The sequence below is a fragment of the Pinus tabuliformis genome, chromosome 5_2 (genome assembly GCF_031772625.1).
Source record: "Pinus tabuliformis cultivar Carrire ecotype Pingquan chromosome 5_2, CPIR1, whole genome shotgun sequence".
NCBI lineage: Eukaryota > Viridiplantae > Streptophyta > Pinopsida > Pinales > Pinaceae > Pinus > Pinus tabuliformis.
In genome coordinates this window covers 801,684,787-801,756,875 of record NC_142306.1, presented here as the reverse complement: position 1 = coordinate 801,756,875, position 72,089 = coordinate 801,684,787, and the positions used below count along the sequence as shown (strand labels likewise).

Sequence of the window (72,089 nt, the reverse complement as noted above, 5' to 3'; positions counted from 1 at the left end):
TACAAGTATGCAATATTCTTGACTTCTTATCTTGAGCATATTATAGTTAGAAATTTGTTGTCAGTGCATGAGAGATGAGGTTTTATAAGCTAAGGATGGGTCAGTAGTCTCAACCACCTTCAACTAGTTAATTTTAGCTCACTCATTCATTCATGCAATGTGGAAAAATCAAATTATGAAGGGTGATGATTTCAAGGAATGGGGACAACAGTTAAAAGAAGAAATTTTTGCAAAATCCAAGTCACCACAGTACTCCAAGCCCTCCATCCACTTCTTATTCACTATATATCCATCATTCATTCATCTCATTTCATAATTTCAAGAAGAAACCCTACATTCTGTCTCACCCTGAAAAATTCTTGAAAGAAAACAAACAGAGCATCCTCTCCATTTTCACAAACCTACACTACTCCCTCTGAGCCCTATCATCATCCTCCAAACCCTCTACATCATTTCTCATCACTCCCATACAGTTAAAAGACTCTGAAAGAGAAGGAATGGCTGCTACAAGAAGACAGAATGTTGCTACAAGAAGGAAGAAATGAACAAATGGTGCTAAAACAAAAAAAAGGCAGTTCCTAAGAGAGACCTAATCAAAACAGAAAACTCCAAGGCCATTAGGCAATCATCTAGGCCACAAAAGAAAAGAAGAAGACAAGCTAATGGTCTCAAGAAACAATGATTTTTCTATGCACAAATATATTTTTGGGCTTGTCCTTGCAGAACTTACAACCAAGATTCTTAAGAGAAAGGACTGAGGAATGCACAAGAGAGAGGCCACGAGGGCCATGAATGAGGCACAATGAGGTCAAGTGAAAAGATCAGAGGATGAGAAACACTTTCAATAGGGGGTATGATGGGCCTCTAAACTAGACGTAAATTAAGGCTAATGCCTCTAAATTAAACATAAATTAAGCTCCATCTAACCATCCTTCAACATATTAAACCTCTCTTTCTGCAATAGATAATGTATTTTTAACTTTAATATGTTCATTAGGAAGATTTATGAATAATTTCATATTTGTGCCTAATATTATTTATTTTTGTGGAATATTATGAGAATATTGGGCAGATTATGAAGATTTGGAGGAGGAGATAATTTAGGGACTTGCTCCCTACTACAGGAGGATCAATATTAAATAATAAATCAACAAGATATTATGGAATTATGGCACAAATTGTGGAACTCCAATGATTGAGAAAATATAGGAATGTGTTCCCTGCCATTTAATGCATATTCCTAGTATTGGGAACCAGATCCACTAATCAAGGGATTTTGGTGGGAAATCTTCCTCATTTCATGGGGAATGATTCCTAATCATTTTTTATAAGTACCAAGTCGAATTTTCCTCTAGGGGTGGATTTTTATTAGTCTTATTGTGGAGAGAACTTGTATTTTTGCAGCTCCACTGTCATTTCTTGCAGGGATGTAATTATATTGATGAAAATAATGAAGATTGGTGTCATATTCAACTTCTAAATCTTGTTCTCCTCCATAGGAATTTGTTTTTCCTTGGGCTTGCCCATCCCAAGGGCCTCAGAGCCCTTTTGTATCATTTTCTTTCTTCATGTCATTTCTTATTCACATGCATCTCTTGCTCTTGTTTCGTTCTATTTCTACAATTAATATTAATGATTTCTTGTTGTATTATTGGGTCAAATGGTTAATGTAAGTTCTTTTTTAGGGTCACAAGCATCATTTCATCCTTGGAAAAGATTTGAAAGGTCATAGTAATAATTGAGCTACTTGGATTAGTTTTCTTATTCCCAAATCTAGATTTCTGGAACTCCTTTGCGACAATTAGCAACAAATTTCTGATATTTTTTAGAGCGTGCTAACGAGAATCAATTAAGTTTATTACACTTTCACTAGATCAATTTTTTTTTTTAGTTAATAACAAAATTCACCCCATTGCATTTGCACTTGATTAGGTTAGGAATTTAATAGATTTACTAGCTCACTAGTTCTCAAATTTCTAGATTTTAGACTAGTAATTTTTCGTTATTTAATAAATATCTTCCATGTATAGATGAATTTGTGGATAGACGCAAAAAATAATGTGTGTTGTTGTAGGAGCTTCTATATTGCAGGGATACCTCATCTCGTTTGCCTCATCCAGGCCTCATCCACCCATGTCGCCAAAATCCACTAAAATCTCAATCCAAATTCTTGTTTTATAAGAAAAAACTGCCATTTCCATTGAGCAAATCCACCCATCTTGAAGCCCTTGTTTGAGTTTTGGGTAGTGTCCACCACCTCCATGCCTCATTCTTCCATTATCCACCTTTCCAAAGCTACATTCCACCTTCTATACCACTTCCTAAGCTTTCGGCCTGTTCTAGTAATAAAACAGGGGATCCTGTAGGAACTAGTACATCCTGTAGACATCCAATAGGAAATCCTGTAGTAGCCTGTTTTGAGCTTGAATTGAGAAAAATCATCATTTAAGCTAGTATTAGGCCTCTACTTGACCTCCAAGCCATCAAAACCATTGTACCCCTCTTCCTCCACACATGTCTCCCTTGCTAAAGAACAAGGAAAGATTAGCATTTGCATTTAAAATATGAAAAGATAAATAAAAATAGTTCTTTTTATTTCTTAATTAGCACATGCATGCAACAATTAATACTCCCTAGATCAGATTCCATGCTCAGTTAGTTTAAATCATCACATGTGATAAATAGGGTTGAGTTAGGTTTCTTTTACATTTAGTTCATGATCTTTAAGCATTAGAATATGTTTCTTTCCTTGTACTTTATTTCTTACAATAGGTTAGGGTTTCCATTTCAAGCAATTCATTTTCTGCAATTAGTTTAGGATTTGATTCCAGTATATGCTCTTGATTACATCATTACAAAAAAGCAAGGAAACATTGTATGCTGCACATATAGTGCGGATACCTCTTAAGTTTGTACGAACCCCAGGTTGATAATTAAAGTCGGTAGCCTTGGGAGTTGCAACATTCTGGTTGTAATACCGAGGCTCATTACTTGGCAAGTAAAAGATCACTTGGAACAACCATGTTAGTTGTAATTCTGTGATTAGGTTAGAAGAAATTCCTTTTTCTATCAACAATTGGAATTAGATAATAACAAAGGGGATATTTAGAACCCTGACTGGAATTATGTTAACTTCTTGTGCATATATATACGAACTTTAATAGTATATTAGGACATAATGCTGCATAAATAGAATATGAAAGAACAAGTACAATTACAACCATATAAACCCAAATAAATAAGGAATTTTTATTGAAAAAGTAACACCTACAAAAGAGAATATAGTGACATGGGTCATTATGTCCTCCTCTGTTACAAGTCATTTTGTCTCATCTACTCAAATGACCTCGAAACTAGATCAATAAACATCCTTGACACCTTTCAATCATCCCCTTGAAAATCCTTAAGCATTATCTCTCCCAAAGGTCCAAGAATTATGGGTTTATTAGCTGTTTGGTAATTTAATTAACTTTAAATTACTTGCATAAATTATCGACCATAGCTAGTAAGATGATGAAGTGTAAGTGCATTGTATGTGCTAGAAGTCCTTGATTATTCACAACTTTAAATTAAATTGAGTTATCGAAATATAGATTCTAAATTAAGTTATTGGAATGCACACGGGTAGAGAAATTTCTCCTAGAAAATAAAATGATCACACTCTTTTATCAACTGCTTCAAAAGAAACTTTCACAACTCTGCATAAAAGTAAATCAATCCCACACTTATGAAAATTAATTCTAATTATGAAATCCATACAGCTTATGAAAATCTCAGAATTATAAATCAACCTCACACTTGTAAAATGAAATTTAACTCAGAAAATCAAACACACTGCCTCTTTGTTGTATGTCTAAATTATGCCTTGAAAGAAACTCAATTCTCTAAAGGAATCAAATCATATATCATACTAATAGACTCTTGCATGAAAATCCAAAATGAATTGAAAATATATTCTCACTTGCTCAAAATCATAAATCATTCTTGTTTGAAATAAAACCTGTAATCAAATCCTCCGTTATTTAAGAATTACAATTTTAATCTAAATCTAAACTCTACGCTGTTATCATTACTCATTAAACTCAATTCATGTGCTCCTGAATCAATAAAGAAAATTAGTTACTAATACATTCACACTGCTGCTATTTAACTCAGAAATCAAAAAAGGAAAATGATAAGGAAATTCTACACAATGCATCCGGAAAATAAACTTAGAAAATTTTATGAAGAGATTCACTTAAAAGATAAAAGAACCTTACTACTTGAGGGGACCGTCCACAAGCAGATGGTCACAAGATCCAATTGAAAAATCAACCCACACATCGAAATAAGAAGGATTCTTTATAACTGAATTGAAAACAAAGTTTTAATTCTTACTATCGCATAATAAAATCACTGCCTTTTTGCTTGCTTACGAAGTCTTTTTATATATCTCGTGGCATTAAATGTTCAGAGCTTCATGCCTAGCTTCTCTTAGCAAAATACTAAAATTAACTATGAAATATATCGTAATGAAATTCTGTAACAATTTTCCATTTAAGAAAGAAAATCGTTAAGCGTATATATCATTCCTCACTCGACTGTATAGTTGAAAGAGTTGACTTTTCCCTTTGACCACATAACTGGAAGCTTTCTTGACCGATCTGGTTCATGAAGGTAGGAAGGAATTGTGCAATTAATTGATTGTTATCTTCACATATATTTCTCGCTCTAGTTAACACCTTAGAACCTATGAAACAATGGACTTAGCTGTAGAATTAGACATTAGCTATAGAATCATCCTAATAGGGTAGCTAAAACAACTATTAGACTAATAATAAATAACATTATTAACTTATGAAATACAAGACTTTCATATACCTGACATGCCATGGATTCTTTGATTTGTTTCCAATTGAGTGATTATGATGATAAAAATGGAGTAAAATAGGTAGAAAAAAGGTGTCAATAAGAAGAAATTATGAGGCTCAACATTCCCCCACACAGAGGTAATTGCATGTCCTCATGCAAAATTTCAAAATTGATAGTCTATCTCTATCACTGTACTCCTTCAGAATCTTGAGCTAAAACATCTAGTTTTGTTTTCCTTACCTTCTTCTTAGCAATTGCCATCCTGGGCTTCTTCATCAAAATTTCGTATTTCAAACTTATGACCTTTCTCTTGAGAGACTTATTCTTCTCCTTTAAATTTTTGTTTTTTTCATACCATAAGCCTAGATGCAACCAAATGTTATCATTTTTGGTTCTTTGAATTTCATTTTGCACCTTTAATGTCTCATGTTCCTGTTTTATATTTCTGTTCAGTCTCTCTAATTCAAAAATCTCTTGCTTTAAAGTATTCACAATTAGAGGTTCTTGTGGACTATTAGACTGAATTTATTTTCCTTGAATTGAAGAAGAAGATACTTTTCCTATAGCCTTTTTCTCTAGAGACTCAATGTAGTAAATATTTTCTATTGTAATGGATCAATCTCTGGTGTTCTTCTCACTAGATTATTAATTGGTGATGACATTGGTGATAAAGCTAGTGATGGAACCTCTGGTTCCTCTTACTCTTCTAGATTAACAAACTCCGTGTATTTTTGAGATGACTCGTTTACCATTTTTTAAATTCTTGCGCTTCTCCTTATGGTAGATGAGAGAGGAGTTTATTTTTTAGTTTTCTTCTGTTTTGTAGTGGCCTTCTTTGTTTCCTTTGTTTCCTCCTTGGGTGTATTTTCGCGTTTTTCACTAACTTTCTTTCTTATAATAGTTTTCTTCTTTAGATTTTCTAAAACATTTCCAAGAGGAAGTTCATCTTCTGAATGTTTCTTTGGTTGAGATGGGTTATTAGTAGGGTTTTCAAACAATTTTCTTTTGCTCCTCCTTATCTTATTTCTACTTGGTTCTCCTTGCTCAACTTCTTTAAAATGATTTCTAATTAAGAAATTCTCCTAGTTATCTCCTAGATTCTCAAGATGGGTTTCAATAAGCATATTTACAAGGCCATGATGATATAGAGTGTTTTCAATGGACTGAATTTTCCTATGTGTATTTCCAGAAATATTCCTCAAGCTATTAAGTAGAAAATAGGGTAAATTGATTTCATTTCCTTCAAGAAAGTTCATCATTAAACTAACATGGTAGAAAACATGCTACCAAATATATCCTCACAAGTAATGAAATTCTGAATTACTAACAGTCAATTCCTCCATTTACCCTTTAGAGCTGTGCTCAAAATATCTTTTTTAGAAATAGTAGTATCGATACCAGGATTCTTTAGAAACATCTTCCATTCATTCCCTTCAATACCCCTGTTTTTGAACCACATTTTACCAATTCTGGGTAGTCCAGTCACTTTGGCCATGAAGGACTCTGTCACGACAATTTTGATGTCCCCAATTTCTGCCTCATTTCCATCAAAGGCCCAATCAAAATATTTGGTTAATTCTTTGTCACAACCATCATGTTTTTCTATAAAACCTAGCCATTGTGCTTGTTGTATCATTTGCTTGACCTGTGGGTAGCCCTCCATAAATTTCTTCTCGTTCGGCTCTACTCTAACAATGACTCCCATGTTGGCAAAGTCTCACTTCACAATTGCTTCTTTGAGAGGGTTTTGGAATGGTATTAGGTTCATAAATATGAGTATGGGCATGAGAGTGAAATGGAAAATGGAGATGAGTGAGACAACTAAGGGAAATAAGTGAAATAGCTCTTGAGAAACAGAGTATAATGAACACAAGTGAGTGAAATTATCAATGAAGAAGGGTTTCAAAAATGATGTGTTTGCATGTTGATGATGAGTAGAAAATGGGATTTTCAGACTAACTTCATTGATATGTCATGATATTTATAATTCATTCTGAAGTTAGATCATTAACCATTATTTTGAATGGTGGAACAACGTCTATATTATTTCATAATGTAATGTTTTTACCTTTATTATTAAATCCAATATTTGCATACCTTCAACTTGTGATTCTAATACTTGATTGTTCTTGTGAATTTGTATTCAGGTGCTTCCATTATGGACTTGATCATTTCCTTCTGCTACAATCTTCAATCATTTCAGTCGGTGATTCCTGTCAATATTAGCTACAAAATTTCATCAAAGTTGCAGATTCTCAACAATTTTGTAGCTACCGTTCTAAAAAGAAAAATAGGGATGTAAAGAAAATGATAATTAGAATAGGATTGAAAAAGAAAATTTAGGGTGCCAAAATTACTTTGTTTTAGCCCAAGAATTTCTGTATAAACATGCCAACAGAGTCAGTTTTCATGTTTATACAATTTTATTTTATATATATATATATATATATATATATAGATATATATATATATATCTATATATATATATATATATATATATATATATATATATATATATATATATATATATATATATATATATATATATATATATATATATATATATATATATATAGATAGATAGATTAAGAAAATTAAAAATATTTACAAATCAAGTTGGAGAGGAAGGAAAATCCTTCTTAATTATCTTCAAATCAATAAACATAGTTACTGGTCAAATGAGAAAATGACCTAGTACCCGTCTTTTTGAGGTAGCAAAAAATCACTCGATTTTGAAAAATGGTGATTCAGAATACACCTTGGTAAGAATAGGTTCCCCATGGACAAGTAAAAGTGGTTTTATCTTGATCTTCTGAAGCTACTCTGACTTGGTTATATCCACTAAAACCATATAGAAATGATAAATATTTCTTTCCTACCAATGAGTCTAAAACTTGATCTATGAAAGGAAGTGGAAAGTGATCTTTTAATGTAGCTTTATTCAATTCCCTATAGTCAATGCATATTCTCCATTTTTCATTCTTTTTAGGAACAATTACCAATGATGAAATCCACTGGATATTTGCTATTGGATAAATGAAATTCACATTTAACAATTTTTGTAATTCCTTTTTAACAATTTCTCTCAAATTTGGATTCATTCTTCTCTAAGGTTGTCGGATTGGTTTAGCATTTTCTTCAATATAAATATGATGTATACAAGTATTAGGATCAATTCCGTTCATGTCAATATATTCCCATGCATAAGCATAGGAATGTTCTTGTAACATATTTATTAGATCTTTCTTTTGAAACTCTTCCAGATTATTATTGATATTCAAAGTTTTTTAGGAAAGATTTCTATTGAAGAGTTGCCAATTTTTTCCATAAAATGTTAAGATAGTTGATGAGATGATAAATATTCAATATTGAATTGTTCTTAAAAACTTTGATTAGATTCACAGTATGAGGAAGACTCATTATTTTCCATTAAATTCAAAATATGATCTTCTTCATCTATTTGTGAAGTAAAAAAGGCTGGTCTATATCAATATCATCATTTATCCATTCTTCACTTTCTACTTCTATTGTTGTTTTTGCAAAAGGATATAATGTGAATTTCTTTGTTGAACTTATATCATAAATAAACATATCACTAGATCTACAACTTATAAATGCATCAGTTGTAGCTAACCATGGTCTTCCTAGAATCAACAGATGTCCTCTTAGATTACTCTTGGGTGTTAGAACCATAAAAATCAATAGGATACTCCCAAGAATCTAAGGATACAAATATGTCTTCTAATACACCATCCGGTTTAATAACAAAGCTATTTGCTAATTGCAACAATGTAGGTGTATATTGAAGCTTAGGAAGTTTCAATTGCTTCATAGTTTGTTTACTCATGATGTTAATAGCTTCTCCTAAATCAATCATTGTATTTGGAATTTCAATACCATTGATAGGTGTTTTCACAATGGGACTTCATGGATCAAGGTATTTCTAAATTGTTGTTTTTTCCATCATGATATCTATAATTTTTTCAACTAATTGAATTCTTTTTATTTCTTTTCTCTTTCTCCTTGGTCTTTTAATACTCAACTCCCTAATTGTCTTTGCAAAAATCGATATTTCCTTAATGGATTGTAGTAGAGTAATTTTTATACAAACATTCTTTAGCTCATCTAAGATATCATAATCAGGCAATAAAATTTCTTTTTCTACCCCTTCATCAATTTTTAATTTTTCAGGAAAAGGTGGTTTGAAACAGATACCGAAGGTTGTTCCATAATAGGAGTTGGAATGTCATCAGAATGTGTAGGGGTGACTTGTTTTTGAAGTTTTTATTTTTCATTGAGAGGCTCCTCTTTTTCAGAGGCATTCTCTTTTTCAAATTCCTGAATAAAAATTATCAGGGACTTCTTTTCCAATACTCTACCAGATCTAAGTTGCACATTGTTTAGATCTAGTGGAGTTATCATGTAAGTTTGGAAATTCTATTCTTCCATATTGTAAACAGGTTGTGAATTTTTATTATTATTTGGATTTGGAAGTGGTTGAGTAGGAAATTGATTTAGTCTTTGTGGAAATGGTAATGAAAGGTGTGGATTTGGATTTTGAGGTTGAGTTGGTTGAACATGTTGACGAAAATATTGTGGTGGAAAAACACGATAAGGTTGTTGACATTGAGGATATTTGCCATAAGGATTTTTCCATCCTTGTGCCCAAGGTTGAGGCAAGTATTGCCAAGGAATGGGTGTAATCGAATTGTTTTGTGATGGTTGTGAAAATGCTTGAGTGTTAAATCCCTGAGGCATATTTGGTATAGAATTTTGCCACGGTCTCCTAGCAATAAAACATAGGGGATATATTTGATTTGGTATCATTTCCTCTTGATAAACTTCTTTAAGGCTTGGTATTGAAGGACATTCTTTTGTATCATGATTATCTGCACATATAACACAGGTTTGTAAACTTTTTAAATCAAGATGGAATTCCCTCAGAGCAAGTTTCTTTCTACATTTGGAACAGAAAATTGACAATGCAACATTTTCAACATTTTTCTTGTTTTGCAATTTAAGGGTATTATTTGTTCACTAAGACTTCCCAAAATGTATATTTTAAAGTTTTGAAACAAATTACCTAATTCAGCTCTACTTACAGTCCCAATTGCAGATTTATTAATCCTAGACATGAGAGGATCTCTTAGATTTTTCCTAGTTCTTGCCTTACCTCTTGAAATGTGTATGCACAACTCATAAATGTCTTTAAATGATAACAGAGAAATATCTCCCTTATCCATTAAATTAAGGAGATCAATCCATTCATCTCTGATGGATTTTAATAAGATAACTTTCAAAGTTTCTTCATCTAGTTCATGCATTTTAGCCCTTTTAACACTATAATCAAGTCTTTCAATGAAATCTTCAATTTTTTCATCTTCTTTCTACATCATTTTAAAGACTTCATCCTTAATATTGTGGGGCATACAATAATCCTTATATTTCTCTAAGAACATAGTTTTCATTTCTTCCCATGCTCTTATAGAGTGTGCTCCTAAGCCCATGAACCATTGTGATGTTGCATCCTTAAGAGTTGCTGGAAACAATTTCAACTCTTGAGGGTCAAGCAGATAATCATAAGACCTACACAAGAGTTCAAACTCAAGATCATCACTTCTTAATCCATGAAAGTTTGGAAGGATGGAGGGTGAGATGTTTTTCATTTCAGTTGGTGTATCTTCATCGAGGATAGGAAATCCAAAGGATTCTGGATCTCTCCTACCTCCTCCTCTCCCTCTTCGTCCACCTCTATTTCCTTCTCTTCATCCTCTAATCCTAGGTTGTTCACCATTAACATTATGTGCATCTCCTTCCCCTTCTCCAACCATTTTAGATTATTGAGAACTAATATAAGGTTCCAAAATTAGGTTTTCTGATTCTTTTTATAACTCTTCTAGTTCTAGTTCTTTTATCAATGGTAAGTTAAAATAAGTTTCTTCCTCTTCTTCACTAGGGATCTCTAGCTCTTATCCTAAAAGTCTTTCTCCAGTTGAAGATAGGAAAACTAATCCTTGTGTTGGGGATGTAGGATCTTATTCTTCTATTACTACTTCGGTTGATGAGGTTGGTGAATCTCTAGGTTGAATTTCAGATCTAAGTACCTTAGGAAGTTTATGTTTGCCTATAAATGATAGAATATGAGTTTGAGTGGGTGGTGTGGCACTACGAGGTCGTGGTGGGGTGAGTGATGTTGTTGGAATTAAACTTTTACCTCTACCTGTAAATCTACCTGTAGAATCTCTTTCCCTATGCATATCATTTTTGTTATTTTATTTTAAAAATAAACGACTCCTATTTACACTTCCTGGCAACGACGCCAAAATGTTTGGTAATTTAACTAAATTTAAATTACTTGCATAAATGATCAACCAGAGCTAGTAAGCTAATGAAGTGTAAGTGCATTGTATGTGCTAGAAGTCCTTGATTATTCACACCTCTAAATTAAACTGAGTTATCGAAATATAGATTCTAAATTAAGTTATGCGATTGCACATGAGTAGAGCAATTTCTCCTAGAAAATAAAATGATCACACTCGTTTATCAATTGCTTCAAAAGAAACTTTCACAATTCTTCATAAAAGTAAATCAATCCCACACTTATGAAAATTAATTCTAATTATGAAATCCACACAAGTTATGAAAATCCCATAATTATAAGTCAACCTCACACTTGTAAAATGAAATTTAACTCAGAAAATCACACACACTCCCTCTCTGTTGTATGTATGAATTATGCCTTGAAGGAAACTCAATTCTCTAAAGGAATCAAATCATATATCATACTAACACACTCTTGCAAGAAAATCCAAAATGAATTGAAAATATATGCTCACTTGCTCAAAATCATAAATCATTCTTTCTTGAAATAAAACCTATAATCAAATCCTTTGTTTTTTAAGAATTACAATTTTAATTTAAATCTAAACTCTCACCGCTATTATCATTACCGATCAAAGTCAATTCATGTGCTCCTAAATCAATAAATAAAATTAGTTAATAAGACAATCACACTGCTGATATTTAACTTAGAAATCAACAAAGGAAAATGATAAGGAAATTCTACAGGACGCGTCCAGAAAATAAACTTACAAAATGTTATAATGAAATTCACTTAAAAACATAAAAGAACTGTACTACTGGAGGGGGGCCTCCACAAGAATATGGTCACGAGATCCAATTGAACAATCAACCACGCATCAAAATAAGAAGGATTCTTTATAACTAAAATTAAAACAAAGTTTTAATTCTCACTGTCGCATAATAAAGTCACTTTATTTTTTCTTTCTTATGAAGTCTTTTTATAAATATCGTAGCATTAAATGTTAATATCTTCATGCCTAGCTTCAACAAAATACTAAAATTAACTATGAAAGATATCATAATGAAATTTGCTAATGATTTTCTATTTAACAAAGCAAATCGTTAAGCATATATATTGTTCCTCGCTCGCCTATATAGCTGATAGAGTTGACTTTTTCCTTTGACCACATAAATGGAATATTTCTTGATTGATATGGTTCATGAAGGTAGGAAGGAATCGTGGAGTGCATTGATTGCTATCTTCCCATATATTTCTTGCTCCAGTTGGCACCTTAGAACTTATGAAACAATGTACTTAGCTGCGGAATTAGAGATTAGCTGCAAAATCATCCCAATTCAGTAGCTAAAATAAATATTAGACTAATAATAAAGAACATTATTAACTTATGAAATACAAGAATTTCATATGCCTACCATGCCATGGAATCTGTGATTTGTTTCCCATTGAGTTATTATGATGACAAAAAACGAGTAAAATAGGTGGAAAAAGGGTGTAAAAAAGAAGTAATTATGAGGCTCATCGTTAGCTGAAAAACTCATTTTTGGACCCATCGCACCATGTATTCTATGAAACCTACATTGTTTCATGTTGCATAACTGAGCAACTACGCTTCCCAACACATGTTTCCTTTGTTGCAGGTCTGATGGTTCTAGAAGTTTGGGCAAAATAAAAAATAATTACGAAACTTCTCTTTCCATAAGCTTCTAAGGTGGTTTTAGCTATTTACTATTGATTGGTATCTATAATTCCTACTCTAGATGTCTTACCTCTTATTCGTAGATCTTATCCTCCCTCATATATGGATCTAAGTCCTACATTGGTAAAACCCAAACTAACCTAGTTACCCTATAAATTCACTGCCTCCCATAGAGTCCGGGTTGGGTTTTGGAGACTCATAACTATGCCCTTATGCTACTACTTTTTACCTAAGGATCCATTTCCATCCTTTAGTTGTGATTGAAGGCTTGCTTTGTGGCTTAGGAAATTAGGCAGGAGACATGTACATTGTCAAGATTTGTAAAAGGGTTGTCATCTTCTTCTACATTTCAATAATACAAAAACTTTGTTTTCCTACACTTATGTCTATTTGATGCATATGTGTTTCAATGCCTTCTTGACTCATTGATTAGAGATATTAGTCTATGCTATTTGTATCTTGTATTTTTCGAGCTTGTTATAGTTGTTTTGCTTGTTCCATTTATAGCAATTGGAGTTGGAGCTAAGTTCCTAAGCAGGGAGAATAGGAAGACTTGTGTTGGAATGCAGGTAGTCCTTTCCTCCAATTTATAATTTCTCTAAGGAAAACAAAAATCTTTTGTTTATGTTGTTTTTTGATCAAGCCACTAGATCTAGGGAGTTTCACTTTTGTTTGCAGGAGATAATTTTCTGCCAAACATCCTCCATGGGAGGGTCTTTTGTATCCATTTTCTGATGATTGTAGTGGATTTCTCTTGGTACACAATGGGAAAATATGTGGAGCTAAAATCAAGTGGAGAGTTTGAATGGTTTAAGATCAAAGTTTTGATGATGAAAAATGGTCATGGTAAAATGGTGCAAAAAAATCTGTCCATTTATAATAAAATGCTAGATTAGTCTTGATATGACCAAATAATAAAATATTTGGTAGACCAAATTAGGATCTAACAATTATGAGTATTTTATTATTTATGAGAGAGGAAAATATTAAATAAATGGTCATTGATCTTTGTTGTTTAACTAACTGAAAAAAATGATTAATTGAGTAAATTAAAAAGTGGGTGAAGCTATTAATAAATACAAATGAGTTTATTAATTCTTTTTTCCTTGGAAAAAATCATAACATTTCATTAAATTATGAAAATGTTACATTTTTCTAATGCATTTTCAAGCATTCTAATAAGTAGGCTGAAAAATAGAAAGCATTCTAATAAGCAGTCTAAAAAATAGAGGCAAAAAAAATTGTCCTTTTACAAGCCCATGATCTAGTATGTAGATGCACCATGCAAGGTGCATTTAATATCCATAAATACAAAGCATATACATATCATTTTAGTATCATTGTAATGGTCTACAGAAACATCTACAAATAACAAAAAAAGACAAAAACTACCAATATCCATGTATTTTGTCATCCCTCCATGAATGGTTGATGGTAGAACTCCTAAATGTCTTCACCTATTTATTTCATGACCTGCAAAATTACCAAAGCGTATGCCATTTATTTTCTTTCCCCATAAATATGGTGACAAGAAATTTGATCAAAAGAAATATTTAGATGAAGAGTCTCCTCAACAATAGGTTGAAGTGTGTGATTGAGGCATCTCTGTGTTTCGTTGCACTAGTTTATGACATTCATAAAATCACCAAAAATATGAATCGTGTAGCACTCTTTTTCAATGGAGAAACATAAAACAAGTTTTAAAGAGATCATATGTAGAAATTAATAGAATTTTTCTACTACTTACGTATTCGAATTACAAACAAGAGATTGTTGGAAATAATACTGAGAGGGGGGTGAATCAGTATTATCAGATCAATTTTTATTTATTTTATTTCCCAAACAAATTTATATACACTACTTCTGTGAAGTGAACTAGTGTGTACACACTACTGTGATTAGTGAAACCAACGTATACCCAGAGAACTTGTGATTTAGTTAATTTATCATGTGTTGATATATAACCAGTGCATCAGTAACTTATTAAACAGTGCAGTAAAAATAGAATAAACCATCACACATAAGCAACACACATGAACACCAAGATTTAAGGTGGAAACCCAATGTGGGTGAAAACCACCTACTGCTGTCATCTCTGTCTTCTTTTAATAATAAGAAAATCAGTTTACAATCTTGTACTGGTGTAGAATCATACCAGTATGCATGCACCCACTTGTAGAAGGCTACAACCTTCTCTTGTTTTTTAGCTTCTACTGGAATGGAGCTACAACCCCCTAGCTCTTGTACTAGCCAATGTGTTTACTAGTACGTAGGTGCCAACCTACAGAAGGCTATCACCTTCCCTCTTCCTCCAGGGACCATGTTTCATAAATTTTCAGACTAGATGCTCCTGGTACACAACAATACACATGATGGCCTCGTTTCATCAAATTTTCATACTGGACCTATCAGAAACTTTGAAACTCAAACTGCATCAACCAATAATCAATGAATATGTACAATTAGATCACTATCACTAGAATATTGTGTTGAACCCAGAAATCTGCATCATCATTCAGAACCAGCTGCAACCTCAAAAATCTTGCATCAGAATGTATATGCTACTTTACTGAACCCAACCTACATGTATACGATACTTCCTTTAATGAAACCTACGTATACCTTCAAAATACTGAAACATAAAACTTTTGAATCAAGTCTATACCAACCCGCAATATATTGAACATCTACTGCCAATTTACAAAGCCTTACATAGGTAGTAGTAGAGATCACCCTTCTCACTTATACAATCAATCAATCAGATATCAAACTCCTTATGCATTTAGTTTTACTAAGAAGACTTCATTGAAAGACAATAGTAAAACAACAGTACTAATCAAATAAATCAGTCATCTCTGAACAACATACTTTTTCTTTTGCATATGCTACTTGGAATAGCTGAACCGGAATGTATACGCAACTTCACCAAAGCGAACCAACGTACAGATATGTAAATATTGACTCATAACCTTGCTGTTATTTTGGACTTTAGAAAAACCCAAATGATGGAATTCAAAGAATAAAACAGGTGTGCACAATTAGATTTGGCCCAACCAATGTCACATCATTCAATGATAAGTCATTTTAGATCTCATGATCTTGATCCAACATTGAATTCAAGGTGCACAAAATATTCAGATCAAATCACCAAGATAGTCCTTCCAACATAAAATATACTTCAGATAGAAGTATTCCTTAGAAACCCTTTTCACTTGCACATCTTGGCCTTATGATATTCTCCTCCTTATATAGTTTTAGGCCTTTCTCAAAACCTTAGACCAAAACCACTTAGGACCCATGGTATTCTTGGACGGGATCAAATAGTCATTACTCCGCTAAATATTGTGGGCTATTACTATGGTATTGACCCCTAGTATTCTCTACTCTTGAAATTCCTTGATTTTTCAACCTGTACACGCTTTTCCTCTTGCGGAAGTGTGTGCATACATATATGTGCTTTTTGTTTTGTGGACCTGCGTGTATATGTTGTTTTGACTAAGTGGACCTGCATATACATCTTAATCTGCTTTTCACCATCCTTTACCTTCAACTTCTTCATTTTGATTAGTAGACTTTAGTTCCATCTTTTTGTTCTTCTGTACCAATGCCCTGTTACATCTGAATGGAGTTGTTACACTGTGGGTTGCCTTTCATCAAAACTGAATTGACCTATGAGTGAGATGCCATCATGGACAAAACTTGTATCATAATGCCAACAATATCCCCCTTTGGACTTGATGGCAATCATGCTGGTGTTGATTACTGCAAGCCCTAGAAACTATTAGAGATAACAAGCAACACCAAAATACTCTCCCCCTTTGACATCAAGGGAAAAGGGTGGACCAAGTTATTCTCCCCCTTCGATGTATATAATGTTACCCATGCTCCTCCTGAGCACATGCCGAGTTTACTGAGATATGATTCAAAAGCATGACTCTATAACTCAACTAAGTGAGTATGACCTCCCTATGACCAATGACTCATACATACATCAATAACCCAACCAAGTGGGGATACACCATATTTGACTCATCCACCCAACCAAGTGGGGATATATCAATTGTTTATACATGACAAAAATACAACAATTATTACATCATCCATCCCATGCATAGTGGGGATACAAATTACATCATATGTTCAATAGGACTCATTGAAATATAGACCATGACAGGAGAAGTCATATCACATCCTAGATCTTTACATGACTTATGAAATAAATGATATAAATATATGAAGCCATAGCTGAACTTAGCAACCATGATGCCAACAATGCTGAATGTGAGTGAATGCTAATGATCCCCTTGAACCTGTGCTACATGTGCATTGTCAATAAGTCATTCATCAAGGCATCTTTGTCAGTCAAATAAAAATCAATGGACAAATCATATCGTCAAACTATAATCATCAATATCAGACATAGCACCCATATCAGAGTCTAACCCACTGTTTTTCTATCAGAAAAACATATACTCTCCTTCAACCACAGAAACCCACGTGTATACGTGACTATACTTCATGAAACCTGCATATAATAACCTTCCTCTAAAAATTGGATTTAACAGTAGGATGATGCAGCAACTACTCCCAACTTTTGTTTGAGCTATTCAAATGTTTCTTTGGGAAGTAGTTTAGTGAATATATCAGCAACCTGTTCTTTTAAGGGAACATACTCCAATTTAATATTTTTTTCAAGCACTTTTTATCATAGAAAATGGTACTTAATGGGTATGTGTTTGGTCTTGGAGTGGACGACAGGATTTTTCAAAATACTGATGGCACTTGTATTATCACATAGAATGGAGATGGGTGGAGTACATGTGATCTGAATGTCTTGTACTATTTGCATCATCCAAAGTAGTTGTGTGCAGCAAGATGTAGCAGTGACATATTCTACTCCAACTGTAGATAATGCAATCAAACTTTGTTTCTTGCTGAACCACGACACTAACCGAGAAACCATATAGAATGCACCTCCACTAGTTCTCCTTCGATCGTCAACATTTCCTGCCCAATCTGCATCTATATATGCATGAAGAGTAAGGTTTGTATCTTTAGGATACCACCATCCAAAGTCTTGAGTTCCTTGAAGATATTTGAAAATTCTTTTGACTTCCTAGACATGTGATTCCTTTGAATTTTCTTGGAACCTTCCAACAATTCCTACTGCATGCATGATATCAGGTCTGGTACCTATTACATAGAGCAAACTTCTAATCATAGATCTGTAAGTTGGTTGGTTTACTGTTGGTAATTCATCATTAGAACTGAGACTGCATCCTGTTACCATTGGAGTACATACTGGTTTAGAATCTTCCATTCCGTACTTCTTCAAGATCTGCTTGAGATATTTGGTTTGTGAATGAAAGATACCATCTTTTTTTTGTTGTACTTGTAGACCAAGAAAATAAGTAAGTTCACCAAGTAAGGACATTTCAAATTCTTGCTGCATTACTGAAGAAAAATTCTGACTCATAGGTTCTTCATTGCTACCAAATATGATATCATCAACATAAACAACAATAATTAGCAATTTATCATTTTCAACCTGTTATCTCTCAGGTTGTTCCCTTTGACTCCCAAGGGAATACGACTGAGGTAACCACTAACCAATCTTTTAGCTACAGGTCCTAGCCTACCTGCAACCAGAGAGGGCTCTCTCTTTATGATTTAACTTTGTTTTGGTGTAATTTTAGGCTAGTTATGATGTACATGTTTTTGTTTTGAATTTGGTTGGGTGATGATTTCAGTCAGAACTGGTATGCAATCTCAGAACAGTCTAGACCATTGGGCAATGGAGTCAATGCTTTCGTACAGCTAAAAGTGCTTATTGGGGAAGAGGTAACACTACAGAGCCAGATAGGTATCCATGGAACAATTCTTCAAATCTGGAATATGATGGCATGAAAACAGGGAATGAAAGGCAGCTAAGGATCTTTCACTATGCTGATAGAGGGAAAATGTGAGAATATTATCTAGGAGCACTTAAGAATTCCTAAACAGCATTCATAATGAGAGAATCAATGTAAACATGAGCAGTTAAGAATTCATATTTATGATTAATTCTGAAGAAAACACAGTTAACAACAGAGATTGAGCAGAGGGTGCATTCAAGAAAGTCCTGAGCTATTCTTCTTCTCTATTGCTAAGATAATGAAACATATATGTGAATTAAGCAGACACAGAAAGACAAAACGTGGTTTAGAACAACTTATTGTTCCATTAAACAACACAAGAATTCTATAGCAGAACGCAGATCATCACTTTCACATCCAAACAGTGCAGAGACCATGAACTTTTCCAGCCATTTGTATTAGATAGTCTGAAAATTTACAACGTAGTGTCTTAGAGAGAAAATCACCAACCCCAAATACGTTCTGTGGGACGGTATATATACAAAAAATAAGATACAAAATATCTAGTTGATGAGTTAATAGCTCATAACTTCTTTGCCAACTCTTGAGGAATAGTAGATGAAAGAGTAAATGCTGCAGTAAATATTAATGTATTATCTGTCCATTTTGTCAGAGAATTTTGACTTTTGTGACCAACTGAGTCAGCTGGGGCTGCGCTTTTAAATCTGCATTTTTTTCTTTTCGGGCTTGCTGTCCCAGCATTTTGCTGAGTCACTGCTCCCACCTGCTCTGCCTGTTGTCTTCATGCTGTGTCTGGTGCCTGTGTACTCAACTCTTCTGACCTGTAGATGACCTGAGGTTGACCAAAAAGAGAAAATACCGAGATCACTTTGGCAAAATTTCTAGCATTGCTTGCCACCAATCTTCTTTAGGCAGTTGATGTCTTCGTATCTTTATTAATGTCTCATCTGCCTCGGTATACCTGTAAAAATTGGGTGGGACCTCAAACAAGTGATTGATTTCATGTTCAATGTAAAATAAATTTTCTAGCTTATCATAAAGGTTCTGTCTTGATGGAGGTCCTGTTTCTTCTGAGGTACTTGTGGATGCTGTGATCTGATTTGAAATAAAGTTACTCATCCTGGTGGCATACTTCTCACGGGTCAGCAGTCTTCCAGCGCCGGTCAATAGGCTGGGCAATCCTTTGCCTTGTAATGCTCCCATCCTCAGCTTGTAATCATCTACCTCCGCCTGCGTTTCCTGACACTTTCTCTCCAAACTTTGCACAAAATTTCTAAGGGTCAGCACCTTTTTTGCTGTTAGAACAGTTTCTATCCAGTTACTGATGTCTAAGGCTACCAAATCCTCTTTGGTGTGAGTGTTCAGGAAGTGAATCATTTTGCTAGCCTGCTTAGGCATATTTCCTAATGCTGCTCTAGCCTTTTGACTCTCAATTTGGGCTAGGCCTATTAATTCAATCTGTTCATGCACAGTTCGGATTGATTTCCATTGTTTAGTGATAGAGTGGTCAATTTTGGTCCACAAAATATTTTTTATTTTAGCTAGAGTCTTTTCTAAATTCAGCTCCTTCTCCAAGGCCTTTATTTTGTCCTTCAGGGCCTTAATTTCCCTTGTCTGTTCAGCTACTGTCACCTTGGACTTATCATATTTTCCTTCTAGATCGGACAACTTTTCTTTGGCCTCTTTTATCTCTGTCGCCTAAAGCTCTAGCTCCTTGACATCTTTTGTCAATTCATCCATGCTCATGCTAGACTCAGGAGCTATTGCTGTTGCCGCTGCAGCATCTGTAGCTGTTGTAGTTGTTGGAATAATAGGAGGGGTCACTGTTGCTTGTGTAGGTGGAATAGCAGCAGCAATTAGAGCGGTTTTAAGAAGTAGGGAGGTCAACTCTCCCTGCTTGCTCTGTAGTGCTCTCTCCAACTCTCCCTCCATTTGAATTATTCTCTGGTTCATTTGCATCAACAGGTCCATTGTATCCTCAGCTTCTTTCTCTTGCACCAATTCTGCTGTTTGTGGGCGCATAGTCGAGGAGAGCCTCATTTGCTTTTTCAGAGCAGCAATATCATCCTCCTTTTTCTTGATTAGGGCCTTGATAGTTTTGGGATTCTTAGGATCATGCCCCAAGTCCACAATAATGTCCTCCAATGTTTTAATTCTGTTGTCTTTGGCTGTGGAGGACATTCTTTCCAAATCAAGTTGAGTATTTGTGTTCTTCATAGATTCCTTCAATTCATGGGCTAGTGTGGCCTTGTCTGCCAGTTTGGCATAGACCATTTCCCCTTTTTACTTATGTAACTCTATTTGATCCATGGGGTGAATGTCCTTGGCCAGGACCGCTAAATTTGTCTTGACATAGTCTGTAGCTGTCTAAGGCTGCTGAAACTTGGGCTTGAAGTGGCTGAGAATCATCTTTTATTCTTTGATGTCATATGCTTCCATCAACCTTTCCTGCTTGGCAGGTGTTGCCTTAAGAAATTGGTCATACAATTGTACTCTTAATAGTTAATTTTGAGCCATAATTTCTTTAAAGGTGGCTTTGATGCTAGCTGGCCTCTTACTTTTCTGTGTAGAGGAAGACACCTCCATGCCATGCTGTCTGTCTTGCTCTTGTTGGAAAGAGCTTGTAGGTGTTTGTTGACTCCCTTCTCTGTCTCTCCTTGGACTTCCAAGGATTTCCTCACTGACTTCCTCCTCAAACGGAGGATCAACTCTTTGCCTTTTAGCTTCAGGCTACTCTGTAGACCCACTAGCGGGTGTGGAGTCTTCTCGGTCTCATTTTTTGCCTCTTTCATCATGGGCAGGAGTCTGTAAAGCAGGCACTTGTGGTGCCTCTGTTTGCTGTGGAGGAGCCTGCCCTTGAGATTGTTCCATTGAAGTAGCATGCTGCTCTGCGATCACTTCTTGCTCTGCATCCATTACCTCTTTCCCTTTTGCTGTACCTGTTGCTGATATAGATGGTCCTTGGGTGGCTTGTGTGGCTGCAGCAGCAGATGTGCCTTCTCCAATTTGGTGTGGCAACTTGAATGTTACCTGCTGCAAAGAATCCAAGTCAAGAGTTTTTTCTAAATCCTTGACATTTTTCTCCATTATTTCCTCTTGGGTGAATTCCTCAACTAATGTGCCTTGTAGCCACTCATCTTGGTTGGCATATTTTTCAATTTGTGGAAATTTACAATGGTCATAGGCTAGCAGCCTGTATTTAACTCTTTTGGCACTGATAAAACACTCTGGTTCATAAGGGACCCACCAAAAGCTCCTCTTTAACTTATATTTGTCCCTCAATATTTGATCAGCATCTTGCCAACCTTCTTTCTTGTTCATAATGAAGGGGCCTAGATGGTCTTTGAATTTCAGGTGAGCTTTCTTTTTGGCACTATGAAAATGAGTGAGATCAGAATTAATGAGTTGCCTATAGTACTCCAAGGCAAACAGTCTCATTGGTACATATCTTGGGAGCCTGTAAGGACAAAGCTCACAGCCATAGATTCTAATGACAGTGTGATTTTGATAGAGATACCAATCACCTATTTTGTAACTCTTGGACAGCTGTAAGGTCTTCTATATGTCACATGAAAATATAGGAGGAGGGGATCTCATTAGGAGACAAGAGACTGGGTATAAAAATTGGTCAATGAACTCACAGTAGGAAAATGAAGAGTTTTGAACCTCATGGAAAACTGATGACCAAAAGATGACAGACCTCCTTTCACCCTTAGAATCCAACTTCTTGATGGGGCCTTGGAAGCATTCAGACTGGTAATACATGAACAAATGATAGATATATGATGAATATTTAAAGACTCCCTCCCTGTCCAGTTTTACTAGTTGGTCATGTATTTTGTTGGCTATGAACTTGGCATAATTATACTTGAAAGCAGGAGGCTGTCCTAGACTGTATGCAGATAATAAGACCAACACTGTTTCATCAATGTGCTCACTTGTTTTGAAACCTAGCACATAGGAGATCATATCAACTAGCAGCTTGCCCACCTCATTGAAATGGACATAAAGGAATGGAGGTGGTCCTGTAGGTTGGCAGTTTGCCCTCATGAATGTCTTGGCAACCCTTGTAATTTCAGCACTAGAGAGTTTGGAGCCTGCATCAAGCAAGTAGTTCATAGAGAAAGGGAACAATAGCTGAGTCTGTTTGAAGTTAAGCATCTGGTTGATGCAGTCAGGAGTAATATAAAAAAGAATGCTCCCAGATAAAGACTTAACAGCTCTCTGAGTTGGCTCATAGTTCTCAGCACATAGGCGGATGATCTCAGGAAAAATATTAACAGAGGGAAGAAAGTAAACAGGAAAATTGGATTCCCATATGCCATACATGTCACAGTTGTTTAGAAAGCTATTTCTCAACTGGCAGAAGGTATGCAAGTGATTTCTGTCCCCAACTAGATCTTGAATGAGGTAGTCCTTATCAGCAAGAGGCATGGCTTCAAGCTCTCTGTTTGGTGGGTTCATAGGAGTGATACTTAGAGCTGTTGGAGTGGCCATTATAAAACTTTTTGAGCTTGAGGTTGGAACAAAGTTTGGAGCAGTAACAGACTGAGGATAACTGCTGCTAAAAATTTGCAAATGAGTTGGAGACTGAGTCAAGTGAAGCAGTAGTCTTGACTGTCTGCAATTATGATGAAAGTGGTAAATTGCTGCAGAGTATAGATAGGTTTCTCTTCTCTTGAATGAATTCTGTGGATTAAGGGACTGTGGGAAAAATGCAGAGGGGGAAGGGGATTATTTTAGCTGAAGGAGTGAAGTTTTTTGCAGAGGATTTGGCAAAAGAGGTGAATGCACGGTAAATACGAAAATTTGTCGGCAATACAAACTTAAAAACTGTTTTTTGATGGTGAGATTGCAGGTGGGTGCGGGTTCACCGGGTTCTTTTTAGCTGGGGTTTATCAAATGGATTTTAAGCAGCATTTAGGTGCATGAGGTGTCTTTAATTTGGGTACTTTCAGGCATTCAAACAACTAAAATGGAGAAAATGGTGAAAAGCAGGGCATACAGGTGAAATTTGGCAAATACCTGGTTAAAGTCGCCAAGGGCAATTGAGCTAGTATGGTGGCGAACAACGGATGTGAATCTGCAGGCGGCTACAGCTTCAATTGTTTGAATTCGAATTTTGGAGGTAAAACGACATGAAAGAGTGTGCACAACTCTCCAACACGACAATGAAAATGACAAGAAATGGTCAAATATGCGCGTTTTTATGAAAATTTGGCGCTTCTGGTGCTTTTCCTTGATGATGTCAGCACGATGTCATGGGTAGGTCCCGGGTACAGCAGGATGACGTGGCATTTGACAAGGGGACCGACGTGGCAGTGACACAGTGGCAGGGTGTGGAAACAGGCGGACGAATTGACAATGACGTGGAGCAGCGGCGGGGACACGGTGGTGACGTCACAAATGACATGGTCGCTGACGTTAGGGGACGAAGGGTGGTATCCGGTTTTCCCCGCACCACCTTTGAGCATAGGCGGTATTGGGGGAGGGGCCTCCGAACACACCGGGAGGCCAACACGTGGCGGGGGTACGGCAGGGAAACAGCCCATCCCCTGGACGTTAACCTACGGCGGATCGGGGGCTCAAAACGACCGCCCACCGTTGATTCATCGCTTATCAGATCAGACGGATGACGGTAAAAGCGAGGTGATAGGGGGTTAGGGACGGGACCCGCCCAATATATTAAAATAATCACGCGCCGGGGAGGGTCAAAAACTTTGGAAATGTGGGTTTTGTGGGTTATGTGCGCCGGTAGTGTTTAATGTTTGAATAAACATTTAAACCAAGACTTTTAAACAATGAGCGTGAAAGGGTTGAATGTCAAAGTTTATGGTAAAGGGGTGGGGAAAGAGGTTATTAACTTAACCAAATGTTAAGTTAACTCCAGGTTAGAATGCGGAAGGGTTAATATTAGTCCCAGATGGACTATTATTTCCCAAGACTGTATATACATAGCTATAATGCTATAGGGTGGGATTTTTAATATATTTTGGGGTTTTTTACATAGTTTTTTGTAGCAATAGGGGTGGGAAAGTAGCTAGGGAGCTATATAATAGAGTTAGGAGTTAATATGGGTTTGTGAGGTGAAGTTTAGGGGAGAGGCTAAGTTTGTGAACTGAAACTTAGACATAGGGATGAATGGAATATGGAGAAATGACTTTTACACAAGAAATGTGGCTTCTCTTCATTGAGGAAAGCCAAAACTTGACTTGATTTTCTCAAGAATGAAGTGCAAGTAGGACTGGTTGGGCAGATCCCAAAGTCCTCAAGGGGGTGTTAGTGAGAAACTTTTAAGGGGAGTGAAGGGGAATTAGACATGCTTCCATAGTTCTGCTATTAAACAACTGCTTTGACCTTTCTTTCATTGATGAGATAAGATCTGATTGATAACACATCAGGTGATCCGAACCTTACTTCTGCAACCTCAAACTACCTACCCAGCCTAATACACCTAACATTTTTTCTTCCTTTTGAATGGGTGCACTTAGCCTTGCAAACCCTGATTATCCTCTTTTCTTTTGACTGCCCTCCTATCTAAATCTACCCTTATCTCTTCCAAGGGCCCAGATTAAGCAGTTGGGCTCCTTAATTTCTCTACCTAGCTAGTGATCTGCCAAGCTTGAATTGTTTGGACAAATATTTTTTCTCTATTCTACAACCTCAATTTAAACATGGCATGGTCCAGATTGAACTGTTGGGCCATCCATCAAGCTAGAAGTGGCATCTTGGCTAGCCACTTTCCTGGTCATTCTTTGGGGTTCATTTTTATCATTTTTTCTGACCAATTTACTCTTTTTTCCCTTTGATAATTCTTTTAGGGCATACCCTCTTCACATTTTTTAACTTTCCTCTAATGCCTTTTTACAAAATATGGAACCTTTGCAGCATGAAAAGATGAACATATTTGGCACTTCCACTGTCAATCATGAAAAATGAAACCTATTGGTATAGGAACCTAACACAACCTTTGTGTATAAATTGCTATCTAGAGAACCTTTTGTATATGTAGACACAACGACAACCATAGCATAAATCCATGGCCTTCCCACTAAGATATTGTAGTCAAGGTTTCCATCAATGACCTCGACTTCAATTTCTACTGTCTTGTCCCCCAGTTCAACTTGAAAGTTACTTAATATCCCATACAACGTGTATGTTCTTCCATCACACGCTTTTAATTGATGATCGTGACAAGTGTGGTGAGCCCAAAGTTTTCCAGCAACTCATTGACATAATACAGGTAGATGCCCCCTCATCAATGATTGTTCGATGAACAATTTTATTGAGGGTTTTTACCTGTATAAGGAAAGCGAGTTGGGCCGGTAACTGAGGTTCGTATCCTTTATGGTTAAAGGCCACAAGATTGGAATCCATTGGATCAATCCCACCTATTGCTGATAACAAAGCCTGCTTTTGGGAGGGGCAATTCTGCAGTACTTCAAGTGTCAACATAGCGGATGGCGATTGAGCTAGATCCTCCACTATATTATAATTCTATGCTACTCGGGCATGAGGATTAAATGTCGATTTATGTACTACTCCCTTTGGCAGCTTTATAGTTAATTCAGGAATGATGGGCAGAACAACTTATGGTGAAGTTGTTGTCGAACTACTGGGTTGATCTGTAACCTTGTTGTTTGACGACTGTGGATTCCCATAATCTTTATTCCTTGTCGATATCAAAGCATCATTTTTCTATTTTGAGATGGATAGAATAAGCACTTGGGATGTGGAAGCATGATCAATAGCAACTAGATTAGTTTCTGGGTTTGGAAATGGATCATTCAACACCGCTGAGGTACTTGAAGTCTTTAAGAGTTTCGTAACATTAGCTCAATGTGGACAATTCTTCGTGAAATGATCCTCATTACAAATGTAACATGGATCACGAGGTTTCTTTTGACTAGTAGGGTTCTTAGAATATTTTTCAGGAGTTGAATTCTCCTGTTTCTTCTTATTATTTTTCCCTTTATTCTTGCCCCCTGTTTGCTTTGGATTCTTGCCCTTGTCAGGTGACACAGAATTAATCTCTGAGGCAAAAGGTTTGTCATTTGCTTTTTTACTAGAAACTGCAAGGGCTTTACCAGATGGAGCCTTTGTAGTTTGCATACTTGATGTACCGATCAAGCTGTCACCCTCATGAGAGTCCCTATTCAATTTATGAGGGGTAGGAACGGAAAATTCTGGTCTAGAAGCGTCAAGAATTTTGTTGTAGAGTGTGCCAGACTAAGTATAGATCAAGTCTAAATATTGAGCATGAGAAATGACTTGCTCTTCAGTGAAAACTCCTCCCTTCGCCACATCCTTAGTAATAGAAGGCAATAATGACTTAATAAACCACTCAGATAGAAGATGATCAGGAACATACGTCTTTACCATTCGACGATGACGTTGCCACTCATGAATATGATCAGATATGTGAGTGGCTATTGTCTGTTTAAAGTTGGTAAGGAGTTCTATCCACATTTCGTACCTTATGGGTAACTGAAAGTGGGTTAGAAAAGTAGTGGCAAGGGCAGTGACATTGTCAAACGAAGCTCTAGGCAATTCTATATACCATTTTTCTACTGGACCAATGAGCGTTCTCTAAAAAAGGCAAAGCCTAATCGAATCATCATTTAGGGTGTTAGATGAGCACCACAAATGAAAATTCATTACGTGATTCGATGGATCTTGACCTCGATTTCCATTGAATTTAGGAATATCGAAGGGAAGTTTATGAAGAATCGCTAGCCACCAAGGGGCGTATGAAATCGGATCATTCATCAATCGGTCCAAATCTAGTAATTCTAGAGTTGCTACAAAAGGCAACTATTGATTCAATTTGGCAAAGCATACCTAGGATAAGATGGGATTTCCTGAGCATTAGGTATTTTCATACCAGCATAATGTATCTGATGTTTGTAAATTTGATAAGGTTGTTGGACATAACCATTATAGTATGGTTGTTGATAACTGTTTTGAAAAATATGGTTGTCCATTACTTACAAAGCCTTGTTGCTCAAGTCCTCGGTTAGTTTGCTGGAATTGCGGTTGTTGATATTGTACCAACCATGGTTGTTGGAACATTTGTTGTTGTCCAATACTAGATGATTGAATAAGATGCAAAGTGATAGTACCTGTTTGAGCCTGAGCCTTTCCAAGTAAGTAAGCACTAACCTGAGGTTGTGATTGAGCCGTAGAGACAAGAGGTTGTTGCATCACAACCTTAGAGACTTGAGGTTGACATACAATAGGCAGTGCTTGTACTTGCAATACAGTCACAATAGTAGGTGTTGTGGCAATATTCGACACAGGTTGGACCGGTTGCATTGAATATACAACCCTTGGTTGTTGAGGTAGTATTGGTACCCAACCACTGGATGTAATTCCAGTTTGACTTGAATTTTGTTGTGAACTCTCATATGGTTGTTCTCTAGGAGGGAACAATGAAAAAGCATATTGCCTTCCATATGGCAGCAATCGAGTGTTCAAAGGATATATTAGTCTTTGAAGACTGGATTTTCCAAATTGATACTAGCATGCAGGATCAACTTGCCGAGTTTCAACATAAGAAATGTCAGATAGGATTCCGGATGAACAAATAGGAATAGACCATGTCATCAAAATAGTCCCTGAGTGGACTCCATCTAGTGATTGATAACTAGTTGGAACAGATGGTATACCAGAAAACATCGTAGGAATGGAAGCAAGAAGTTCTGCCGTGGCTGTGTCAGATGACACAGTCCTAGATGTTGATGGTTGCTCAGACATATTTAATCTATCCAAAATATTTCCTAGCGATTCGACAGGAACTTGCGACGAAGGATGATTAAAAGAACTAACTTCAGGAGTAGAATGATATAAGTGGATCCCAGTCCCAAAATGTAATGGGGTACTGGATGGAAGATCCTCTACTATCTCCTCTATAGCAATCAGTCCAGGTGGAAGAGGTAGACCATCATTTCCATAAAATATTTCTGGAGCCGAAGAAGGTATAGCTTCTGTAGTGACAAATATTGGAGGGGTGACACCTTCTGAATTCTAGAACTCAATTTCCAGATGTTCAGGTAAGTGAACTTCAATCTCTGGATCAGCTCTAGCTGGAACTGTTTCAGGTATAGAAGTGTCTACCGTTACACTAGGATTAGTTCTAATGTCCTCTTGTAACTGCAGAACTTCTTCTGTAAATGCAGATGTACCAGAAATTATCGGAGTAACTGTAGTCTTTGACGATGTTGAAACACAAGTCTCAAATAAACCAGGAGAATTGGACTTAGTTAAGTGAGACCGTTTTGCCCGGAATAGTTTCGTTTCCAGAGTCAAAGATGGTTGAATCGCTAGTCTTTGCGAACGATGGGGTTTTGATTGACTTTCTTCCATGATTGCGGATTACTTGATCAACTCAAAATCAAGGGGAAAAAAATGTTATTCTGAATTAATAAATTTTAATGACGCTTTGATAGAACTTTGCTTTTTCAATTTTTAAGAGTTGAGAAAAAGCTAAAGATGACTCTAGGCCCCTTCGATTTTTAATGAGCCTGACGTGACAAGTGCTCAGATGGACCTTTTCTTTTAAGGAGTCGAAAAGGAACGAAAGTGACTTCTCTAGAAATCTAAACAGAGGGATTACAAAACCAATAGCAAAACTGTAATATACACCTTGGTGATAAATTAAAGAGAAATTACAAGGGCTTATGTACTGTAGTTAGTCTTCGCGAATGCTGTGTTTAGTGCATTGTGATCGATAGGGCGGTAGACATGGCTTCCTATGGATAAAGGATATAAGCATATTGTGGTCTCCCAATATATACTCGACGGTACGGGGAGCACAAGTCCATGCTAGCACTTGTCGTATCAAAGAGGAGGAATCACCCAACCTTCGATGAAAACGATAGTTACTAAATTTTACGATGCCAAAACATGTCTCTAGCCTAGACCTCTAAATATGTTGTGTTAGGTTCCAAAGCATTGTTAAGTTCATTGAAATTTATTTTAGAGTTGATCTTGTTTAGATTTTTTCCTTTCAATCATTCACTGCATGATGTATATGTAAAATTCCTAAAAATTCAATCTACAATGATAAACAATCGTTGTTTATTTTTAGCAATGAAAATCCTAGCTACTAAGGAAAGAATATTATGATTCTTTCAAACAAAGAGCAAAGAGCACACACTAAATGCACTTTTCCTAAATCATTTTTCACACACAGTCTAAATGCAAATGCAAATGCATGTATTTGTTTTTCATTTCCTTTAATGTGAAAAATGCCAAAAAGGAAAACTAAGTAAAGATTTGAAATATTTTACTCAAAGCAACATTTCGACAATTTCTTTTCAAAATGAAAGGGAAGACTAAATGACACTTTTCTATTTCGAATAGAAAAATGATTTTGACACTTCAAATATTAACAATCCAAATCAAATACATGACAAAAACTTCAATTGACTATCTAGAGAAGGAATACTTTACAACACTTCTTTTTTTTGACACAAAACAACAATTATGACACTTTTGTACCAAAACGACAGATCGATTTAAGCAAATTTTCGACAAAGGATCATAAATGATGGAAAAATACATAAAAACATTTACTAATCCTAATCAATGGAGGCTGAACTATGTAAAGCAAGCAGACTTAAGCAATGAGATACTGTTCATAAGCAGCAAAAAACAACCAAATAGAGTTAAAAACAAGGACAAAAAACCCAAAATTTCAAGGAGAGAAGTAGGATTACTGAGTCATCGCACCTGTGCTTCATAGAAATAGGGATGCATCACACCTACTACACTTGGGAAGTGCGATGCAAAATGGCTTCCAATGACAGACAGTGCGATGGGCCAGGGAGCGCAATTGAGGTGGCTTTTGGCTCAAATTTGCTATTGATTTCAGCGAGTTAAGCTGAGCTATTATGGACAGTAAAGAGAAAAGTATAGGGGTATAATCTCGGGAGGTTACTGAGATACCAAAAGGGCATTTATAATGCTTGTAAGTCAGATGTTCAAATCATAAACTAATTCAGAGATTGACTGAAGCAGCATTCATCTACTTTGCAATTATAGAGCAAGAGTAGTTTGAAGGCTATCTGGCTAACTTCAGGCTCCATCTATAGTTTATAAAACAAACAATCAAAAACAAACAAACAAACTATTCAATCCTCAGTGGAGTCGCCATTTTTTTCCGAGAAAAATAGTGTCTTTTCAATATGCTAGTCCCACTAGGATTGGCAGCTATCCTAGAAACAAACAATCAAATCAATTTGTGTTTTCCTCTTGTTGCTGAGGTACTATCACCCTTAGAGTGGGATAGGGTCATTCCGTATTGGATACTTTTCCCATCAAAGCAAAGCTATTCAAGATTACTTCTTTATGAGATGTAAGAGAGAGGAGAAAGAGATCCACTAACCGTTATCTTCCGCTAATGATTGATCCAATCTTCCCTCTTTGCTGCTTGCTCCCAGCTCCTTGCTCTTTCACTGGCCCAGCTACACAAAGATCCTGCAAAAGCACAAGAAAAGGAAACTACAAGAAGCATACATCCATAATCGATTCAAGGATTAGAATAAATCAAATATACAAGCATCAATACGCCACAGAGGCACATGCATATAGAAGAACCTCAAATGCTTTATTAATGGAAGAAGTAAAGTTCCGAGAGTGTTACAACCATAAGAGGCCCAATCCAGCAACACCTCCTAGCAGAAAGAAATCTCCTCTTCACCTCCTTCAAAGCAATCACCCAATAGTTCTATACTCAAACCAACATCACTTCCTTACATTCACAAGATTCTCGCCTCCCTAGACCTCATGAGAGAGCTCTATATATAGGAGTTTTGGAGAAAGGATGAGTCAGCTTGAGGCTGGCATGAAGCTGACTAGTGTCCTCTCCCACTTCAGTTATACTTCAGTTCTTGAGTCCACTTGGAGTTTCTTGCTTCCACTTGGAGATCTAGATCCTCTTACTCATCACAAGGCAAATTCCCTGATCCAAGTGTCATTTTGGAAGCTTCCTGGGCATTTGACACCTTGCAGAATGACTGTGCCACTTGGCCAATCTCGCCCAGCGCAGGTAGCCTTCATTAGAGTTGACATTCAGCGCAGGTACAAAGTGGAGCAGTTGACATTCAGCGCAGATGCTCAGTGGAGCAGTTGACATGATCCAGAATTAGCTTGTTTTTGAGTGTTTTCAGGTGGAGAACTGATTTTCAGTGCTGTGGTTTGCTGACCTTGTTCCTCTAGGGGTAGGAACAACATGTTTAGGGACTTTGGATCCCTCAGATTATCGACATTTCATGCTTCATGCTGTAAGGCACAAAAATGTCTATAACAGTTGCCCCCTAAAGTATGAGGTCATTTATTAGGTGAAATGCTTTATCAGGAGGATCTGAAGTTCATTCAATCGCTGAGAGCTGCCCTGTAATAAAATACAATACAATACATTATTTTTCATTCTGCTTTCATGATCTAGCTGAGGTGGGCATTCCCATGCTCAGCTTTATAAATTCATTTTGGTACATAGAATAGACGATCGTCTGATGGTAGACTGATAATTCTCTGCTGAAATTATCATCCTTTGAGTAGGATGATCATCTGCTGCAATGATGTACATATCAAATGTCTTTATATTTCCTGAATATATATCGTAGCCCGGATGGATGAAACTAGATCCGGGGTCTTCAAACTCGTTCGATCTTCACTCTAAGTACAAGTCGATCCATGTGAGAATTGCGCTGAAGTCGAACATGGAAAGACATCGCTTGATTACCGGTCAATAATGTAAACCATTAACAAGCGCGAGAGGAATCACCAATAATGACAATGACCCTCAAGGTACTGCAGTACAATTCACGTGGTGTGAATAAAGGACTTGGCGTCGAACACCACGCAAAATCTTCTGGTCGAAGGTCATTGATGTATACCTGTCACCGGAAGTGAGAAACTTGCCATTGAGGCATGCAAGCTTCAAAGTACTGGGGGGTTTGTTCCTAGATCAACTTCTTGGATAATGAGCTGAAGTCGACAAGAAGCGATCCGTCAAAGGAGGGCCTTAATGAATCCCACATCAATGACACGGAACAGAGCTAATGATTTTAGTGGAGGTGAAAACAACCTGTGAGATATGATTCAGGGTGGCGATCATGGGTGGATGAAGGATAATGTATGGCAGTGGATGGGACACGGTTGACTCTTTCTGAACACATCTCTTGAACATATAACGACACTGATGTGATGGATCGGTAGCATTACCCCAAATGTGGATGGTTTGGCGAGGACAATGGTGATGAGACCGGTGAATGAAACAACCCAACTCGATGTGATACGGAGGACAAAGTGTCATGTTCAAGAGCGACTTGCTACCATTAAAGCTTCGAGGTTCTCCCAATTTTTCCCCAGTCATTTCTGACCAGTACCTCTTTATTTTTGTCAAGCTTGAGGAGGATAACATATGCTTGTTCTATAACCTGCCCTTCGGGCAAGCCCATCGCTATGTTTTAACGAGCCTAGCGATAGGGAAACTCGTTCTCGTCTAAAGACAAGTTTGTCGCTATTTAATCATTTTAACGAGTCTAACGACAAGGAAAACTTGGTCCTTTTCATTTTTAGAGAGTCTGAAAAAGTACAGAAAGTTAACTCCAAAATTCCTTTTTCGTCATCTAATCCCTTAAGTCCGAAAAAGTATAAAACAATACAGAAGGGATGAGTTTTCGATTACTTTAACGAGCCGAATAAAACAAGCGCTCGACCTTTTTGTGTAATAATCCCTCCGGTCCAAAAAGATTAAAATCTAGAGGAGGGATAGCTCTTCCGGTCATTATAACGAGCTGGAAGGCCAAAACTCGGCAAAATTTTCATATTTTACGAGTCAGGAGAAAAGAGCTCAAAGAAGACTCGTCTTTTGAGGAACGAGTGATAAACAGGGATAGCAGCAGATTCCATGTACAGGTTGGAATTTTCCAATCACGGCAGTGTCACAAGGATGGCTAAGTGAAATCACTCTTCGCAACTATTCCTCAAAATGGGTAAACAATCATATGGGGGTGAACGATCGGCCAAATGGAATGGAGGTGGAAACTGCAAACACGACCAAGGCTTTTTATGGCTAATAAATTTACGATCACAATGGTTATTTACCAGTACTGGGTTCATTTTTTAAAGAGCTTGAATGTGCCAAAACACTGCTCAATCTTATGTTTATTTTTTAACGAGCATGAACTATGTGCTAAAACTGCTCGGATCTCGCTTTTCTATTTTTTAACGAGCATAAATTCCGCGGTAAAACTGCTCGATATACCAGTCATAAGATAAGAATGTCTCCTGTGAGATAGCTATTTTTTATGGAGCTTTATCTCACGAAGCTATGCTCCTAATGTGGCAAAGTTTGACCTTTGCCCCATATCCTTTCTTTATGCAAGTTTGGAAACGGCTAATCCTACGAGTTTAAAGGGTTAGACCTACAGGTTTAAAGGGAGGACCTAAAAATTTAAAAAATAAATAGTCGTCCCTTGCTTGCACTCCAAAAGGTTGCATGCCCCCAGGTATAAAGTAAAATTTCAAGGCTGCCCCTACTTATCCGATAAAACATTTGTTTTAAAGGGTGAGGCTTGCCTCTTTCTGGTTACCCAAAGATGGTTCTATTTGCTGCCGCAAATCAATCTCTTGCTTCGGCAATGTCTACCGAAATAGACAAGGGTGAATGACTCTTTGTTAAACAAGTAACCTTGACAAAAGAATCCTGTTCTAGAACAACCCCTCTTCCTTCCACGGACGGGGTACGGACTAGTCATATCCTTTCGCGGAAATTCTACCTTATACCCAAGGTTTCCTCTGCCCAGAGCAGACCAGGATGCATGCCCCCTGGGTTCTAGTCCTATCTTTCCGAATCACTCGCATTCATCGGGAAGGAGGACTGGGGGTGGAGACATTTCTTGGGTGAATAGACCATTGAGGGTTGGTATTTGACTATTTGCGATGTGTGATCCAGGAAATGAAAGTTGGTCTACGAGCTTGACCATTCTTCCTTCGTGTGGAAAACACATTACTCTAAAGAGTGAGGAGACTATAGCTCCCATGCAATATATATAGTCTCGTCCAAGGAGTAGGTTATAATCCAAGGGTCCTTGAACGACCATCACGTTCATTTGAACGGTCTTCCTTTTCAATGTAACAGGCACATTGGGGAGGATCCCTAATGGTTGACTGGTTCCTTTGTCAAAACCCGAGAGATTTCTTATCTCAGGCAAAAGCTCTGGGGAACCCATTGCTTTCCAAGCAATAGAGGAAAGGATACTCACAGATGCCCCTTCATCAATGATAGTTCCAGCCATTACCATTCTGTAGATTTGGACTATGATTCTGAATGGTATACTGGCTGGTAACCGGGGTCTGCCTAGTTGGTTCCAATCAAAGGACACAACCAGGTTGCTTGGTGGTGGGACCGAATACATGGCCGGATATGATCCTGACGATGTTCCTTCCTGCGATAAAGGAATGGGCACATTTCCCTGATGCTCATCAGAATCTGTGTTGATGAAAAGAATCTGGATGGTGTCATCCTTATTCTCTTTAGTGGGGGTGTCATTTGAAGATGAATGTTCAATGACGGTGTCATTTGAAGATGAAACCTCTGAAGGCGGAACCGGGTCAACTGCCGTATCGAACTTTAGACTTTCGTCTGGTCTGGATTCAGTAGGTTCATTTTCAATGACTGACGCTTCAGCTGACCACTTGAGCGGGCCAGCTGTATTTTCAACCAACGAAGGACTTGGCACGAGTTTTTTGTATCCAGGAGGAAGTCTCAACGGTGAAACCGGACGATCTTCCAAAAATCTCTTCGCTTCGTCTAAGAAGGGACAACGGTGGATGGCGTGATCGCCTTTACATAGTTTGCAGGGGGATCTTATTCCCCCTCCTTGACTTGAAACTTCACTTTCGCTGGTTGACGGTAAGCATTCAACATGGCTATCAGAGGTTGATGCTCCCGAATTGTGCAACCGAGGGGACCAGTCCCTTAGTATCCGGGGAATACAGGGACAATATCTATGGAAGTGGTCTCCTTTACATATGACACATGGTGATTTAGGCCTGGTCTGTGCTGTGTGTGGATTTTTGTTAGATGTCTTTTGCTTGCCCCCAGTCGCCTTAGGCTCCTTCTTCTTCTTCTCTCTCTCCTTCTTCTCCTTCTTCTTCATGGGAGCTTGGTTTTTACCGGCTCTACCTTGCGAAGATGAAGGATTGGAGGAAGAGTTATAGGAAGTTGAAGGCTGGTGGGCAGCTTTAGACTCATCTAACTATTGACTCGACTGTTCAGGAACCATGGTGGTCTGAACTACACTAGTTGAGAATAGCCAAATAGGCAGGCCAATTGTCAGTCCTGGAAGCGACAATGTGGCCATGTGGGGCGCACCAACTTCTCCCCAAGAGGAGAATGGACTAGGATTTCCATCATGTGGAATTCCTTGGTTGGGGCGTTCCATGTTCTCAACCTAAGATCAACGCGGGAATGGGAGGTGATTATGTTCCGTTTAAAATAAATTTTATAACGACGCTTTAGACACAACTTGCTTTTTCACTTTTTAAGAGTCGAGAAAAAGCTAAAGATGACTCTAGTCTCCTTCGATGTTTTAACGAGCCCGAAGTGACAAATGCTCGGATGGACTTTTTCAATTATAGAGTTTGAAAAAGGCCAAAAGAAACTGCTCTGGAGTTCTAGGCAGAGGGTGTGCCAAACTTTTCGCAAAACCACAGAATACGTTTTACGGTACGAGTGGTCGATCTTCGTGAATGCTGTGTTTACTGCATTGTGATCAGTAGGGCGGCTGACACGGTTTCCTATTGGATAAAGGCTTTATTCCTATAGGGGTCTCCCAATATATACGCGACGGTACGTGGGAGCACAAGTCCGTATTGATACTTATCGCTTCACCGTGGAGGAATCACCCAACCACTCAACGCTAAGATATCACGTTTAACGACGCCGGAACACGTCTCTAGCTTAGACCTCTATGTGTTTGCGTTATGTTTCAATGCATTGTTATGTAAATTCAATTTATTTTAAGGTTGATCTTGTTTAGCAGTTTGCCTTTATGGATCACCACGAGATGTATGATAACACTCCTAAATGCAGTCTAAGATGATAAGCAAGCTTTTCAATCTTTCAACTTTGAAAATCTTAACTACTGAGGGAAAAGAAAGACAACATCTTTTCACACAGATCATAGAGCACACACTAATGCACTTTTCCCTAAATCAACATGCAAACTGTCATAATGCACATGCACAATGCAAGTATTTCTTTTCTCTTTCTTAATGTTGGCGCAATGCAAAGAGAAAGCTGTTGTATAATTTTGAATTCAATTTCAAGTGAAAGCAAACAAGCTTGTCCAAAATCAAAAGACACCTTAAGATTTACTTGTTTCGACACTAGAAATATATAAACTCAAACCATATGACGAAAGAAAAAGCTCAATCAGCTATGAACAACAAATAAACTAACTCTTAAGATCAAAACGACACTTTATCACAGGTCTAGATCTAAGAGGTCACAGCAAGACTAGTTCACTTTCGTTATGGGAAACTGTAAATGATACAAGAAATACACAAAGAACAAACACAGTTTCTTTATACAACCGAGGCAGAATAGTGACAAGGAAAGTTGGTTCCAGATAGGCACATTGACTGGTAACAGGCAGCAAAAACAAGAGTGAAAACAGGGCAAGAAACAGCAAGAAACCCCAGTAGCACAAGGCAAGACTGGTCCAGCGCAGGTGGGACACTGTCTGTTTGACCTTCAGCACAGGTAGCCCCTTCGAGAACTGCGCTGAAATGCAGACAGCCTTCACAACAGTTGCACTGAAGAACGAAACTTTCGTTTCTCTTGGTTTCCGGGTCACAGATTGCTCAAAAATTCACAGTTTTTGGCCAAATCAGAAGCTATCAGTCAAGGACACACTAAGGGATGACAAGGAGGATGAAAAGCTATCACTAAGAGCTTATTATAGTCCTTGTGGATCAGCTTTTCAAATCATAAACTTGCCCAGAAACTGAGCTAGAGTAGCTGCCCTCTACTTTGCATTTGAAAGATCCAAATGCAGTTCGATTCGGTACTCCCTTTGTTCATGAAATGAATAGCAAAAAACACAAACAACCAACAAGATACGATCCCCAGCGGAGTCGCCAATTTGTTGTTGGGAAAAGTATCCAATACGGAATGACCCTATCCCACTCTAAGGGTGATAGTACACCAGCAACAATCAAAGCAAAGCTATTCAAGATTACTTCTTTATGAGATGTAAGAGAGAGGAGAAAGAGATCCACTAACCGTTATCTTCCGCTAATGATTGATCCAATCTTCCCTCTTTGCTGCTTGCTCCTAGCTCCTTGCTCTTTCACTGGCCCAGCTACACAAAGATCCTGCAAAAGCACAAGAAAAGGAAACTACAGGAAGCATACATCCATAATCGATTCAAGGATTAGAATAAATCAAATATACAAGCATCAATACGCCACAGAGACACATGCATATAGAAGAACCTCAAATGCTTTATTAATGGAAGAAGTAAAGTTCTGAGAGTGTTACAACCATAAGAGGCCCAATCCAGCAACACCTCCCAGTAGAAAGAAATCTCCTCTTCACCTCCTTCAAAGCAATCACCCAATAGTTCTATACTCAAACCAACAGCACTTCCTTACATTCACAAGATTCCCACCTCCCTAGACCTCATGAGAGAGCTCTATATATAGGAGTTTTGGAGAAAGGATGAGTCAGCTTGAGGCTGGCATGAAGCTGACTAGTGTCCTCTCCCACTTCAGTTATACTTCAGTTCTTGAGTCCACTTGGAGTTTCTTGCTTCCACTTGGAGATTTAGATCCTCTTACTCATCACAAGGCGAATTCCCTGATCCAAGTGTCATTTTGGAAGCTTCCTGGGCATTTGACACCTTGCAGAATGACTGTGCCACTTGGCCAATCTCGCCCAGTGCAGGTAGCCTTCATTAGAGTTGACATTCAGCGCAGGTACAGAGTGGAGCAGTTGACATTCAGCGCAGATGCTCAGTGGAGCAGTTGACATGATCCAGAATTAGCTTGTTTTTGAGTGTTTTCAGGTGGAGAATTGATTTTCAGTGTTGTGGTTTGCTGACCTTGTTCCTCTAGGGGTAGGAACAACATGTTTAGGGACTTTGGATCCCTCAGATTATCGACATTTCATGCTTCATGCTGTAAGGCACAAAAATGTCTATAACACCTCTATGGATAATAGATAAGGGAGAAGAAAAGGGACCAACCTGGATCTTCCGCTTGACTCCTTGCTTGATTTCTCTCCCCCTTGATAGAGCTTGCAACTCCTCTCCTACTTGTCCCGCTTAGAGAATACCTGTAGAAACAAAGTAACAAAACACCATCAAAGCATCTCAATCTATTATATCATAAACAATGCAGAATCAGAAATACATTGAACATACAATGACATTTGCAAATAACAAGATTCACAAGTACACGATTGTATGGAGGAAAACTCAAAGAACTTTATTAAAATAGAAGGGAGAATTACAACCCAACTGTCTAATCTAGCATCATCCTCCCAGCATCAAAGCCCTCTTCACCTCATGAAAAGCAAGATCACCCAAAAATACAATGCTCCTTCTCAAAGACAAACTATCAGCACTTCCTTACAAATTACAAAATTCCAGCCTCCAGATCTCCTAGATGAGAGATCCATTTATAGATGTCTGCAAGGGTGTGAGTCATATCTGGGTTTTTGATTAGTGTCATTCCACTTGTTGTTCTTGGTTCCACTTGGAGATTTCTTGGATCTCTTACTCATCCCTGGGCGAATTCAGAGAGGCAAGTGTCATAGGAGAAGTTTCTAGAAGATTCCATGAGCATCCACTTAGCAAAATGTCTCTAACATTTGTCCATTCTCACTCGTTGCACCCCACAGAAGGACACTTCAATATGCATTTCACCTAGGTAGTGTACGAGTCAATATGCATCACACCCTGATAGTGGAGCAGTCAGTATGGTCCAGTTTTGGCCAGTTCTGAGTGGTTTTTCGGGTGGAACTTTTGGGGAATGATGTAATCAGTTGACGATGATCCTTTAGGGTATGAAACAACACTTTTAGGGGTTAAAGAGTCCTTGGTTTATTGACATATAAGATTGGGGTTGCAGTACCCAAATATGTCTATAACAGGTACTATGTACATGTTGGATAAGTAATGTTGTGTACATATTGTAATGTGTGCATGATGTATATGCAACATTGTTTGCATATGGTGTTGTGCGCATGTTGGATATGTAGTGGTGTGTACATATGGTTCTATGTACATGTTGTATATGCAGTGCTATGTACATATGGTGTTGTGTGCATGTTGTACATATGGGTGTACGTACATATGGTGTTGTGTGCATGATTGTACAAGTGGTTTTGTATGCATGTGGTGCTGTATACATGTTGTGCATGTGGTGTTGTGTGTAGGTGGTGTTGTGTACATGTCTTGCATGTGAGACCATGTACATGTGGTGTTCTGTACATGTCATTCATGTGGTGTTGTGTACATGTAGTATTGTGTAGACATTGTACAAGTGGTGTGGTGTGCATGTGGTGTTGTGTACACATTGTACCGGTGGTGTCATGTACATGTGATGCTATGCACATGTTGTGCAGGTGGTGCTGTGTACATGTGGTACTGTATACTTTTTGTACATATGGTACTGGTGTGCATGTGGTATTGTGCACGTCATACATGTTGTGTTTCAGGCATGCAGTATTATGTATGTGCATTGTGTATTTGTGGTATCGTGACATGTGTATTCATTGTGTTGTACTCTATGTACGTATATGTATTGTGTTGTACATCGTGTGTAGGTGTATGTATTATGTGCTGGTGTACACTGGGTGTAGGTGTATGTGTGTATTGTATTGTACATTAGGTGTAGGTGTACCCACTATATGCTAGGTGTAGGTGCACGTATTGCATGGTGTTGCATGCCATGTGTGGTTGTATGTGTGGAATGTACACTATTTGTATGAGTACATGGTTGAAGAGAAGGAATTGGGTGTTTGTCAGGTGTGGAAACCGATCCGGTGTGTGTACGGAATAAGGACAAAGGTAGAAGCCAAGGATTGATTAAAGGATAGGTATCAATATTTTATTTCAGTGTTATTATGCATATGATTTATGATTCTGGTTTATGATGATTACATGTTATTTATGATTCTCGTTTATGATGATTACATGTGATATATGATTCTGGTTTATGATGATTACATGTGATCTATGATTCTAGTTTATGATGGTTACATGTGATCTATGATTTTGATCTATGATGGTTGCGTTTTGAGCTAACCTGATGTGATATGTTTATACATGATGGTTTGGTCAAAGATGCTAGTTTGACTTGTTGTGACAGGAAGTAAACAAAGTTGTAAGTGTACCTTAATGATGGGCCACCAATGAGGTATGAGTTGAATTTATTTCCATTTATTTTGAATCTAATGGAAATGATACGCTTGGTAAAAGAAATCATGAAATGCTCATTTGGATGGTCAGAACTGACGAAAAGCATTAGCAACAACAAGAAAATGAATTAGAACAGGCAACAATATGTTGGTAAAGTATTGAAGAGCAGGTCCATTTTGGGACATTGGTACTAGATAGTGTTCATTGATTTCCATGAGTATGCTATGACTGATATGATGGTTTGAGGTAGGGATATGCCTTTGTTTTTGGACCTTCTGATGTGAGGAAACCTTGCCAAGGGATGGCCTGCTCGATATGGGGGTGCCAACAAAACTTGGAAGGTGTTTGAATTCATGGAAGGGGGTGACCATATTTCCCGAGGGATTGTGTAGCAAAGAAGGGAAGGTCACAGATGGATTTGGTTTGGTCATTATCATTGCCAGATGGAATCATATGCACATTGGGAGTGTGCCAGGAAAAATGAGCTAGTAACTATTCACTGAGAGGGAAAGTGGTGCAGGATTGTAGCGCTGGACATTGGATTCAACTTTGACTTTGGTAGTGGATTTTGGACTTCCTGGGAATGAGGTGAATCTTGGTACTACTTTTGAGGGTGGAGGTGTGAGCCGTTCGATTCCCTTGTTGATTGATACAGGTATCATATCCTTTTGTTTGTTGGTTGAGAAAATGTGTATATGTGTATATTATTGTAAATATTGTATCGAGGTGGTTTATAAATCTCCACAGATAGTATGGTTATTTGCTGGTTGAAGAAAATGTGCTTAAGTATATGTGGATTTTATTGTAAATATTATAATGAGTTGTGTTATAAATCTCTAGTAAATGATATGATTGTCATGTTTCAACAATGGTCATTGTAAATACTGCAACGAGCTATGTTATAAAGCTCCATGGGTAGTATGTTTTATTTTCAGCAGCCTTGTTGGTTATAGGTGTCATTGAACATTGAGGACAATGTTCCCCCAAGGGAGGGGGTTTTGTAAAAAACCTGATCAAAATTCCATGTAAAAGTTAATAAAGGAAAAAATAAGACCAAGGTCATGGGACACATATTCCAAGCTGAATGGTGGGAAAAACATCTTAATAGGTGTTCATTTCGGTTATTATGGCTAAAGGAAATTGACAAAGGCAATGACAAAGACTTTGGAAAGGAAAAATGACACTTTTGGCACATTTATTTATGAAAATAATGGAAATAAGGAGAGAAGGAAGGTGAAAGGTCACAGGTTGCATGTGAGGAGGAAAATGAAGAAAAATAATGGAAATTGAAGAAAATAGAGGCCTCATTGATAAAACTGATTTTGAGGATTAATTGGTAAGATTTTTGTCAGTTCAATTTTGGAGCTCTCTCTTTATTCTCTCTCTCTCATACAACACTCTTGGAGAGTGTGGCATACTTGGATGCTTAGAGAAAGAAAGCAAAGGAAGACAAGAAAGAACAAGTGGGCATCACGATCAACAACTACAATGGGTTTTTCTTGCAGGCACTGAGCTGCAAGTATGTTTTCCTCACTAGTTTTGGCGTGCATGGTATATGCATGTGGTTTATTGGTCATGATCTGTCCTTGGCATGGTGGATTGCCTAGATTGAAAATGGATTTGTCTAGCCTTGCCATTTCCTAGATAGCCATGGTGTTGTGGGTTCATTTCTTTGTTTTTCTATTTGGTTCGCATGTTTCCTTTAACTTTGGTTGAGTTACTAGTTCTCGGAGCCTTGGTTGGACAATTTCTTTGGAGCCTTGTAACAATTTGGGTTGAGTTACTAGTCCTAGAACCTTAGTTGGACAAATTCTCTGGAGCTCGGAGGCAACTGTAGGTTGAGTTAGTAGTCCGAGAGCCTTTACTGGAACAAATTCTCTGGAGCCCTGGAAGGATTGTGTAGAGATCAGTCTGGTGATGGTTTGTGATGTTCGACTATGACGTGGAATCACTATTTGATGGGTTGAGGTGGTTTGGCCTCTAGAAGCAGTTGATGGTTTTGTTTGATTTTTTTATGAGATCACACATTCATGCTTAGAATATGTCACGGGGGTGATTGGTAGAAGATAGATTTGGCTCAGCCATGTCTACGGTCGGGTGGTTCATGAAAGTCCCGAATTTGGTTGGAATTTGCATCATTAATATGAGGTTATTTCTCCTTTTTAATTCATGAGTATTATACTAGTTTATATGTGGATGCTATGGCTTTTTTGCCTTTGTATTTTTGTTGTTATTATCTTGGTTATGAACATGTATCATGACAGTGGCTATGTAAGGCTCTCATCATGTTTTTACTTGAGAATGAATGAACAATGTATATATGGCCTAATATACGAAATTAAAGCTAATGTGTTGAGGCACCAATGTTTCTTAGAAATTCTCAGATAAGTATGAGACCCCTATGCTCAGTTATGCTGTTGAGAACTTTAGATTTCATATTTGTGATATTTTTTATGAAATGCTTGTCATGGATAGTAGGGGTCTAGTCTAGTCCATGTCAATTTTTTTATAGATGTATCATTTTTCCATTGTGAAATTTCATTTCTCAAGGGGTCATTGAGTTCTAGGTAGTGGCTTGGGCTATGGGCCTAAAAATGTGGCACAAATCCCAAAATCGTAGGCACAAAACAAGGGAAAAAATTCCCCAGACGCTCGCTTACGCTTACTGTGGGAGCGTCTGGAGCCTCCTCGATGTATGCTAGTCCATATCAAGGGAGAACTTAAGGGTTTGATGCATTAAAACTTTATTTGGTCTCAAGGGTTGGTTACTTGACTAGTTGGGATGGCTCCTGGGAGTTCTGTTGCTGATGTGGAAGGTCTATGTGATATGTTCCGCCGATTCCACTTCCTTAATTGACACATAGGGAGTCAAATCATATCATAGTAACTTCTCGTCACATGTTTAGCCCGGTTGGCTGGTTACTTGGGTAGATGTGGGAGGAGGGTCTTACAAAAAATAATAGAGAAGCAAAGGTTTGTAAAATGTGAAACACTATAAAAAAATCTACCACTAAAGGTATTAATAGAGCTGAAATATGAGGAAACAAAATATGGCTAAAGAGGGGTACAATTATGACCTCTAACACTAATAAGAAATAATTTTTTTCAGACTTGTATCATGTTGTGGTGAAATTTTTTTTTATTCCAATACAACACATTCCCAATTCGACAATAGAAAAATTCCCATAATACTCACCAATGGAAATAGAAGATACACATTAATAAGACGTTGGTGTTGTAGATGTTACAGTGAAAATATTTCATAGTGGGTGTCTAGAAAATGCAACCAATATGGAGAGATGGCTAGGGTTTGGAGGCGAGGGTTTCGGGCGGAACCGCGATCAGGTCACGGTTAGGGAGACTGCAGACTGGTTCCGTGCACAGGTGCAGGCGCAGGAAAGCTTCTCCCGGTTTGACTGGCAGCTGGAGGTTGGTGTCGCTTGGCTAAAACGCTTAGTTAGGAGATAATATCATCGCTGGAGCTGCAGGTCTTCCGTTTTTCCGTTTTCAAGAGAATAGGGTAAGGGCGCTTGACATCTTGACTGTTGCTGTCGCTTTTCTCGGAACGGCTCCCTAAACCATGGTTAACCCTAATGAATTGGTGGATTTGGACCCGGAATTGGAGGATATTCTTTCAATGTGGGGAAAGGAACCTACAGTCCAAAACGTGGAGCAGTATTTTGGAGCATACGAGCTGTCGAGGCTGGAGTCATTTTCTCAGGAGGTAAAACCTTTCTTTCAGCAACAAAGCAAGGATTCAGGCAGAGAAGCCAGTAGACTTCGAAACCAGGCTTTTTACAAGCAGGTGGACAGGGAGACTGCGGCGGATGGGTCGACAATAGGCGCTCATTTTTCTGATAACAAGGGTAAATCAGTGTCAAGCCGGAACTTTCCCTCAAAGGGCTTTGAAGACATCGCAAATTTGGGGCTTTCTTCAGGTTTCGGTAAAGCAAGGGGTTCTGGAGGGTTTCTTCCGCTTTCTAGGGTTTCTTTGCCAAGAGACCCTCCTTTTCCTAAAGAAAGCCTAGCAGGAGGCTTCGAAGGTCAAACTGACAGCCTAGCGGGAGAGCCGGGAGGTTTCGATGGTGCGTCAGTTGGTCATCAATCTTCAGGGAACCCCGCTCCCGTTTTCTCTGCCCCTGTTCAGACTCAGCCGGAGGTAGAATTCCCTGTGGATACGACTCAGGAGGAACCAGAATGGATCGATGGTCTTGGGGAAACTAGGGCCTCTGTTGAAGATTTAAGGAAAAAAGGGGAGAAAAGAAAATCCCAAAGGCCGATTGGATCTCAGGAGCTTGAAGGGAACTTAGTCCTAGGTATGGAGGTCTCTATAGAAGAAACCCTAGAAGTAGCAGAATGCACCCTAGTCGGAAGGGCGAGAGGTAAGAAACTTTCGTCAGAATTTCTTCAAGCTTGGGGAGAACAGCGTTTCGTTTCTGATAGACCTCTACGGTTCGAGGCTCAATGTTTAGCTAAAGGGTGGTTCATGTTCCGGTTCGAGGATAAGGAGGCGGCAGAGTGGGTGCTTGAACGAAACTGGATTATAGGGAACATACCGGTTCTGCTGAAAAAATGGAGCCCCCTTTTTGATGCTATCAAAGAGAAAACTGATGTGTTCCCGGTATGGGTAAGGGCCCCGGGTCTCCCCTCGTTTCTATGGACAGAAGCTGTGTTTAAAGCCATCGGAAACAGATTGGGATCCTTCTTGGAAGCAGACATGTCTTTTCTGGAGACGAAGAACAGAGCGATGGCCCGCATTCTGGTGAGCCTTAATCCGAGCAGAGGTCTTGCCCAAAAAATTAACTTGCAATACAAAGATTATGTGTTCGAACAGATCTTGGATTACGAGCACTTGCCCTTTAGGTGCCATCGTTGTCATGAGTATGGGCACCTTGCTAAGGATTGCCCGCTATTCAGGAGAAGGAGACGTTTTCGGAGGACCTCAGTATTCAGAGAACCAGTTTTCAATCACGCTCAAGCTCCCCAGGAGAAAGAAGGTATGGCGAAGCAGACAACAGAAGAAATGGAGATTGAGGGGACTCAGAAAGAGCCAGCGCCTGAAGACCCCCAGATCCAAGAGGCGGCAAAGAACACTGAACCGCATCCGGCGGAAGCAGAGGAGGAGATTGCTAAGGTCGCATCCGCAGAACAAAATCCAATCAACGATCCTGAAAAGGGTATGTGCTCAGGTCCCCCTCTTTCTTCCCTTCAAATTCCTGAGCATATTTCAGTTTCTATGCATATTTCGCCTTCAATCTCACCCTCTCATAACAAAGGCCTAAACGAGATCATTGAACCTGCAAAGAACTCCCCTGATATAGATTCTATTTCGGCTGCCATGCCGACCCTTGATTTGAATTGTGAAGATGTGTGGCCCCCTCTTGTTCCCCCGGTTCCTCACACCTCGTGCCCCTATAACCTTAGATCTATGGGAGGAAAGTCTGGGTTGCCCGGTGTAGTTGGAGGCTTAGGACAGTCGACCTCTCATGGTTTTGCCAAAAACAAGAGAGGTAGAAAATCGGACCTTTCTAAGGCAAAACTAAAAGCCAAGTTGGATGTAGCTGATGGAAAACAACACTCTATCCCTGGGGTTCTTAGAGCAGTGCAGACCCCTGAATTTGTTATCAAATGATTATGTCCTCCTGGAACTGTAGAGGTTTGGCCAGTAAACCTAAAAAATTGGACGTGAGAGACTAGATCCTAAATTCAAACACTGACATTCTTTTTCTCCAAGAAACTTTGGGGAAAGGAACCGAGGTAGAAACAATGCTAAAGGCTCTCCTGCCAGGATGGAACTTTACAGCAATAGATTCATCAGGCCATTCGGGGGGTCTTGCAATTGGGTTTAAAGAAGGAAGAATTAAGGTCATGAATCAATGGGGGACGAAGCAAGTTATGGGCATGGAGGTTTTTTCTCCTGATTTCTCCCACCCCCTTTCAATTGTAAACATTTATGGCCCTTGTCAAGGAAGGGAGAATTTCTGGGACGATTTGATGGCGAAATCTTTGATGAAGTCTTCTCTGTTGATTGTGGGGGGTGACCTAAACTTCTCAATAGGAAGAGCAGAGGCATGGGGTCCATCGGCCAGGGAAGACCCTTTGTCGGATTTCTTCCTCAATCTACTCTTGGATAACAACCTCATAGATCCCTCCCCGATCAAACTCAAACCAACTTGGAGGAACAAAAGAGCAGGGGAGGATCGGATCGCCAAAAGATTAGATCGTTTTCTCCTATCTGAGGACCTAATCTCAAAAGCCCCCATTCTCAGGCAGTGGGTTGAGGAGGTAGGCAACTCAGATCACTTCCCTATTTTTTTGGATCTCTCTTTCCCCCCCCTAAAGCCTCCTGCCCCCTTTAAATTCAATTCTTCCTGGCTTCAAGACCCATCTTTCAATAAAGGTTTTAAGGAAACGTGGATCCATCCGGACAGAAATGCAAGAGAGGACAAAAGCTTCCTCTTCATGGAGAACCTCAAAAGATTGAAGAAAGCGACAATATCCTGGGCAAAGGACAGGAAGTTGAAACAGAATGAAGAGCTGTTTAGAATCAGGGAGGAGTTGAAGAAATTGGAGAGCATTGAGGAGGATGGATATATCTCACAGGCTTCAAAGGATAGAATCCTTCATCTGGAGAAGCTTCAAAACCAAATTCTCTTGGACAAGGAAGAAGAATGGAGGCTCAAGAGTAGGGCAATATGGTTAAAATCAGGAGATGAAAATACTAGTTTTTTTCACAACTATGCAAAAGGAAGAAAATCTGTAAATACCATTTGGAGCCTTAAAGATGAAGAAGGAAGGGAGGCCAGTTCTTTTTCAGACCTCTCTGGTTTAGGACAGAGACATTTTCAGAGAATTTTCTCAGATCCGGGAGAGGCCACCATAGCAGAAGTCATTAGAACAGCTCAATGTTTCCCAAGATTTGTCGAGGAGGAAGAAGCAGAAGAGCTATCAATCCCTGTATCCAAGGAGGAGGTTGAAGCAGCTATGAAAAATATGGCTAAAGACAAAAGTCCCGGACCTGATGGCTGGACTATCGAACTCTTCCTCTCTTTCTTTGACCTAATAGGCTCTGAAATCACCGATGTAGTAGAAGAATCAAGACAGAAAGGAGAAGTCTACAGGCCTTTTAATTCAACCTTTATAGCTCTCATCCCAAAGAAGGATGACCCGGAGAACTTTGAAGACTTCAGGCCGATCTCCTTGTGTAATTGTATTTATAAAATCATTTCCAAGGTGATAGCTATTAGAATTGTTCCTATCCTGTCAAGAAACATCTCAATGGAACAATTTGGTTTTTTGGATGGAAGACAAATTCATGAAGCCATTGGAGTAGCCCAGGAGGTAATTCACAGTGTCAGACAAAAGAAAAAGAAGGGTGCGGTTCTTAAAATAGATCTCTCCAAAGCATATGACCGAATCAACTAGCTTTATCTCCGGATGCTGCTAACTCATTTGGGCTTCAACTATTCTTTCATCAGCTGGATAATGGGCTGTATCACAAATGTCAGTTTTGCTGTTCTGATCAATGGAGCAGCCTCCCCATTTTTCAAAAGCCAAAGAGGCCTTAGGAAAGGCTGTCCTTTATCTCCTCTCCTGTTTCTTCTAGTGGCAGAAGGGCTAAGCAGATTGATTCACAAAGCTAGAAGAGAGGAGAAGGTAAAAGGTATAGAGGTAGCAATAAATCTTTTCATCACTCATCTGCTTTTTGTTGATGACATTTTGATTTTCACTAATGGATCATATAATGAACTTAAGGAGTTTAAATGCATTTTCGATCTATTTCTGAAAGCTACTGGAATGCAGATAAACTCTAGGAAATCTCAAGTTTGTGTGGCAGATTTTGACAGAAGAGAAAGATCCATGATGGCCAATCTTTTTCCCTTCCACCATCAACCATTGGACTCCCCCTTCAAATATTTGGGGTTTTGGCTAAAGCCGGCAGCATAAAAGAAAGAGGATTGGAACTGGCTCATAGCAAAGCTAGAAGCCATAATTACTCATTGGAGTTTCAAGTGGCTCTCCAGGGTTGGCAGATTGACCCTCATCAAATCTGTATTGTTAGCCATCCCAGTATACTGGGCAGCTTTAACCTGGGTCCCCAAAGGAGTGATGGAGAAAATCAGAAGGATTTGCTGCAGATTTTTATGGGCAGGATCAAAAGAAAATTCCGTTCTTCCCTGGGTGGCTTGGGATAAGCTGGCTAGGCCAAAAGAATGGGGAGGATGGGGAATAAAAAGGCTCCCTGAGTTCAGTCTTTCCCTGGCAGCTAAATCAGGTTGGAGATTAATCTCGATGGAGAATCTTTGGACAAGGGTGGTTAAAAGAAAGTATATAGATCCAATTCCTTTGGAAGATTGGATTCGGAGCCAAGAAAAGAAAAAGAAGAATATCTCAGTCATTTGGAAGGCCACAGCGGAGGCTTTCTCTGTGATTGAACAAGGATTGGCATGGAAAGTGGGAGATGGAAGTCATATTAGAATTGGCAGGGACCCCTGGGTAGGTTGTAATGAAGCTTTTGCCTTGTCACCTGGCTTTCTTAGACATCTTGATAGTAAAGGCATTTTTACTCTAAACCAGGTGGAGAAAGTAGGCCACTCTACCATATGGGGTCAGGATTGGAAAAATGATGAAGAATTAGGAATAAACATCAGATGGAAGAACGAATGGTTTTGTTTCATTCAAGAACTTCATCGTTCTAATGTCAGGCTTAAAAACGAACTTGATCTGCTGATTTGGGCACAGGGGAAAATAGGTAAATACTCCCTAAAAGATGGATATTCCTTCTTAATGAAAAAGAAAGGTTGGGGAATACCAGATTGGTGGTCGAAAAACATATGGAAGTTAAAATGCCCAGCTAAGGCCAGGATTTTCCTATGGTGCATGCTAAAAAGAAAAGTCCCAACTTGGGACATTTTACAAGCCAGATACTTAGTTGGGCCAGGGAGGTGCCCATTATGCAAATTAGAAGAGGAATCAATAAGCCATCTCTTTACATCTTGTGCAGTCTCTTTAAAGATATGGGAGGAGTTAACCTGCTTGCTCAATGTAAAGGCACAGTGGGGGTTAGACCCTTTGGAAGAAGCTTGGAGGAAATGGTGGCAGAACTATCCGGAGGGAAACATGAGAAATCTACCTCTTATATTTTTTTGGGGCGTATGGCTAGCGAGAAACAAAAGCTTGTTTCAAGACAAGGACACTCCCACATCCGCCATAGCCATTAATTGTGCAGCCATTTACTCTGCCATCCCGATCCCTGAAGCTAAAAATCCTCAAAACCATCACAAGCCTGTTACTATCCAGGAGGGCATTCCATGGGCTTATTTTGACGGAGCATCCCAGAATAACAAGGCTGGAGCAGGACTGTGCATTCATTTGAATCCTGATCACTCCCTAAAAGCTTCTGTAGGGCTAGGACCTGGTACAAATAATTATGCTGAGCTGTCTGCCTTGCGCCTTCTCCTTTGCTGGTTACTTCAAAGAAACATCTTCACAATTCAAATCTTCGGAGACTCTCTGAATGTCATAAAATGGGTTAATGGGAATGCATCATGTCAAAACCAGATTCTGAAGACTCTTTTAGAAGAAATATTGTTTTTAAAGTCATCTTTTAACAGCTTTACCATCTGCCATATTTACAGGGACAAAAACGAGGAAGCAGATCAGCTTTCTAAGGCTGGTTTACAGCAAGATATGGGCAGCTGGTCAATAGTAGAACTCAGTCAGGGGCAGTCATCCACTTCACATCAGCCCCCTTTTGCTCCTCCACAGTGAACGCGGCTCGCCTTTTCTTTTTGTTTGCAGTTTCATGGGCACAATGAATATCTGTTACAGTTTTCTTTATATATTTGTAAATATTTCTTGAGCACTTCAAAACAGAAAACTCAAAAACTTTTTGTACATTTCAGCTGTTTAAAGGTTTATTTACAGTCATGTAAGGGGTTGTTTTCCTTCTCTGAAGGAGACCCCAAAGTATGCATCGTATAAATTGTACTTAAGCCTCCTGAAGGGAGGAAGTCTAGACAGTTTCTTTTCAGCAGTTTCAGGACATATTTTATCATCCACAATCAGTCAAAAAAAGGACTGAGATTTTTGTTTGTTTACTTACAGAAGATCAAAACAGCAATCATGTGAGCCATCAGGTCTGCTCAAAGCTTTTTACAGAATGTAACTTTTTATTTGCTTAATAAAAAGTTTCACTTTTTTCTTCGGAAAAAACACATTCCCAATTCAAAATTCCAATATATTGGGCTAAATATGTACTTGAAACCCTAGAAGGGTTTATTTCCTTTCCTCAATAGATTAAAAAAAAGAACAAATCAAGATATGTTGTACATTGTGTAAATGGGGGTACCCAAAACCCTTATAGTACAAAGAATTGAAAAGCATAAGAATATTGTGGAAAATAAAAAAGGCATACGACATTTTTTTATCACAATTATAAAATAATATATTTTTCCTTTAATTAATAATGTGGTCATTCCAATACTTGTCTACCTAAACCATTGGTTGGTGTAATATTCTTCAACCCAATTTTAGTAAAAGTGGTGCATATAAATATTATGGCCTCACAAAATCTCTATACATTTGTGTGGGGACTATTATAACCTTCATGAATTTCTTGCAAGAAATATTGATATCCTTTCTAGAAATTACTGGGATATTTCAGGCTATGATTCATTACTAGTGCCCAAATCATCATAAAGTGGAAATAACATTTTACAAGGGACGGAATTAATAATAAAGAATCTATACGATTTGCATCTTGAGATTGACCCACATCTTAGTATTTGAGTTGAAAACCATGATGTCATAAAGAAATTTGACGATATATGAATACATGTTCTTATTATTATAATATACTTACCATTCATTCACTTCACAAATTTAGTTTCATTACATTCATACACAATCATATATTCTATCTAATTGAACACTCAACCAAGAGTTTCACATGATGGTAGCTCCATTCTTTTTAAAACCTTGTTCCTTGGGGGTTTTCACAATTTTCAACCAACCTTGATGCTTATAAATCAATCAATGTTCCTGTTAGGATATTCCGACACATAGGAAATAGTTAAGTACAACTTGGTCTAGTAAAGAGTTAGGTAAAGTGTGTTTCTTTACCGTTGTACATTTTGTAACTTACAATCTGACGGTCACGATATGTAGTGATCCGACGGTTCATTCTCTCCTCGGTATTACCGACACTTGATCCGTGGCTTGACACCCGATTGGTCCATGATTTATATTTAAAGTGCATGGAGGGTCATTTGTAAGGTAATCTGTGCATGAGAGAAACATATGTAAAATTTCATTCTTTTATTAATAAATTTCCTGAAGTGGCCGCGTTGGCTCAGGCCGTGGACTGTTTCCCTCTTTGAGGGTTTTAACCACGTCAAAAATACTGGTGTATTGATCTGCGATCTGGTTGTGAGCGGTTTCCTTTGGTGTTCTGTCTGAGGAACTTACCCTGTAAATTCCTACATGGTATCAGAGCTATTTGAGGGCCGCGTCCGTTGGTGATCGAAATCTGAAGCCGGTAGAACTGCATCCAATTGTCGTCTCGTAGATCTGCTGTTTCTGACTGCTTTCGGGCCGAGAGGACTGCTCTGTTGTGTTAGGAGCATCTGTTCTAGTGAGGAACCCCTTTTGTTTCACGTGAAAAGGTTTTCGGTAGCCCTAGCTACGTCATTTTTAAGATCTGGAGGTATACAATGTTTATTTGCAGTTTACTGTTATTTTCTCTCTGTTTATTTCGGTTTCGGTTTATTTAGCTTTTTTTATTACCAGATCTATACCTTTCATTTCTACGTATGCTCTTTTCCCTGTGACTCTGTGCGATCCGGGCAAATCAGAAACAGAAAGGAAGGATTTTTCTCATGTGTATGCTCTTTTCCCTGCGCCTTAGTGTGATCTCGGAAAATCAGAAACATTGAGAAAAATATTTAGTTTTTTGGCTAAAGCTAACTTTGAGTCGCAAGGTTCATTTTTGAAAATATTTAGTTTTTCGGCTAAAGCTAACTTTGAGCCGTAAGGTTCGTTTTCTTTGCATGTCCGTGTTGGGTTTTGTGTTTTTTGTTTTGTAGGGAAAAAGAGCTTTGTCAAAGCAAGCACGCAACCCAAAGCAACCCCCCCGCTCTCTCTCTCTCTCTCTCTCAAATTTTTTGTATAGATCAATTGGTTCAAAGCTATTTTAAGAGAGTAGAGATCTTGGGTTCAAGTCTCCATTTTGTGGGGGCGGACTTTTTCATTTCCGCACATTCCCGTAGTTCGTCGGCAACTTCAACAACTTTTTTTCAAAAAGCCATAACTTCTTCATCCGGAAGCCATTTTCAGAGCCGTTTTTTTTAAACCAGCCTAATTTTTCGAGATTTATCCATTGGAACACTTAGTTTCAGCATATTTAGCTTCAGTTTCTGTTGAAATGGAAAGTCAATACCAAGTTACCCTTGACAACACTAACTACTTCCAATGGTTGTCTTACATTGAGGATTTACTCAGAAGTAAAGGTCTCTACAGAATAGCCTCAGGCCAAGAAAAGAAACCGAAGGATGAAGATAAAGCTACTAAATGGGAAAATAGGCAATATCAAGCACGTGGATTGATAGGGATGTCTATTTCTCCAGATCTTAGATTCCATATTGCAGAACTTGATACTCCCCATGAAGCAATGAAACAAATCAATAAATTTTTTGGGATTAAAAATGAACTTAGAGCCCATCAACTTGAAAATGAGTTGCTTACATTGGACCCTAATAATTTTTCTTGCATTGAAGATTTCTTGTCCAAGTTCAAGACCCTTAGATATCTCTTGGAAGGTGTTAAAGTTAAGAAAGAAGATAGTAACCTTATCTATTCCATTCTTACAAAGTTGGAACCAGCCTACTCTGTGTTTGTTTCCACCTTCCATTCTACAAGAGAAGCCTTCATTTCTCAAGGAACAGACTACAAGTCCCCTTCCTTTGACTCTTTTTGTGATTCTTTAATAAGAGAACAAGAAAAACTCTTACACCTTGGTCTTGTTAATCTTGGAAACTCTTCCAAGAAAGCGTTAGCCGCCTAGCAGCAACCAAATTCAAAGAATCTTAAGAAGTCATATCCTAAAAAGAATGGTCCTAAACCAAACAAGGGTCCTAAGCAATTTCAGCTCCAAAATGAAAAATCATTTCAACAAAATGATAAGACAAATAAAAACAAAGGGAAGAAGACTGATAGACATTGCAATTTTTGTAATCGAGATGGCCACTTAGAATCAAAATGCTTTAAGAAGATGGAAGCCTTGGAAGCAGCAATGAAGAAGCATAACATCCATTTGGGGCAATCTTCAACTTCAAATTCATCTTCAGGAATGGCACTTTCTGCATGTGGTTGTCAAGCATCTCGGTCTGGCTATGCATTAAATGTCTCTTCTTCTTCTCATTCTCATGAGTGGCTCATTGATTCTGGAGCTTCTTATCACATGGCCAAAAACAAAGCCATGTTTTCTTCTTTAAATGATTGTAACACCAAAAATATATATGTTGGTGATGATAGATCTCTTAATGTTGTAGGGACTGGAACTGTTCATCTAGACAATGGTCAGTTTAATGATGTATTATGTGTTCCAACCTTATCCTGCAACCTTCTATCTGTATATCAGATAACTCATTTAGGTGAAGGTAAAATCATTGAATTTTCACCTCATGATGTTGTAATCAAGGCCTTAAGAGATCCTAAAATGATTTTGGCTACTGGCATTGCTGATGATTCTACAAGGTTGTATAAGTTTCACAACTTTGGGTCATCTAATCTTCCCTCAGTATTTGTTGCTCATAACGATGAAGTGAGCAAACTTTGGCATGAGCGATTTGGTCACTTAAAATATCGCTCCCTTCAGCATCTATGTAAAGAAAATATGGTGACAGGTCTTCCTATGGTATCTTGCAGAGATGGTGTTTGTTCCGGATGTGTACTCGGAAAACATCATCGGGACAGTTTTGAAAAATGTGCCTCTTGGCACGCCTCAGCCCCTTTACAGCTTGTGCATAGTGATTTATGTGGTCCACTTCCAGTTGTGTCATTCTCTGGCTGCAAGTATTTCTTAACATTCATTGATGATTTCTCTAGACGCACTTGGGTATACTTCCTAAAACTCAAGAGTGAAGTATTTAACACATTTTTGGCCTTCAAAGCCTTTGTTGAAAAACAATCTGGACATCAAATTCTTAAGCTAAGATCTGATAATGGCGGAGAATATGTTAAAAACACATTCATCAACTATTGCACTAAGAATGGAATTCAAATGCAACATACTGTTCCATATACTCCACAAAAAAATGGTGTAGCTGAAAGGAAGAATCGCACCTTAAAGGAAATGGCTAATTGTATGCTACAATCTAAAGGACTTGGTCTTAGTTTTTGGGCAGAAGCAATTAACTGTGAAAATTACATAATAAATCGCACTCCTACTAAGGCTTTAAATAATATCACTCCAGAAGAATCATGGAGCTCAATCAAACCAGATGTAAGTCACTTTCGTGTTTTTGGAAGTGAAGCGTGGGCCCATATTCCAGATGAAAAGCATAAAGCTTTAGAACCTAAGAGTGAAAAATGTACTTTTGTTGGATATTCTGAAGATTTCAAAGGCTATAGAATTATTCCATTTAAGTCCAAAAATGTTATCATTAGAAGAGATGTAAAATTTGATGAAAATATATCGGCCTGCGAGCCTAGTCTGGCAGATGTGCCACCTCTCCCTATCTCTTCTACCTTTGAAAACATTTCTTCTTCAGATGATGAAAGTGAGGATGACAATCCTCCCCCACCATCTCAGGATCCTCCTTCAGCTCCTGAGCTTCCAAAATGGGTTCGTGCTACTCGAGATGCAGCAGCTAATCTTGCTGGTGATCCTACAGATCAGCGACACACACGTTCTCAGTTCGAGAGAGCCTCTTGTTTACTGGCTCAAGCTCCAGTAAATTATGATCCTAACACCTTTGCAGAAGCTTTAGGCCATCCAGATTGGGAAGCAGCTATGAATGAAGAATATCATTCATTATTGGCAAATGATACATGGGATCTTGTTCCTCTACCAAAGGGACGAAAACTTGTTAGATGCAAATGGGTTTACAGAACCAAGTATGGACCAGATGGGAAAGTTGATAAACATAAAGCTCGTCTTGTTGCTAAAGGTTTTTCACAGGTTGAAGGCATTGACTACACTGAAACCTTCTCCCCTGTTGCCAAAATGAACTCTATCCACCTTGTTCTTTCCCTTGCTGCCTCTTTCAAATGGGAAGTCCATCAGATGGATGTTAAATCTGCCTTCTTGCATGGGGACTTGCATGAAGAAATCTATATGGAACAACCCATTGGCTTCATACAAACAGACTCCAGCCTTGTATGTCAACTTAAGAAATCCCTTTATGGTCTCAAGCAAGCTCCTCGGGCTTGGTATGCCAAAATGGATAGCTTTCTTTTAGAATCTGGCTTTTCTAGGTGTCATTCTGACAATACTGTCTACACCAAGAAAGTGGGCAACTCTCTTATCATCCTTGTTCTTTATGTTGATGATCTTATCCTTACTGGTAGTGATCCCAACCTTATAAACCATGTGAAGTCTAGCCTTAAAAGGAAATTTGAAATGACAGGCTTAGGACACTTACACTATTTTCTCGGTCTTCAAGTCTTGCAATCCAAGGAGGGTATTTCTCTTTCCCAGTCCAAGTATGCCTGTGATATTCTACGCCATTTTCACATGGAAGACTATAAGCCAGCCCCTTCTCCCTTTCAGTCTGGAGTCAAACTTTCAGTCACTTGTACTTCTCCTGAAGTTGATGCTACCTTATACCGTCAACTTGTAGGAAAACTTTTGTATCTAACCCATACTCGTCCTGACCTTTCCTTTGCTGTTGGCCTTGTTGCTCGGTTCATGCAAAACCCCCGTGAAAGTCATTGGAAAGCAGCTAAAATAATACTTCGTTATGTTCGAGGTACAGTTCAGTTTGGGATTCATTACAGTGCCGAAGCATCTCCTCTATTGGTTGGTTTCACTGATTCCGATTGGGTTGGTGACCTTGATGATCGGAAGTCTACTGCCGGTTATGTGTTCACTCTTGGTTCAGGACCTATTACATGGGCTTGTAAGAAACAAGCTGCCATTTCTCTTTTATCAGCAAAAGTAGAGTATCGTGGTGCCGTAGAAGCTAGTAAGGAAGCCTTGTGGCTTCGTCAGATCCTGTCAGAGTTTGGCTTTGAGCAGCAGCATCCGACTACACTTTGGTGTGATAATCAAAGTGCCATTCAGCTATGCAAAGATCCAGTCCAACATCAGCGCAGAAAACACATTGAACTGCACATGCACTTCATCAGAAAGCTCATTCACGACCATGTTCTTGAAGTGCAATATTGTTCAAGAGATGATCAAGTTGCAGACATCTTCACAAAGGCTCTCACAGAGGCGAAGTTCACTAAACTTCGATTTATGGTTAGAGTTCAGGAAGTTGTCACTAAGGGGGGATAGGCTCTAGTGCCTCCTTCCTTCTCCTATTGTGTCATATTTGTAAATCCTTCAATCCTATCCCAAGTTGTTCTTAAGGGGGGATGTTAGGATATTCCGACACATAGGAAATAGTTAAGTACAACTTGGTCTAGTATAGAGTTAGGTAAAGTGTGTTTCTTTACCGTTGTACATTTTGTAACTTACAATCCGACGGTCACGATATGTAGTGATCCGACGGTTCATTCTCTCCTCGGTATTACCGACACTTGATCCGTGGCTTGACACCCGATTGGTCCATGATTTCTATTTAAAGCGCATGGAGGGTCATTTGTAGGGTAATCCGTGCATGAGAGAAACATATGTAAATTTTCATTCTTTTATTAATAAATTGCCTGAAGTGGCCACGTTGGCTCAGGCTGTGGACTGTTTCCCTCTTTGAGGGTTTTAACCACGTCAAAAATACTGGTGTATTGATCTGCGATCTGGTTGTGAGCGGTGTCCTTTGGTGTTCTGTCTGAGGAACTTACCCTGTAAATTCCTACAGTTCCAAATTGACCAAAAATTTAATCTTAGGTGGTTGAATTCAAGGAGAGTTGAAAGCAGCATGAATAGACTATTCCTTCAACACATAAGTTATCTAACTTCAACCCAACAATACCAATTATTCCAACATGTTAATACACAACAACAAGGATATAGTGGACATCAAGTCTAACCATACTTTTACATTTACAACACTACGATGTAGTTGTGTGAGAAAAATGATTATTGTAGTAGGAAATAGGCTAAAAGTAACAACATTTGTGTAAAAAGGTAGAATTGTAAACCCATGAGATGATGTTAATAATGAAGATGGAATCTCTACTTTTGGTAGAGAAATTGGTATCCTTTGATCATATTCATTAGTTATCTCTTTGCAAATGCACCGTAATTGATCAATTCACCAACCACGATTATAAAAACAATTCTATACTCATTGAACCCAAGAACATGTGGAAACAAAACACCTTGAGGTAGCTTTGATATTTCCTCTAATTGATTTTCTCAACTTGATTTTTTTTTTTTTTTTTTTTCATTTGATCTACCTTTCATTTTTTGTACATATAGAAATTTAATTTAGTTTTTTGGATATTTAGGCCATCAACAATGAGATCATACTAGAGGGCCCATTTAATTCTAAGTTTATGCATTTGAAATGAAATCACTTGCATAGTTTCCTTCCCTTTCTCTCTCCTAGATCGTGTGTTAAAAACAATTGTGAAGGAAATTAAAATTAGACTAGTCACAAGGGTTAATGACTAATTATGGAATGGGTATAACCACACGCACAATCCATATAGAATACCTAAAATACTACTCCATTCATTTACATTAATGTATTATTTAAATCAAATCATGACCTGACTCACAACCAAGGGTGAATAGTTTAGAAGTTTTAAGTGAGATTATGACCTCTAAGTTTAATAATCTTAGGTCACAACACTTGGTTTTTCAAGTGGCTTTTTGCTATAAGAAATTTATTGTTACATGATTCAAAATGGCATATAGTTTATAATAAAATTGCTATGTCGCTATGTTGATGTCTATAATTTGAGATTAAAGTTTTCATTTGGAAATTTTTTTCGATCATATATATAAGAGTGATGTGATACTCTAAATATGATGCTATAATTCTTTTTCATAGTATAGCATCATATTCAAAGACTCTCTCTCTCTCTCTCTCTCTCTCTCTCGATATATATATATATATATATATATATATATATATATATATATATATATATAGATATAGATATAGATATAGATATATATATATATATATATATATATATATATATATATATCTAAGAAATAATGAAATGTATAAAGAAATAACTTACCAAAGATAACTTATTAGGGTTGTTTAAGCATGCAATCAAATACACCTATGTGATTTTCTTCATGAATAGAACATGTTATCACAAAATCAGGTACTGAAGGCTGCCAATCAGTATGACTTTGTGTAACTATTTCAAACCAGGCTTTTGACTAAGGCTTAGCCTCCTTAGTCTGAGAGGGCTCTCTCGTAGGTTATTGATATTGAACAAGATGGCTAACTCTTACAAGACACATGAAAAATGTACTGGCTGGACAGAATTGCTTCCCATTGGGCTTATGGAGTCACTAATATCTCAGTAAACAATAACACTATCCTTTCATAGAAATCAGGGCACTTTACATCTAAATGTTCAAACATAACTTTGAAACCACAGTTTGCCAAGGCATACAGGAAGTCAGAGCATGATCCATGAGTTCTGAGTGATTATGCATTAACAAAACTGTAAAAGAACCTTAAAGAAAATATACCATCACACATTTGAACAAGAAGATCCATTGTGAATCTTGAGAAGAAAAAAGAGTCATTTGCATTACTGAAATTTGTTTATACATAAACCAAAACAGTCTTCTCCAAAACATCCAACCCTTTGTTTATTTCTGTTTCAGCTATTTCTAAAGTTCTTCTACCTGACTCCGATTCATCTGAGGGGAACTCGAAGTCCTTTTCTAATGACACCTATTCACCTTTAAACTAACTAATAAAAGCCACTTACTACTAATTGACAGCTCTAGAAACCTAAAACAAATAAGATTCTAATTCTACATCATGCTGGACATAGCATTTATTACAATCAAAATTCATTCTCTGCCAAGTGGATTACTACAGCGGTAGCTTTGATGGCTTTAATTACAATGAACTTCATTCTTTGACATCTGCTCTCTTTCTGGCGGTGGCTGTGATGAACCTTTAATGCTCCATGTTTGTCTTCAATAACACATCTTTTCTGTTACCCTGAAACATAGGCCCCTGTTTGTCGGTCTTTGATGTGCTTCACATTATTCGAATCCAACGAAGCATGCCTTTAATCTCTGATTACTCAAAATAGAACAGGCTGCCACGTCTTCGATGCGCTGGCCATTTTTCATGTGTGAAGACAACACCTTTCAGAAAGATTTGCTGATTTGTCAATCATAATTGATTGGCTTAACTAAAACATGCAGCTACAGCAGTTTCGTAGCGCGCTACGAAACTGCTGTGTAATTTCAACCTACACAGTCTCATCACTTCTCTGCAAACAGCTTTGAAAAGCCACCACCAATGTCAACTTAGATGAAATCCTATATCCTTCAATGCTTCTTCCCACTTTTCCAAAAGTGGTCCTTCTGGAACCTCTTTTGCAATCTAACCAACAACCGGAGGATCCACAATGCACTGTGTCTTAACTGTTTGGAATATTTCCTGCATCTGGGAATTTCCATTATTATTCTTTGGCTTTATATGGAAAAAGATATCAATACCAAAGGACTTTGAAGAGAGGTTTTTCAAATCTTCAAGCAAGGATGCAATCTCTTGACTACACAAGAAATGAATTCTTTCTTCCATAAACACCATAATGCTCTCTGGAAATTTGTACCCAAGCAGCCAAGTTTGCAGAGCAGATGATTTCAAATACCTGAAGTCCTTACATGTTGGAGGATTGACCACTGCAATTGCTTCTGCACCTCCCCAAGGCTCCTGAACTTGGCAGACTCAATTTTATTGTCTGCGCTTGGACCCACATCAATCATTCGAACAGCTTTCTCAAAATCACTTATCAATATGCCAACAAGAAGGGGAACTTTTCCTAAACATGCAAGTCCCTCATCTATATGCCAATTTTTAGGTATGCTTCTATGAAGAACTCGAACAAGACGTGCCCTATCACCCAAGCACTTGGAGAGTAATAATTCAACTTGTTTTTCATAGACTCTCGAGTGTTCCTTGTCCATGCATATATTTGGTGCCTTCATATGATCTTTATCCATTGGAATGATTCTCGCGTGGTAGTCAAACCTTGCAGGGAAGTCTACTCTAGTCATGAACACCTCTTCAAATCCTTTGTCCTTGCATTTGTTCATGTATCTCAGGGTACGTGCTGCCTCATCCACAAGCTCAACCAGTCCACTCTTAGTCATTCGAAATGCCAGGTTAAGATATCCAATTGAAACGCATATTACAACGTCAAAGAATTGTAGAAGCCTTCTCTTTAGCTCCAATGACACATTGCCAATAGACTGAGATTGCATGAAAATACCCTTCTCTAAAGTACTGGAAATTGCAATGAAGTTTATGACAACACGAAAGGCCTGAAACCCTGTCATTTGGCCTGTGATGCGCTTTCCACTTCCTTCTGTTGTTAAGTATGCTAAAATTATAGATATAATGAATCCATTCAAACAATCAGGTCCATTGATAGAATTTCTCTGTCTAGCCCAAACTGTAAGTAATAATAATGCTTCCACAAAAGTTTTTTAATCCAGAAATGTTCTTTTTAAGGAATGCACTATGATCCTCGATGAACATATCTTCCAAGATACTCGCATTGTAATCAGGTGTAGGTTGTGCCATGCCTCCCTGCTAGAAATCGCGAACATTATTGCGACCAAGGGCCAGCTTCGAAATGTCAAATACTCCAGCTAATACTGTTGGAATGATCCGTATCACAAAGTCATTTGCAGTGTCACTGTCCATCTCTCCTGGATGTATAATCAAAATTGGTTTTCTGGCATCATCTTGAAAAGTTGACCAGCCAATGTTCTTAACAACAGAACCCGAGCTCAGATGCTTTTTAATCACTATGAGATACAGACACCTCTTGGCATGATAGCGATGATTCAAAAAATCTTTTTCATGAAAACAAGCTTTGGGGATTTCAGAAGATGAACAGTCTTAACAAGACCAGTACCCGCATTGGCAACCTCCAATTTTTAAGTCTCCGCTGAGATCAACAACTAAAGGAGATAAGGCCCAGTCATGATAAGCAACAGGGCGCAAAAACCTTAAGAAGCCTGTCACTCGTGAACAAGGAACAGAGAATGGGAATGGCCTGACAAACAGATATGCAACCAATAGCTCCACCGCTTCATCTGCCAAAATTCCAGAAAACATATGCGAACAAATCCATCTTTTGGCAAGCCGCACAATTGGCCCATAAACTGGATGCAAACCCTGCAATCCATTTAACATGCTCGAATGCTGGCTACGAAGTAGAAACTCTTTCTCCAAAGGAACACAATTGGTATTTTGTAGATTTCCAATTGGTAGGACACCAAAAATACCTTGTTTCTTTATCAGACTTTTGTCCTTCGCATACAAAATCCTGAGACGGAATGCAAACCCAGCCATCAGTAAATCTACAGCATCTTCAGCAGCTACATACAGTATGCCCAGGTGATGCCATCTGGGATTTCATACATGACCTACAAAATAGACCTCTTCCCCGGATAAGGTTCTCTGCAAAGAGCTCTGGAATAATGTTTTCAATGTTTGATGCGTTCACTTTGTTTACAGCGCTGATTACCACAGAAGGCTTCTTCCAAAGAAAGAATGCTCCAGATAAACCTAATGAAACACCATCCGCCAGGATACTAAAAACCTTATAAGCTGACAACTGTTGATGCAAAGCCCAATGGATTTTGATAAACATGACAGCTGTGAAAGGGCCGCTATGGATTAGGACAAATCCCCAATTTCGTAGCGCGCTACGAAACCACCTAAACATGTAGCGCTGCGAAACCACTAAAAGGATTCATGTGCTTATTTGCAGACATTTAGCATTGAAATTTTGCCAGTGATAACAGTGGCTCCACTTGGGATAGTGTGCCCTTGTGGTACACTAAGAACATGCAGATCCAGTGCCTTATCCATTCATGACAAACAGAAATTTGCTTGACAAGCATGACTGTAGGAGAAAGAAAGCTACATCTACTGAAAAATGCTCAGTTGACCTTGAGCTTATTTATATTTACCTACCTACCTACCCTAACAATTTCAAACTTTTTTCTGCTCAATCAATATGAAATTTCCAATGTAGCCAATCCTCTGTTTTATCTGATATTTGACTTCTTTGACTGCATCGGAGTTCAGAGCCAATATGATAGTGTGATGACCGCTGCCACTGGAATTGTCTCTGATCTTTATAGGAAAACTGAAACACTGGAGTGTAAAACTCTTCAATGTAATCAGCTATAGGATCCCAGAATACATGATCAGCTTGATTTTTCTTGTAACTTTCTGGTTGTGCAAACTGATCTTCAACAACAGTGTTCAGTTCCTCAATCGTGAAAGAGAAAGGAACCAGCATTATCTCCTTGCGTTCTGCCATAGAAAACTTCTGAAAATAATGATCATGATTATGAAAACTGTATGCCTGAATTTGACCTTCTAAACCTTCAATTTCTTTCTCAATGTCCTCAGCAACTTCATCCAAAAATCTCATCTTATCCTCTGCTTTACAGTCAAATGACTTTAGATACGAGGACAAGGACAAAGAAAAATTTTCACCTATTTCTTCATTAATATGACCATCATTCCATTGTTTGAAACCCTCAACTGAAGGAGAGTTTGCCACCACCTCTGACCTATCTATCCATTCCTCCAAAAACATAAGCCATAAGTCTTGAAATGACTTAACGGATTTGATAGGGAAACTTTCAATCCATTGTTTGCATTTCCCTTGAAGTGAATCATAAAATAACATAATGCAAACATCCTCATGTTTAACTCTAAGAAGCTCAGCAAAATGACAGAAATCTGAGATATGCTTCAGAGTTAAACTCAAATCTTCTCCATTAAATTTGGGACCATTCCTTAGAAAATATGCATCCTTGGGAAAATGATTTGGGAAACCATGAATTCCTGAAAAATCTATGCATGCATACCTTGAACTAAGAATGGTAGCTTCTGGGTCCTTCATAACTCCAGTGAAATCACCATGAACCTATGAATTTCGAATTCTTCAACAATGGAGTCGCCAAGGTAGTTTTGCAGCCTCAAAAACCTTCTGAGCTCCTGCTACCTTCAGAAGTTCAGCTTCATGATTTCGGGAAAGAATAATCTTCAGGCTCCCGGCAGACGCACCAAAATGTTATCACAAAATCAGGTACTGAAGGCTGCCAATCAGTATGACTCTGTGTAACTATTTCAAACCAGGATTTTGACTAAGGCTTAGCCTCCTTAGTCTGAGAGGGCTCTCTCATAGGTTATTGATATTGAACAAGATGGCTAACTCTTACAAGACACATGAAAAATGTACTGGCTGGACAAAATTGCTTCCCATTGGGCTTATGGAGTCACTAATATCTCAGTAAACAATAACACTATCCTTTCATAGAAATCAGGGCACTTTACATCTAAATGTTCAAACATAACTTTGAAACCATAGTTTGCCAAGGCATACAGGAAGTCAGAGCATGATCCATGAGTTCTGAGTGATTATGCATTAACAAAACTGTAAAAGAACCTTAAAGAAAATATACCATCACACATTTGAACAAGAAGATCCATTGTGAATCCTGAGAAGAAAAAACAGTCATTTGCATTACTGAAATTTGTTTATACATAAACCAAAACAGTCTTCTCCAAAACATCCAACCCTTTGTTTATTTCTGTTTCAGCTATTTATAAAGTTCTTCTACCTGACTCCGATTCATCTGAGGGGAACTCGAAGTCCTTTTCTAATGACACCTATTCACCTTTAAACTAACTAATAAAAGCCACTTACTACTAATTGACAGCTCTAGAAACCTAAAACAAATAAGATTCTAATTCTACATCATGCTGGACATAGCATTTATTACAATCAAGATTCATTCTCTGCCAAGTGGATTACTACAACGGTAGCTTTGATGGCTTTAATTACAATGAACTTCATTCTTTGACATCTGCTCTCTTTCTGGCGGTGGCTATGATGAACCTTTAATGCTCCATGTTTGTCTTCAATAACACATCTTTTCTGTTACCCTGAAACATAGGCCCCTGTTTGTCGGTCTTTGATGTGCTTCACATTATTCGAATCCAACGAAGCATGCCTTTAATCTCTGATTACTCAAAATAGAACAGGCTGCCATGTCTTCGATGCGCTGGCCATTTTTCATGTGTGAAGACAACACCTTTCAGAAAGATTTGCTGATTTGTCAATCATAATTGATTGGCTTAACTAAAACATGCAGCTACAGCAGTTTCGTAGCGCGCTACGAAACTGCTGTGTAATTTCAACCTACACAGTCTCATCACTTCTCTGCAAACAGATCTGAAAAGCCACCACCAATGTCAACTTAGATGAAATCCTGTATCCTTCAATGCTTCTTCCCACTTTTCCAAAAGTGGTCCTTCTGGAACCTCTTTTGCAATCTAACCAACAACTGGAGGATCCACAATGCATTGTGTCTTAACTGTTTGGAATATTTCCTGCATCTGGGAATTTCCATTATTATTCTTTGGCTTTATATGGAAAAAGATATCAATACCAAAGGACTTTGAAGAGAGGTTTTTCAAATCTTCAAGCAAGGATGCAATCTCTTGACTACACAAGAAATGAATTCTTTCTTCCATAAACACCATAATGCTCTCTGGAAATTCGTACCCAAGCAGCCAAGTTTGCAGAGCAGATGATTTCAAATACCTGAAGTCCTCACATGTTGGAGGATTGACCACTGCAATTGCTTCTGCACCTCCCCAAGGCTCCTGAACTTGGCAGACTCAATTTTATTGTCTGCGCTTGGACCCACATCAATCATTCGAACAACTTTCTCAAAATCACTTATCAATATGCCAACAAGAAGGGGAACTTTTCCTAAACATGCAAGTCCCTCATCTATATGCCAATTTTCAGGTCTGCTTCTATGAAGAACTCGAACAAGACGTGCCCTATCACCCAAGCACTTGGAGAGTAATAATTCAACTTGTTTTTCATAGACTCTCGAGTGTTCCTTGTCCATGCATATATTTGGTGCCTTCATATGATCTTTATCCATTGGAATGATTCTCGCGTGGTAGTCAAACCTTGCAGGGAAGTCTACTCTAGTCATGAACACCTCTTCAAATCCTTTGTCCTTGCATTTGTTCATGTATCTCAGGGTACGTGCTGCCTCATCCACAAGCTCAACCAGTCCACTCTTGGTCATTCGAAATGCCAGGTTAAGATATCCAATTGAAACGCATATTACAACGTCAAAGAATTGTAGAAGCCTTCTCTTTAGCTCCAATGACACATTGCCAACAGACTGAGATTGCATGAAAATACCCTTCTCTAAAGTACTGGAAATTGCAATGAAGTCTATGACAACACGAAAGGCCTGAAACCCTGTCATTTGGCCTGTGATGCGCTTTCCACCTCCTTCTGTTGTTAAGTATGCTAAAATTATAGATATAATGAATCCATTCAAACAATCAGGTCCATTGATAGAATTTCTCTGTCTAGCCCAAACTGTAAGTAATAATAATGCTTCCACAAAAGTTTTTTAATCCAGAAATGTTCTTTTTAAGGAATGCACTATGATCCTCGATGAACATATCTTCCAAGATACTCGCATTGTAATCAGGTGTAGGTTGTGCCATGCCTCCCTGCTGGAAATCGCGAACATTATTGCGACCAAGGGCCAGCTTCGAAATGTCAAATACTCCAGCTAATACTGTTGGAATGATCTGTATCACAAAGTCATTTGCAGTGTCATTGTCCATCTCTCCTGGATGTATAATCAAAATTGGTTTTCTGGCATCATCTTGAAAAGTTGACCAGCCAATGTTCTTAACAACAGAACCCGAGCTCAGATGCTTTTTAATCACTACGAGATACAGACACCTCTTGGCATGATAGCGATGATTCAAAAAATCTTTTTCATGAAAACAAGCTTTGGGGATTTCAGAAGATGAACAGTCTTAACAAGACCAGTACCCGCATTGGCAACCTCCAATTGTTAAGTCTCCGTTGACATCAACAACTAAAGGAGATAAGGCCTAGTCATGATAAGCAACAGGGCGCAAAAACCTTAAGAAGCATGTCACTCGTGAACAAGGAACAGAGAATGGGAATGGCCTGACAAACAGATATGCAACCAATAGCTCCACTGCTTCATCTGCCAAAATTCCAGAAAACATATGCGAACAAATCCATCTTTTGGCAAGCCGCACAATTGGGCCATAAACTGGATGCAAACCCTGCAATCTATTTAACATGCTCAAATGCTGGCTACGAAGTAGAAACTCTTTCTCCAAAGGAACACAATTGGTATTTTGTAGATTTCCAACTGGTAGGACACCAAAAATACCTTGTTTCTTTATCAGACTTTTGTCCTTCGCATACAAAATCCTGAGACGGAATGCAAACCCAGCCATCAGTAAATCTACAACATCTTCAGTAGCTACATACAGTATGCCCAGGTGATGCCATCTGGGATTTCATACATGACCTACAAAATAGACCTCTTCCCCGGATAAGGTTCTCTGCAAAGAGCTCTGGAATAATGTTTTCAATGTTTGATGCGTTCACTTTGTTTACAGCGCTGATTACCACAGAAGGCTTCTTCCAAAGAAAGAATGCTCCAGATAAACCTAATGAAACACCATCCGCCAGGATACTAAAAACCTTATAAGCTGACAACTGTTGATGCAAAGCCCAATGGATTTTGATAAACATGACAGCTGTGAAAGGGCCGCTATGGATTAGGACAAATCCCCAATTTCGTAGCGCGCTACGAAACCACCTAAACATGTAGCACTGCGAAACCGCTAAAAGGATTCATGTGCTTATTTGCAGACATTTAGCATTGAAATTTTGCCAGTGATAACAGAACAAATACCTAAAATCCTCAAAACACAACAATGTCAATAGCATGATCAAGCTCAAATTTTGTGCTTCTTAAAACAATATGCGAGGGAGTGGCACATCTTCTAGATGCCTCACAATCAACAAACTGAACAACCACTATATTGTGATCAAGCTACACTTTTACACTAATTGAAACATAATGCAAGTGAGTAGTCATGTAACACTATTACACAAGGAAAAATCATGGAGTTTGAGGGGTTACATATTGGAAAGCATTAAGAACCCTTTGAGAGATTCATAAATGTTGAGATAGAGTGCATAAAGGTATTAGATCTACTTTTATTTGTGTTGAGAATAAGGTCAATATAATGATTATATGTATCACTAACTCTATCATGGATGTGTAGGAATAATTCTTACATTTATAACCATATTCCATCTTTGTGTGTTTGAATTCAAAAAAAAATAATTCTCAACTCTCACCTACAATATTTACTCTAAGAAGATGTAATAATTATGAGGGTAGTTTGTTATTATGTCACAGATAATATTTATATTTCCACATTTTTATGGGATTTGAATAATAAATATTAATAAGTACACAAGTTGAAACTCTTGTATTTAAGTACAATCACAGGATCAAAGTGTAAAAATAATACTAGATTAGCTAAGTGCAAAACAAAAAAGAAGAGAATAATATTGCCAAGAAATTGACCGATGAACCAAGGAGACAATTCAAAATACTCATAAAATATAATGTTGTACTATTGTTGAGCATGAATACAATATATAGAATCTCAAGGAGTCCAACGTTATCCAACTAGTTTCAATTATAGTGGGGCTTTTGTGCATGTATTAAATGTAACTCAAATGTACTTTTTGTAGTTGGCAAATAAGTCGAAATTAGACTAGGAGACCCAAAATTGGCAAAATATTGTCAAATGGAGTGAACTAAAAGTAGGTGGAGTGAACTAGAACTAATTATTATCTCTTAGATGAAAAATACTCACTTGTTAAAATTAGTGAAATTCCAAAATATAACTGAAAGTCAACTAACAAGGGGATGAGAGAGAAAATTTGTGGTTAATTGCTATGAAGTAGGGAGGAAATACATATTCACTCTAGGAAGGCCTATGCATGAGGTAGTACAAATTTATGGAGTGGTTTTAGCCATGTCATACTCAAAAAAATGTCCAAATAGTGCCACATATCATCCTAAGTGGCACCCTTGGTAAAAATAGAAAACCCAAAATATAGACAATGTGCAAAATGATAGGGAGTGTCTAGTATTGAATGAAAAGTGGTTATATGTGCCCCTAATTATGTATTGAAGAGGGTCTAATGATTTCCAAAGTGTAGGGCCTGATGAACTATTAAGTGCAATGTACCCCAACAGCCCCTTGAAGCCCATGTGGGGAGTATATTAGTGATTGAGTCTTGACAATTCTTAGCCATGTTAGGTATTCATGTGAATCAACTATGTAAAAAAAATAAACGAGACCTCAAAATTTGCAACCATGTTAGGTAATCATGAAACAACTTATACAAGACATAGTATTAAAAAAGTGACCTAAAGAGCAAAAACCTAGTGGCAATAAACCCCCCACCATGCACACCGAAAAGAAAAAGAAAATACACTACATACTATGCCAACTATGCAGTTTCCATGAAAAAGGAAGGTGTTCTTGATTAACCCCATCATGAATAGATCCTCAGATATTTTCAATACCATCAAATGATAATTATTTCACTATTGGTTGAACCATGTACTTGCTAACAATAATAGTGAGAGCTCATGGAGTACCAAAGAATTAAAGGTTAGTACCTTGTGACTTGGAAGTTTCACCCACTAGATAACTAGCTGACTAAAGAATATGGTGTGCCCTGCATAGCATGTGATATGGATTTGTAATGAGATACCCATGGACTTCTAAATCAAATCGTAAAATATGATTGTGTTGAGAGGTGCTCTACAACCCAGTATGGAAAAGATGTTGTAATGTGTTGTCTTGCTATGTTATTATTATGTAATGTTATCTAAATAATTTGACTTGATCAAATCCCCATCCATTTTCGGACTTAGTTTTTTTACAACCCATGATTTTTCCCATAGTATTCTTTTCTAGTTTAGCCTAACTAAAGACATAAAATTCCAATTATTTTGTTTTTTCCAAAGAGATCATGCTATTTCAAGAAATTAGGTACATAAATCATTTTCCCTGGTAAAATAAATATTCGTTGAGGTTAATGAGTTTCATTAAGGCCATGCCCATATTTTGTTGGAAAAAGGGTTTGAAAAATTATTTACATGAAGGACAATTTATAAACTAAAGGTAGGAAAACCACCTTTTTAACAATTTTCATGGTATTTTGTTTGAAGATTTAATGAGTGAGCCTAAAGCTATTGTATATTATTTGAATTTCCTTAGTATTTGTTGTTTTACTGTAGCTGATTAAAGATAAACTAAGTGATCCTTTTTTCCAGTAAAATTGTTTAATATCACTTAGGTTATGGCAATATTTTATTGGAAAAAGGGTTTGAAAATATATTTATAGGAAGGATAGATTATAGACTAGAGGTAGGAAAACCACTTTTTAAACAATTTTCATGGTATTTTTTTCTGGAACATTAATCCGTGAGCATAAAGTTGTTGTATCTTATTTCAATTTCATCAGTATTTGTAATATTATTATAGCTGATTGAGGATCTCCAACTGATTCATATGGAATTTAAGGAATATTTGAAGATATTAGGTAACCTCTTGATAAAATAAAGATTAATTTGGGTTATGGCCATACTTTTATTGGAAAAAAAGTTTTAAAAAATTATTTACAAGAAGGATAGACAAGATAAAAGATCATGATTTGCAGTGAAATTGTTTAATATCAATGAGATTCGTTTAGGTTATGACCACACTTTTATTGGAAAAAGGGTTTGAAAAAATATTTATAGGTTGGAGATATAAATTGAGAGGTCCTCTTAGACAATAAAATGGACAAATAAATTGAGAGATCCTATTATACAATAAAATTGTTTAATATCTGTGAGAGCAATTTTTCTTATATATATATATATATATATATATATATATATATATATATGTACACACACACACATAGACACAGACACATATATATGTATGTATGTGCATTTTCAAGAAATGTTTCTCATATATGTTAAGAGGATTTTATTTTATTGCATAATAAAAGGAGGAACTAATACAACTGATATTTCTAGGCTACCCATTGCTTTGACAAGTTAGAAAACCTTGTTTTGACAAGTAAGAAAACCTAAAAGCAATAATTTGTGCCTATTCATTCATAAAATGATATGATAAAATTATTGTCATAATTTCTGTGTAAATTTTTTGTTTTTTTTGTAAAAGTTAGGAAATTTCATTTCCAAAAAAAAAACATTACATGAGCTTCGTCTTACTAGTTTGTCCGGAGGGAAACTAGATCAGAAATACAAATTCAAAATCTTAAAATTATATTGCCATCATTTAACCATGGTTTCAGGTCCATAATTTCTGCCTTGCTGTTGGTTTCAGGTCCTCCGTTCTAATGTAATTAAAAAGCTTGACCTTCTTCTAGGATTATATAAACACCACAGGCACATAAGTCATGCTGAGCAGCACCATCAAAGAAAGCACAGGGATATTCATAGAGATTGATGGTCTGTTGTGTCGTTCCATGTTTGACTTTGGGTTGTCGATGTCGATCAAGCGCTTCATATAAACTAAGAATAGATTCGTAGACAATCTTGAACGGTTCCCTTTTGGAGTCAAAGATCA

At 37.9% G+C, this 72,089-nt stretch overlaps 1 protein-coding gene and 2 pseudogenes across 1 annotated transcript; 1 reads left to right on the top strand and 2 right to left on the bottom strand.

Moving 5' to 3' along the window:
• Window positions 1–46,956: 46,956 nt before the first annotated feature.
• LOC149161742 (uncharacterized) lies at window positions 46,957–50,961 on the top strand. The gene is made up of 2 exons (XM_089434988.1): window positions 46,957–48,394; window positions 49,253–50,961. The coding sequence occupies exons 1-2, from the start codon at window positions 46,957–46,959 to the stop codon at window positions 50,959–50,961; spliced, it is 3,147 nt and encodes a 1,048-aa protein (XP_089291114.1).
• A 10,192-nt stretch (window positions 50,962–61,153) lies between these two features.
• On the bottom strand, window positions 61,154–62,873 carry LOC149161741 (U3 small nucleolar RNA-associated protein 22-like; annotated as a pseudogene).
• Window positions 62,874–66,142: 3,269 nt separating this feature from the next.
• LOC149161740 (U3 small nucleolar RNA-associated protein 22-like) lies at window positions 66,143–67,862 on the bottom strand (annotated as a pseudogene).
• Between the last annotated feature and the right edge of the window lie 4,227 nt (window positions 67,863–72,089).

Excerpts from the sequence above, each read along its gene's own strand:
- LOC149161742 (XM_089434988.1), top strand. The coding sequence starts at position 46,957 with ATGCTAAAGGCTCTCCTGCCAGGATGGAACTTTACAGCAATAGATTCA. Across the intron at positions 48,395-49,252 it reads CTTCAGGCCGATCTCCTTGT|CCATCCCAGTATACTGGGCA; the intron begins GTAATTGTATTT and ends CTGTATTGTTAG.